This window comes from Coptis chinensis, chromosome 3, assembly GCF_015680905.1.
Source record: "Coptis chinensis isolate HL-2020 chromosome 3, ASM1568090v1, whole genome shotgun sequence".
Taxonomy (NCBI): Eukaryota; Viridiplantae; Streptophyta; class Magnoliopsida; order Ranunculales; family Ranunculaceae; genus Coptis; species Coptis chinensis.
In genome coordinates this window covers 28,078,407-28,150,495 of record NC_141458.1, presented here as the reverse complement: position 1 = coordinate 28,150,495, position 72,089 = coordinate 28,078,407, and the positions used below count along the sequence as shown (strand labels likewise).

The window sequence follows — 72,089 nt, the reverse complement described above, 5'->3', positions numbered from 1 at the left end:
AGCCCACCCGGTTATTTTAGTTATGATTTAAAGGGGTCCGATACATTAAGTTGCAGGATAAGGTCATTGACCCAACTACCTCATCTTTTTTAGTTTTTTAAATGTCTGTTTTAACCCTTCTTCTATTCTATCATGATGGTAGCTAGTAGTTCCTCTCGATAGATCCGAAAGTAGAAAAAAATAGAAGATAGAGAGAAGACGAAGGAAGAAGTAGACGGAGACCATTGTCTGATCATGGAAAAGTTCTCACTCATTCCATTTCGAGAATAAAATCCTTCTCCTCCACTCACTTCATCTCTTCCCCAAATTAATTCATTAATCGATAATGCTTTCTCCACCACTCACTCTTGTGTTTCTTGTGTGTATCAAAATTACAGAGGGTGGAAGTTAACGTTATCCAATTTACTTTGCATTTTATCAAATTGACATTGAAGTGTATTTGCATTCAATTGAGCTTTGTATTTGAATTTGTTTGAGATCGATCACTTTAAAGATGTAAATGTTAGAATACTCAAGTGTGAATCGAATTCATGCTGTTGAATGAGTGTTGCAGTTGAATCTGAGTTGGGTGTGGAAGTATTACTTTTGTGTTTTGGAAAGTTAAGCAAAGGAAGATGCTTTTTAGGTGTGCAATGTTAGACATCCACTGAGGTGGTGCATTTACAAAGCGCACCATATAATTAATTTATAATCGATCTGCATGAAGTACTTAAATATCAATGAGTTATATAGAGTATGCATGAGTAGATGAATTATACCATGTTCCTTGATATCCATAATCGTTAGCTTGACTGACTTTGTTGTTTAAACCTTTTCAGTTATGAAAGCTATGTCTAAACGTTAATTGTTAATATATATAGAGCCAAATAAACATGTGAACTATGCAATAAATGAAATCTATGGTGACAAGTCATTTGCTCTTGTCTTCCAAGTTCAAGTGTTATCGGTTATTTACTAGTAGATCAACTTAATTCAGTGAGTGTCTGCAACTGTATAAGATTTCACGGAATGACATGCATTGCAACTTACGCTTGTGAATTCATTAGATCATTATATATATATTAGTTCTTTTGAATTTTGGTAAGTGCAGTCATAGTTGTGTTTTCTCATTTGAGAATAAGCAGTTCATATTGATGTTACAAGTTAATATGGATGTAACCACAAAATAATTTAATCATTAACATCAATGTTTAGAATTCAAGCTAATATGTGTGGGTTGACAAAGGATCTATAAGCTCAAAATGGAAGAGCACTCATTAAGTAAGCAATAATACTGCACACTAACACAGAAAAAATGACACAGTGCTGTGGCATGTTGACTTGTGTCCACCTAGATGAAAATAAGAGATAAAAACTTATTTTCCCTTTCTAAAAACACTTATTCTCTTTCCATTCATAACAAATCCTCCATTCTACTAATTTTTCATGGTGTATCTTTGATGTTGCAATGATATTTCTCGGTGCAACATTGATGTTGCAGTGGTATTTTTTCAGTGCAACATTAATATTGCAGTGGTTTTTATGGTGCAACATTGATGTTGCAGTCAGTGCAACAGTTGGTTTTATGGTACAACATTGATATTGCAATGATATTTTTCGATGCAATATTGATGTTGCAGTGGTTTTCATGGTGCAATATTGATGTTGCAGTCAGTGCAACATGTATATTGAGTACGTGGTGTTTTTTCAAGGTGCAACATTGATGTTGCAGTCAATGCAGTGCAACATGTATGTTGCAGTGGTGGTTGTTCATGGTGCAACATTGATGTTGTAGTGATATTTCTATGTGCAACATTGATGTTGCAGTGGTGTTTTTTCATGGTACAACATTGATGTTGGAGTGCCATGTCATTGTATTGGTTGACCATGTTATTTTTTCTGTGTTAGTGTAGAATTATTGTTAAGTGAGAGGGTGATGGTTGAAATCCATCTAGATCCGGCGAGTTATTAGTACTAGTTTTAGTCATAAAAGAAATATAGTTAAACGGTAGTGTTCGTATGTCATATAATCGAAATTTATAGTAGTTTTATAAAGAAATTAATGTTATTACTTCTAAATAATAGGATCTAGGATAGTTATCATTTCGATTGCTTCTATGTTGTTTTTGTTGGTTAGGAAGTCAAATGAGTTTGACGTTGTGTATTTGCAATATCAAGTGTACTTGACATTGCAAATTGATTAAGAATTGTGACGTTTTATGCACACAAGTTAGGATAGGTCCAATAAATTGGAATAATAGAGATGATAAGTAGATAGCTTAATTATGATTAGTGGCAGTTTGGTTTTGAGTGTGTATATGACTTATTGTGATTGTCAATTATACTTCTTGACCATAGATGATACAAGTTTTACATTCAACACCAATTGATAATTGAAGTATGAGACTTTCTTGGATGAACACTAACTTGGTAGCAATGTCAAGTGCATTTGACATTGCAATATTCATGTTGCAGTGGGATATCCAATTTTGGGGGAAATTTCTCTTGACATTATAACATTCATGTTGCAATGGGATATATAGTTTTGGGAGAAATTTCGCTAGAGAAATCTAACGAATTGTTGAAGACAAAATTATTGGAAGAAATTTCACCAAAATTTCGAAACAAAGTTCACAAGTTTTCGAAACAATACAAGCCGGGTTTCATATATTTGATGTTTGTATTAAAGGGCAAACTGGTAATATAACTAAAAAGTCAACCGGGTGGGTTTTATTCATAAATAACAAACAGGGTGTCTTTTCTCTATAATTATTTTGGAACTGTGGGTTTTAGGCCCACTCTCTGTTTATTTATTTATTTTCTTGAAACACTTTGAAAATAAAAGCCCAAAAAAAAAAAAAAAAAAAAAACCCCAAATCACATTTCTCGGAAGACAAAAGCGAAACAGCCCTCTAAGTTTCCATTTATTAATAAAAAAAGAGGACAAATTCATTTCTAAGAAAACCAAAAAAAAAAAAAAATGATCCGTTTCTTCGTCTTGCATGCCTCGATCTGTTTTTTCAAGCTAAGAGAACATTCAATGTTATGTTGATATAATGGGAATGAGTTCTTTTGTTTAGAGGTAACACATTGGTTTACTAATATGTGGCCATCCTTGAAGAAAACCGTGTGTTGTTGACCCATGCCATGGAAGTTGATTTCGAATCAGGTCTTTAATTACACCAAATTATGATTCCGAAAGATAAAAGAGATGTCGTTATCCTTAATTTTTAGGTTTTAATTATTATGAATATGTGTTGTGATGGATTTTTAAAAATTGGCAGTTAAATCGAAAATAAGGTGAAATATGTTTACAAATTCTCGACAAGCATAGAAAAAAAAGATTGCATCTCTCTAAGTCCCTCGCTTATCTTCCAAACTTCAAGAGAAAATGTATAAGTCGATACTCATAGCATTGAGTTACGAGTACTGTGTCTATTGCTATGGAATTTACCGAAACAGGTCTTACTACACTAAAGTCATGAAAGACTTGCGTGCCAAATTACAAGGACAACAAGTTAGCATCATGCCCTTTCATTTATAGTTTTAATAAGCTATTGTTGACTCTATTGTTTTAATTAGGATTGGATTAAGTCACACAATCACAAAACACAAGTGAGACAACTTCGATCGGTACAAATATTATTTCATATTGCAGCAAGGTATGATTCTTATGTAGGAAACTTATTTCAAAAATATACTTATTGTTAAGTAAACAAGAAAATCAAATTGATATAACAAATATATCATGAACAAACCTTTAGTTCAACTAATGAACTTAATTTACCAATTATTAAATCCGAGCCTAGTGAAGATTCACTATGTCCTTAAGACAGCTTTTCCCCCTCACGGTGCTTGAAGGTTGATGGGAAACTGTCTCCAAAGATAGAACATATTTTCTTCTATAGAAAACCAGCACTTCAATTCTATAGACTCAGCGAACACAACATAGTATTTGATTAAGAACAGAGGGAGAAGAGAAAGATCAGAACTCTGTGTGATTTGGTGTATCTTTCTCTCCAAATTCATCCACTATTTATAGGTGAGTGATGCCTCTTCAAAACAACACAATGACTCTTGGGAAAAAGGAAGCAATTCTTTGAAAAGTCACATATTTCGAAGTGACATACTATTTCGGCATAAAGCACTGTTTCGAACCAGTGCCTATTTTGAAAGGTCACACCTTTTCGGCATGATACACTGTTTTGTACCAGTGCACCATTTCGAAAAGGTTTTTCTCACATTACGTATTGTTTCAAGAGAAACCCATTTCATCTCAAGTGGGGTAACTTGGGAGACAAATAACTCATTCATATCTCAATGGATTTGTACAAATCTATTTTTCTAACAATCCCCCACATGAATGAAGATTTGGCTTCTTCTAGCATAAACATCGGATTTCTGTTCTTTTACAAATGAAAAGATATCGCATCAGGTCAAGTAGCATGGGAGGCCTTGAACTTGTCTTAGTGAAAGATGATCGGATTTAATTGGACGATCAGTAGACTTCAATTAATATCCTTGAACTGTCAGCCGTTTGTATAAATCTAGACAATCATCTTCACGCAGTACCTTCTCGAATACTGTTGGTTCTCACGTTTGTGTTCATTTTGGCCTTGAACACTTCTTGGTTTCAGAGAGTTCTTTTGAGACATTTGCCTTAAATTTCTCATAGAAGCAGCCCCACTTCACACTCACATAGGTGATTTCTATAAAGAGTATCCTGCAATACTCCACTTGGATAACATAACTTTTCAAGATATAATAAATCATTAAAAGCTTGACTTATCCTGGTTCTCGCGACAGATATGCACTGTCTTTGTCTTAGTGAAAGACGATCGATCGGATTTAATTGGACGATCAGTAGACTTCAATTAATATCCTTGAACTGTCAGCCGTTTGTATAAATCTAGACAATCATCTTCACGCAGTACCTTCTCGAATACTGTTGGTTCTCACGTTTGTGTTCATTTTGGCCTTGAACACTTCTTTGTTTCAGAGAGTGCTTTTGAGACATTTGCCCCACTTCACACTCACATAGGTGATTTCTATAAAGAGTATCCTGCAATACTCCACTTGGATAACATAACTTTCCAAGATATAGTAAATCATTAAAAGCTTGACTTATCCTGGTTCTCGCGACAGATATGCACTGTCTTATATAGGAATGAGTTAGAGTATAATATTACTTTCCAGTGCTAACTAAGTCACAAACATAATTCAGTTGGCCTATTGAACCTAGATCTTGGGATCTCCAGTCAACTAGGTTGGTTTTTCCATTATGAGGACTCTTGGTTGATTATCTCAAAGGCTTTAAGCCCATTCCCCTTGATAATCTTTCAACTTGCTCTCTTGTTAAACCTTTTGTAAGCGGATCCGCAATGTTATCTTTTGACCTTACATAGTCGATTGAGATAACTCTATTTGAGAGCAATTGTCTAACGGTGTTATGTATACGACGTATGTGTCGAGACTTCCCGTTATACATGCTACTCTGTGTTCTACCAATAACAGATTGGCTGTCACAGTGTATACACACTGCTGGCACAGGTTTAGCCCAGTTTGGAATATCCTCTAAGAAATTTCGAAGCCACTCAGCTTCTTATCCAGTCTTGTCCAGCGCTATGAATTCTGATTCCATAGTGGACCTTGCTATACACGTTTGCTTTGAGGATTTCCAAGAAATTTATGCATCTCTCATAGAGTAAAACACCACATTTGATGTCTTAAGTTTGTACGAAACTTATTCCAAAAATATACTTATTGTTAAGTAAATAAGAAAATCAAATTGATATAACAAATATATCATGAACAAACCTTTAGTTCAACTAATGAACTTAATTTACCAATTATTAAATCCGAGCCTAGTGAAGATTCCCTATGTTCTTAAGACAGATTTTCCCCCTCACGGTGCTTGAAGGTTGATGAGAAACTGTCTCCCAAGATAGAATGAATTTTCTTCTATAGAAAGCTAGCACTTCAATTCTATAGACTCAGCGAACACAACATAGTATTTGACTAAGAATAGGGGGAGAAGAGAAAGATCAGAACTCTGTGTGATCTGGTGTATCTTTCTCTCCAAATTCATCCACTATTTATAGGTGAGTGGTGTCTCTTCGAAACAACACAGTGACTATTGGGAAAAAATAAGCAACTCTTTGAAAAGTCACATGTTTCGGAAGGACACACTATTTCGGCATAAAGCACTGTTTCAAACCAGTGCCTATTTCAAAAGGTCATATCTTTTCGGCATGATGCACTGTTTCGAACGAGTGCACCATTTCGAAAAGGTTTTTCTCACTTGACGTACTGTTTCAAGAGAAACCCATTTCATCTCAAGTGGGGTAACTTGGGAGACAAATAACTCATTCATATCTCAATGGATTTGTACAAATCTATTTTTCTAACATCTTACACATCAGTCGAACTATAAAACCCTACGTAATTATTTGGTTTATGCTCAGGGACTCTAGAGATGGTTTGAAGTTGAGTCCAAAATTTCAAGAACGAACGTTGTAATTTAGAAGTTTCTTTTCTGTCATGTCCACTAAAAAGTCTTAAGGAGTCAAGGTTCTTCGTCTCCTTAGGCATTAATGTTCAGTTTGCCCATATAGAAGGAATATTCCAAATTTACACATATGTATTTGAATGAGAATGTTGTCAAGGGGAACTAAGTTTGAAAAAGTAGGGACTTATAGCTATGGAATGTTGTCAAGGGGAACTGAGTTTGAAAAGTAGGGACTTATAACTTTGAATTGAGGCTTTGTAAAGACATGGCAGTTTCCTTATACACGATTGTTTGAATTTATGTTATGTTAAATAAGATTTCTTTACATTTTTCATCTAGACAACATAAATGTAATGGAAGTGATTAGATTACAATTTGTGGACCCTGTTGCGATTGAGTGACTGAGTGACTTTATGTTAGTTTGTAAGTGAACCTGAGTAAACTTAGATCAATAATTTACTCTGTTGTAAATTTGACAAAATGAATGGAAAGATGTTTGCCATATTTGAAATTTTACTTGTCATGCATGGATAGCTAATTATACAAGGTAAAATTTGAGGAAATTTAAACATTTTGAGTCCTTAGAATGATATAGCAGTTGCATGAAACTTATAAATGTGTACACATCCACGTAAATTGGCTTTCAAGTATATTAATGGAATGTGAATCTGTAAATTGCTTTGCAAATAAGCTATGAGTACGTCCTCTGACACCAGCAAGCTAGGCCTTATGCTTGGGAACTCGACTTTTATTTATTTTGCTGTTGCTTCGGCAATAACCTGCTTCAACACAACGAGAGCAAATGATAAAGAACGCACTAAGAAACATAGAAATTTGATGTTGGGAGAGATGAAACTAAACCAAGACAATGGCTGCTTACGTACCCAAGATTTATTATCTATGGATCAAGTTTCAACATAGTTCACATTATGAGAAAAAATAGTTTTTATATGAATGACGAGATTGAGTCCTACGAGGAATGTGTTTGCTTGTGTCAAAAGAATTATTATCTCTTGAACTTCTATCTTTATCTTGTACACCCCTGGACATATTCATAAATAGACCAGTAATTGGATGGGTTATGGTTAAACACGTGGGCTTAACTGCTGGACTAGGCCTAGTATTGGATAGGATTCGTGGGCATAATGAGCCACACGAGCCACAAAGTGGGAGTATATACAGCTATTTTTTATGCAGCTGCTGATGTTTTCTTGTGATAGATGAATATGACATACAGTTTTGAAATACTTTTTTTTTTTTTTTTTTAAATGTTGCAGGTCATTAACTAGGTGGGACCTTATTCGTTGTGGAAATCTCCTACTTAATTAGGTCTTTTCTAATATGGGCAGTAATAATAGGCAAATTGATATGTTACTTAGAGTTATTCATAGAAAATAATGTTCATCTTCTAGTTGTGTGATGAAAAAGTCATTTTCTTTTGGTAGTTTGTTGGTTTTAATCTATCGAATGTATATATTGTTATGAAGTAATGAATCTTATTTGGGTTAGAACCCCTTTAAAAATATTAGTGATACCCCCCCATTTGTAAGATCCAACGGTTAGATTTCTTCATCTGAAAAAAAAAATTCATCTCGTAGCCGTTGGATCTTGCAATTAAGTCTAACTAACCCATCTTATTTTTGGTTGGTTTAACTTCATTGTTTTTTGAAGTAATGAATCTTGTTTTAGGTTGATTTAATTCGAGTTCTGCATGGATTATTGTCTTCTTCTTGCTTTGTGTTTGAATGGATGTGTAAGTTTTCTTTACCATGATTTGAGGAAGGTGGACCGAGCTGAACAACCAATTTTTCATCTATTTTTTGTTAAATTAGATTACAGAAAACGACTCATCAGAAGCGTCTTTAATGAAAATGACGCTTGGTCTTTAGATGTAAAGTTTTGTAAGTATGTACACCAAGGATCCTGAGTTGGTTTAACAGTCTTTTAGAGCATTCCCAATGTATGTCAATGTTATTCACTCTACGTAGACAGTATTTCCTCTCTTTTCTACTGTTTTGGTGAAAAACAAAGTGAGGCTGCCCAATGCAAGGTGAATATTAATCTCGGACGGGATGTTGGATTCCGTCTGAATGTAAAAATTGAAAAAACGCGTCGGACGGAATGAAACATCCCGTCTTAAGTTTAAAAAAAAACCGAAAAAAAATAAAAAACATGCGAGACGGAATGAAACATTCTGTAAAAAAGAAAACCGATTTTTTTTTAAAAAAAACACACAAGACGGAATCCAACATCCCGTCCAAAGTTCACAACTCAGCCACTATCTCGGTTGAAGGTTTCACCCTCGTTTTGACTTGGGAAACTAGTCACCACCATATTCACCTTTGCATTGGGCAAAAGTTTTGAACCATAAAGAGGTGAATAAACTCACATTCCCACTATATCCACCTGCATTGGGAATGCCTCTTAGTGAGGTGTAAATATCGATCAGTATATGTGCAATTAACTTCTACACATATAAACCCTTCTAATTGTTTGTGTCTATCTATCCAAATTCAGAGGGCTGTTGAATATGATAACATGATTCACTGAGTCGAGGAAATGGAATGATAATCAAGTCTTCATGATAATGCAAGTGTTGACAAGGTCATACATCTCCACGCACACCTAAAGGGTAGCGGATAGTAAGGGTGTGTACGGGTCGGTTCGGGTTGGGTTTGGGACTAAATCGACAACCGAATCGACCCTATCAGTTTATACATTACAGTAACTGAACCAAATCAGTTATGTTATATTAATCGAACTGAACCGAACCAATGTATAGTTTAATCGATACCCAAAACGAACCAACTGGGTTATGGTTTAACCGATATTAACCAACCCGAACCAATCGGTTTTCACATATTCTTATATTAAATCAAATTAAATATGTATATTCTAATAAATAATATGTATAGCGGGTCGGTTCGGTTCGGGCTTGGAACTAAACCGACGAACAAACCGACCCAATCGGTTTTCATATATTCATAACCGAACCAAACCAGCAAATTTGGGTCGGTTATGTCTATCAGTCAGTTCGGTTCGGTTCGATCGGTTCTATCGGTTTTATGCACACGTACCCCTAGCGGATAGTGTCACAGTATATCTTAACATTCTCAAAAACTCCTATGGCCTTTAGTAATTTAGGAGTACTATTAGGGTTGTTAAAAAAAAACTGGGAAACTGAAAAATTGAACAGACCCGGGTGAAATTAACGGTTTTTGACTTTCTCAGTTCAGTTGCTGGTTCTCAAAAAGCAAAATTGACTGGTTAGGCCCGGTTTTGGTTTGGGGGCTCGGTTAACTGATATAAATCGAACCGAACCGGGTGCTAGATATATATAGAAATTTTTAAAAAAATTTATTACTATTTTTTTTTGGCTAAATGGTTCGTGTTATTGAGCACTTGAATACTTGCTTCTTGTGATTGACGTTATAACTTGTCAACATGCCTAAACTGACATCAATACTATTCAATATATTTATTAAAATTCACTTGGTTGGTGATCAGTCGGCCCATATAGGCTTCGATTTGAAGCTTCAAGCTTGATAGAAGGCCCAAATGGCAAGCCCAAATCGACAACCGAAACCGAACCAAATTAATTTGGTTTGATTTCGGTTGTCGATTTGGGTTTGCCATTTGGGCATTCCATCAATTTCGGTTTGGTTTCATCTCAGTTTTTATTCAAATTCGGTTTGGTTTCAGTTTAGACTTTTAAAAAACTGAGTATATCGATTCGATCAACGGTTTCTATAAGAATCGATAAAAACCAAACCGAGAACAGCCTTAGGTACTATACGAGTATACGGTCTTGTTAAAAATATAATAGCTCGACCTAAGGCCGTATGGAGTAGAGGCTTAAACACGTACTTGGTTTATTTGACAAGTACAATTCTCCCATACAACATATTTATTATTAGTGCGAGCGGCTTTGATGCAGCCTCAGCTCCCTCCATGAACAAAGTGATAAAGCTCGCCCCTCGTCCATATGTCGAAGTTACCTTTTCATGGGCAAACGACCGATTTAAATCGTGAAGCGTTGGATGTGTTGATGAGGGTAGGGCCTGGCCTGAACTTTGCTTCCCTAAGGCGAGTTTCTTAAAATAGGTCTATATTATTGAAAAAAAAAATAAGTATTTTACACAAGGGTCGTGGCCTAATGTTTGAGTGGACTGGACTACACATTATTTGACTGAACTGAGCAACTGTTAGTCCTTTACATGTGGTATAGTGGGTATAAAATTATACTTTGGGGCCCAAATTTTGACCAATAAGCTGGGGGGCCCTAAAGGAGAATTAGTAGTTGGCGCCCCTCGAGCCGATACGGATGATGGTTCTAGTAAATTGCAGGATGCACCCTAGTATCTATATAAAGTATTTCAAATGGTATATACTAGGATTGTTAATGGATTGGTTTGGGCCGGGTTTTGGAAAATCCAAACCCGAACTGATAAGGAAATTGGGAACCCGAAACCGAACTGAACCGATAATATTACATTTCATCCGAAATCGAATCAAACCAATAAGATATATTACAAACCAAACCCAAACCGAAAACTATAAAATCAATTAAATCATAAATTAAATTAATTAATTTCAACCACACAATTGGTAAACATATATAAAATTAATCATAAATATTACTAAAATGTTATTTTATCGGTTCGGGTTCATATCGGTTCGGTCGAGGACAAACCCGAAACCAAACCAATATCTTATCGGTTCAACTCGGCAAAGGACAAATCAAATTACCAAAACCCAAACCGTTTTTTATCTGTTTGGTTTGGGTCGGTTATCGAGTTATCTAAACCCATTGTTATCCCTAGTATATACTTAGCACACATGTATTGTACGCATGAGTCCACGAGCACAGAAACTGAGAAGGTACGTTGTTAAAAACTACGACCAGAAGGAAATCGAAGTTTCAAACCACAGCAAATGTCCAAAATGTGATTCTTTTACAAGGGAAATTATAACAACCCTATTTTTCATTCCCATTTTTATTAAATATATATAAAGTTAAATAATAATAAAAAGAAAGGATATATAAAGATAAAGATAAAGATAGAATCATAAAAACGTGGGAAGTAGGATGAGTAGTTACTGGAAATAAGGGATGGGGGTTTCGGGTGTTTTGGTTTTACGAAACACTCGTTCTTGTTTTTGGGGGAGAGTTTTTTTAAAAGAAAAAGAAAAGAAAAAGAAAACAAAAAGAGAAGAGACGTGCTCTAAAAGGGAGAGAGAGAGAGCTTACGGTTGTGAGAGAGATAAAAGCCGGAGGGAGAAGACAACCTTTATATACGCGCAACGGTGTGACTTTCGGTTTCGTTTCTTTTCGCTGGTTTTCGCTTTTCTGATCAATTCGCAAGTGAGTAGTCTAAATTTTAATTTGTTCTAAATCAATTTTAATGGATTGTTAACTGATTTCTACTAATTAAGCTATTGAATTGTTTTACTTGGAATTATGGGATTTAAATCTATTAAAGTGCTCAAAGACTTAAATCACATATTGACGCATACGTGTTCTTTTGGTTATCTATGTATTGATTGGTAATTGTATATGAAATTCATTAAATTGTTGGTCAACTGATTGAAGTGAGCAATTGTTATATGTTAGAGATTGGTTTCTCATAAAAAGGGGGTCGGTTATATCCATTGATGATTGCCATACCTTGTTTGCTTTTAGTGGCGCAGATATATTACCATGAGTATTTGGAGGGGATAACAAGTAATTATTTGATTCTAATGTGACTTTTAGATATGAGAAGGTATAATGGTATTCTTTGCATGTCTTTGTAGGCTTCTGACCTTTTGTGATATGTGAGCTATTCCTGGCTTTATATGGCGGTAGTTTCTTTGCATGACTTTATTGCATTTAAATGTCTTATACATAATAAGTAAAGGTTGGATTTTGATAAGGAATATTTGACAATGGCTACTGGTGCACCTATTTATGATACTTAATTTATGTTGTTTGTGGAATTGCTTGAGTAGTACGCATGTTATTCCATGGCTTAATTCAATGTGGTATTCCATGACTTGATCACATATAAGATGGTACTAGTAAAGTTGTATAATGTGTAATTGGAGCCAAGATTCTTGTTTTATATGCATGTATGTTTCCATGGCTATGTGTGTGGTAGCTAGTATCTGTTGGTCTTTGAATGATTTGGCGTGTTTTCGATGTCAGAAGTTTTAAGCTCAGCGCTGGTCTGATTTCGTGTTCAATTTTGGTTTAGTTAGAGTTTGAATTAGTTTTGTTTGAAAACACGAAAAAGTAAGGTCTAGAAGTCTGCTTTCCAATCCAATTGACCTCGTTGCATTCCGAGGTTTGTCGATATGGTTACGGTGTTCGGAAGTTGGCACGTCAGAATTTTCTGATTTCAGAAATCCGGTCTGTGCCTGGTTTGGAATCGAGTTTTCATATAGTTAGGGTTAGATTCAAACTCTCGCCAAAATATGAAAAAATAAGTTTTATGTGTCTGCTTTCCAACCCAATTGGCCTCGTCGCATTCTGAGGTCTGTGGTGATAGATATAAGGTCTGGAAGTTTGGTTGACATAAAACAGTGCGTCAGAAATCAGTTTCTGCGCACTGTGTTCAAGTCCAGTTTTAAAAAAGTTAGGGTGAGAGTTAGAATTTTTATAAAACATAAAAAGTAAGATTTGGAAGTCTTCTTTCTATTCCAATTGGCCTTATCGCATTCCGAGACCCGTTGAATTAATTATGGTGTTTGGAAGTTTGACTGGCAGAAAACGGTGCGTCAGAAATCAGTTTCTGCGCACTGTGTTCGAGCTTAGTTACCGAACATTTAGAATGAGATTGGGTTTTTTTTTGTAAAACATAAGAAAGTAATTTCTGTGTGTTAGATTTTCAACGCAAAAAGCCTCGATGTATTTAGACACCTATGGAAAGAGTTGTGTCATTTGGAAGATAGTCCGTCAGAAATCTAGTTTGCTGAAAAATTAGGATTTTTACTTTTTTCAACTTAAGTTTTCTTCTAGATGGGCTGAGGTTGGGACTTCGAGTTCTACATGAAAAAGTATGTCTACATACCCTAGTTTCTAAATATTTAAGTTACATGTCATTTGGATGAATATAGGAAAAACTATAGCATTGACTATGTGGCTGAAAAGAACTACGAATGTTTGATTCCAATCCTGAAAGATTTGGATACGTAGGCAGCTTTGAGCAAAAATGCAGCCACTACACTACACTATATCTATAATATATATATTATTTTGTGTGATAACTATGTGATTGTGTTAGAAATTACTATTGTTTTGAGACTACATAAATATATATGTGTGAGATAGAAGTTGTATATGAATATATACTTTAGTATATGTGGATCTGTTTTGGACATTAGTGTGTGTGGACTTGAATTTGGGCTAATAAACTATTTGTTTACGAGATTGTGTATATGAGTGTGATTATGTAAATTGTATTTGTTTGATTATAAGTCTGTTTACATTCAATGATATTTAAGTGTTTGATTTGCCCTGACACGCGAAAATGACTCTCTGCATGGGTGGTTTGTTTTGACATAAGTAATGCTAGTATAATTATAAGTGATAATAATGTTTTAATGTGTCGCCCACATCTTTAGAACTCTCCACTCCTCAAAATTTGGTAATGAGATATTATGACTTGTGATGTCATGTGATAGATGGGTATTTATTGAATGTGCCATGAATGACCTGGGTATTCATTGAATGTGCCATGAATGACTCAATAGTTTGGACTGCCCTAGAGAGGAACTAAGGTATTCGCCTTGCAGGTTAGTCGTATTCCTTGAATGTACGAGAATGTAGGTTTGGGTATTCCTTGAATGTGGCGGGAATGACTCAGGGCATTCATTGAATGTGCCATGAATGATCCGTTAGTGTTATGATGGGTATTCCTTGAATGTGGCGGGAATGACCCAATGTATTCATTGAATGTGCCATGAATGACCTAAGATTTTATGGCCAAAGAGGCTGTGATTATGTGTATGGAAAGCCTAGAGATGGCTGTGATATAGTGATACTCGGTGGGAGAGAGGCACATGTGTATGTGTGATTTAACAAATGTGTGGAGTGCAAATCGTGGAGTAGGAACTAAAAGTTGGGTTGAGTCTGCTTATAAATAATTAATAAGGAAAGTGAAATATTGATTTTACGTATGAGTGAGTTAGTGCCTATGAATATTTATGTATTATGATGTATATGCTTTCTTACAAAGAAATATATAGGTGGTTTGTGTGAGATTATGGATGTGAAGTGTGACTGGAAATAATATTATTGAATGCTTATGATCTTTTCTGTGATTGTGGGGAATAATATTATTGAATGCTTATGATCTTTTCTGTGATTGTGGGATGACTCTAAAATGATATGTTATTATGAAAGCATTAATGACTTGTAATAGTCTGAGATATATAGTTATGCACTTGGAAACTTTATGACGTAATGATGTCATGTGAATGACTATCCTTGATATATATAGTATGATAAGTAGTTTTCCCTGAATATGCGGGACGAACTATGTTGTATTAATTAGACTTCAATGTCTTAAATGAGGTTTGATTATGAATGAAAATTTGACTGACTGAGATAAATCCTTTTATAGTGCTGTCTAACTTTGTTTTTGCAGGAGGGTAGAATCTGTTAATCTTTTATGCAGGGACATAAATATCCTACCCTGAGACGTCGTGCTGGCTTAAAGATAATGTGTATCAAACCAATATTTAATTAAGTTATCATATGTGTATGTAATAAGTGATATTTCTGTTGTGAGTTATCTTGGAAATGTATATTGGGATTGAAATCTTACTTGGGAATAAACTACACGCCGTTTTGGAAAACGGAACTATATTGTCTTCCAAGTTGAAATGGTTGGTAATGTTATATTTATTAATTTGAAAGATTATTATATATATTTTGTTGTTAGTCTACTCATACCAGCAAATTCAATTTGCTGACCCATGTTTGCTTTGTTTTGCAACGTGGGTGTGTTCTTGGGAACATAGATGGTGGAATGCAGCGGATGAAGACGCTTGATTGGGATTCGCTCTTGGAGTCCTATTGGTATAAGTTTTATGAAGTATAAAGTCTTGATTTGAAATAGATGTAATAAAGTAGTTTAGTAAATTCTTGAATTTGTACATTAAGAGTTGTTCGTTTGGTTGTAATTTGATCTCATATTTTAATATCATAGTTGATAATAGGTTATTAGAGTTTTATTTCATCGTGAATTTTCAGAAGATAGAGTAGGGTGTGGATAATTTCCTATTTTTAATTTTCTGGAAATTTAGAGTGTGATAGAAATGGACGCGATAGAGTCTAAAAAGATATTAACATTTACCCTTGAGATACCAAAAACTTGACCGCACGAGGGGTTGTAGACAGGTCACCCACTGACTTAGCAACTCGCCAACTCCAACTAAAACCAGCAAATGTGTCAGAAGGACACCGTACACCAGTACAATGTGTACCGAAAAACACTGATTTTCAGTTTACTATATCTACCCACTTCCGTTCCACTTCCAGTGCTTCTGTTTCCGTTTCATTCTCTTTTTCATAAAGATGGTTACGTGACATTTTGTAGCGCTGTCTGCCTAGTACCTTAATTAGTTAATTTATAGATTGTCATAATAAACCATTGCTTTCAAAAATAGAACAATTCTATTGTCCACCTTACTGATAAATGAAAAATAGAATTATCGACATAATGAATATACTGTACAGATTTGTTTTTTTTTTTTTTTGATATCATCATATCTGCTTGAATTAAGGATTTCGTCAAACAGGCACGACGCAGAAAGAATAATGATGAAGCAGACCTACTTTGTTTTTCAATCATTTGAAGGCGATCCTACTAATGATGTTAACCTATAGTGGTGCGATCAATTTAGCAGTCGCAGAACTGACCTAGTGTAAAATTGTAAATAGGTGGTTGTACAGTGTACACTTGTACTTTTACACACCAATTACTTACCTAAAGATTAAAATTCACACCTGTGGGATTGGGCCCAGGAATGTTAGTGAGCACCCGAAGCCGAAGCCAAAGCCCACGAGTGTTATTTTCGTAATAATTAAAAAGCGGTGACCCTAAACCGGTAAACCCAAACTTTTTAGTCTGAGATTCTACTTACTGACTTCATTGAGAGGAAAATCAAATCCAAGTTAACTTCTTTTGCAGCTCAAGGGGTTGCCGAAGAGAGCGAAACAAGTGGCATCAAATGGAGGCAAGCATTGGCATTGGTGCTTTAAATGGTTTTCTGTGTGTTTTTTTTTCTTCTAATGTATGAATCTTATTAGTCATCATGCCCATTCTGCATTCCCTCCAAATATTTGGTATGTTCTCTATCGTCTGTGTGATGGTGTTGAACGGAAGCATTGACTTTCCATTTTTCACCACCAATTTTGATAGCTTTTGCTTTTGCGTTTCCAGGTTTCAAAAGATGCTTTTGGGGTATTGCCAGACGAAATTCTCTCTTTCGCCTTATTGTTGTTGTCTCTCAGAGAAACAACAAGGACTAGCATCCTTTCACTCTATCTCTATCTTTTCACTCTTTATGTCTCATCTTTTTGTTTTTTTCTTGTATTTCAAAAACCATAAAAAATACTAACAAAGAGGGAGGAATCAGTTGTAACCAAACCCCTCTAACTCTCCTACGTTTTTATCTTTATCATTTTTTTATTTTTTTTAATATTATTATTACTTTTTATACCCTAATAAATAAAGAAAAATATAAAGAAAATAAACGGGGTGTTATAAAGTCTCTCTAGCCCTCTCTCATCTTAATACAACAAAATTACTTTTTCAGTGGTCAATATCATCAAATCTTTATCTTTAGGGTTGTTAGTAGTATGATTAAGCTCTGATGCGTTAAGTAAAGAAACATGCTCAAATCCAATAAAAAAAATAAAACAGTGGTCAATTGTTCTGCTCCATCTACTGCACATTTCCACTACCATTTTCTCTCTCCAAGCCAACGAACTCACATCTTCTTTGCCAAATACATGCAATGGGTCACAATCACAACTCAAACTGCTTCCTTCTCTTTTTTGACCACTTTGAACAACCAAATCATCGTAAACATCGATATTTTGCACTTTTTTTGATACAGCCACACTGATTCATTTATCAATAAGATGAGAAAAACTTTTATCCATATCAAACCGAAGTCTAAATGAATCTACCCTGTGGTCTAGCTGCAACATCTGGTCTACCCATTCAATGAATTTACTTCTTTCAGTATGCAGAAAACTTTCATTTACCTTGAACAGGAACGAAGTGCCCACAACAATAGAAAACATTTCGGTGGAGTAGCCATTGTCATTCATAGCGGAATCATCAAGACATAGGCTACGAGAAAATTTAACAGATGTCTTCCAGAGGTATCTCCATCCGCGTGAGAGGATGCTAGTCCTTGCTGCTTCTCTCAGAGCAGGGCCACCTTGACATTTTGGTAGCCTAAAGCAAGATAATAGAATATGACCCTATATGCGTTAATGTTATATATATTTTTTAACTTGTGTTATTCAATATAATCCAAGAGAAAGCTAGTGAAGTTGTTATTTGATAGAAGAGTTTTATTTATTTTTTTAGATATTGATAAAAGTTTGGGTTTTTTAATTGTGAGTTGGTTTAATATTTTTTGTTTTTTTTAAAATTATTTGTAATGAGTGGGGAAAGTATTGTCAAAGAGTTTAATAAGGAGTTGGGTTCTTGGGGATTGTGAGTGATATTGTTATTTGGTAGAGAAGTTTTATTTGTTTTTTTTAGATATAGATAAAAGTTTGTATTTTTTAATTGTGAGTTGGTTTAGTGTTTTTTATTTTTTTTAATTGTTTGTAACGAATGAGAGTGTGGTAAGTATTGCCAAAGAGTTTTATATAAAGAGTTAGGTTCTCAGGTATTGAGAGATTAATTGAAATCGTGTGTTTATTTTTTTTTCTTAAATATGGTTGGTTTATTTTTTGTCCTAAATAAATGGCACTAACTGAACTCTTTATTAGAAAATTTATTGTTTTGTGCCGATAATAGTGTGGCCCTTATTTTTTGTTTTGGTTTGGTGGCCCAAAGCAATCGCTTGGGTTGCTTTGCCTCAGGGCCGACACTAGGTCATTTGAAGAACCATTCTTAAAAATTGGAAATGACTGAAAAGCTAAAAGAGATGAAAGGAAAAGTAGGAGATGGGTGAAAATTTGAGTGAATAGTACCCTCTTTATATAGGTGGAGAATGAAATGAAACTTGAAGGTGAAGAAATGAAACTTATAGGTGAAGATATGTTTACGATGATTTGGTTGTTCAAAGTGGTCAAAAAAGAGAAGGAAGCAGTTTGAGTTGTGATTGTGACCCATTGCATGCATTTGGCAAAGAAGATAGTGAGTTTGTTGGCTTGGGGAGAGAAAATGGTAGTGGAAATGTGTAGTGGATGGGGCAGAACAATTGACCACTGTTTTATTCTTCTTATTGGTTTTGAGCATATTTCTTTACCTAACGCATCAGAGCTTAATCATACTACTAACAACCCTGAAGATAAAGGTTTGATGATATTGACCACCCTGAAAGTAATTTTGTTGTATTAAGAAAAGAGAGGGCTAGAGAAACTTTATAACACATCGTTTATTTTCTTTATATTTTTTCCTATTTATTAGGGTTTAAAAAGTAATAACAATATTTAAAAAGAAAAGGAAAGAAAAGGAAAGAAAAGAAAAGAAAAGAAAAGGATAAAGATAAAATAAGATAAAAACGTGGGAGAGTTAGAGGGGTTTGGCTACAACCGAACCTTCCCTCTTTGTTAGTATTTTTTCTAGTTTTTGAAATACAAGAAAAAAACAAAAAGAGACGTAAAAAGTGAAATGATGGAGATAGAGTGCTACTGCCTTGAGAGCGGTAAAGAGAAGATTTCGAAAGAGAAAGACTATCTTAACGCCAGTTTTTGAGTTCGCCTGATTTTGAGTTTGTTACGTAAACAAACGTTTTCGCTTTTCTATTAATTTTGGTGAGTAGTCTAAACCTTTTCTTTAAAAATGTATTTGATTGATAATCATATGAATTTATTAATTATTTACTTATTTTATTTATTGGAACCTTGTGATGAAAATATTTATTTAATCAAAAAGATTGAAATGGCATTCTGAGTTGCGAACTCAAGTTTCACTTTGGTTAGGCATAACTATTCGTGGGTATGGTTTATGTGGTCAAGGATGGCTGATATAATATATATCTTGGAAGAACTTCATGTTTATAACCGGTATTTGATTTTCTAGACCAAACTATTGTTATAGAAACTGGCGCAAGTTACTTTTTTGATATATGTATGTGGATGGGTCGATCTAGATGGTATAGTCGGTATTAAGCCCCTCTACCAATTGACTTGCAGTACTTTAGATATTCTCTTTTAGATGTCAGAAAGTATAAGCTTAGCGCTGGTCTGATTTTGAGCTCAATTTTGATTTAGTTAGAGTTTGAACTAGATTTTTATGAAAACACAAAAAAGTAAGGTTTGGAAGTCTGCTTTCCAACCCAATTGACCTCGTTGCATTCTGAGGTTTGTGGATATGGTTATGGTGTTCGGAAGTTAGAACGTCAGAATTTTCTGACAGCAGAAATCAGCATCTGTGCCTGTTTTCGAACCACGTTTTCACATAGTTAGGGTCAGATTCAAACTCTCGCCAAAACACGAAAGAGTGAGATTTTTTAGTGTTCTTTCCAACCCAATTGGCCTCATCGCATTACAAGGTCTGTAGAGGTAGATATAATGTCTAGAAATTTGGTTGACAGAAACTAGTGCGTCAGAAATCAGTTTCTGTGCGCTGTGTTTGAGTCCAGTTTTCATATGCTTACAGTTAGAGTTAGTATTTTTATAAAACATAAAAGAGTAAGTTCTGAGAGTTTTCTTTTCAACGCAAAAAGCCTTATAGCGTTTGGATACCTGTGGAAAGAGTTATGGTCTTCGGAAGATAGCGCGTCAAAAATCTAGTTGCTGAAAATTAGAATTTTTACCGTTTTCGACCTAAATTTTTTTCTAGATGGGTTGAGGTTGGGACTTTGAGTTCTACATGAAAAAATAATTTTACATACCCTAGTTTCTAAATAATTAAGTTACATGTCATTTGGATGAATACAGGAAGAACTATTGCATTAACAAGTTGGCTAGAAAACCTACCATGTTATCCTTTATGTGCATGAACCTATTTTGGGAAATATGTCTAGTAATGAACTAAGAGTCGCTTAAACTCTTCTTAGGTGTTTTATATAGTGTTTGTAGCCTACTTTTAGACTGTGGTTTTATTTGGAACTGACATGGTTCATAATATCATTTTTTTAGAATCAAAAGTAGAGAAATATCTATTTGTGAGTTTTTGGGTTTAATGGTTCATAGTGTATCTCTGGATATGAAACTTTACGTATATGATTATGGGAGTATTTGAAACTTATTGTATGTGATTCTATATAGTATAAATTGTTGTTTTCCTTAAAGGTACATACAAGGATGTTGCTATTTATTGGTTAAGAGCTACGTAAGGTTTGATTCTAATCTTGAAAGATTGCAGATACGTAGACAACTTTATGTAAAGGTGCAACTATTATATTATATATATTAGTTATTAGTTATTAGTTATTATGATAACTATATGTGTACATTGTTAGTACTTAATTGTGTACGTGATTGTGGTTGTTTAAAATGTATTCACAAGACATTTAACTAATGCGTTATTCCTGATTGAACCCTTTTGATATCTATTATTTATATAATTGATAATGAGGTGAGTTGATTAGTTATTATGTTTGGAATATTTAGTAATGATTATATTGTTTGAGACGATGTTTGTTTTGTAATGAATTAATATTATAATAAATGAGAACTCTTGAGTGTTAAAATCTGATGTAAAAGTGTCCGGTGAAAATTTAATGTGTCACCCACCCACATCTTTAGATCTCTCCACGCCTCTTTGATGAAAATAAATGAAAGGAAATATTTATGACTAATGATGTCATGTGAAAAACCGCCTTAAAGAGGAACTAAGACATTCGCTTTGCGGTTGGGCTGTATTCCTTGAGTGTATGAGAATGGAGGTCTGAATTCCTTGAATGTGGCGGGAATGACCTAAGGTATTCATTGAATGTGTCATGAATGACCGGTTAGTGTTATGATGGGTATTCTTTGAATGTGGCGGGAATGACCCAAGGTATTCATTGAATGTGCCATGAATAACCTAATATTTTGTTATGCTTAAAAGAGGCTTTGTATATGTGTATGGAAAGCCCAGAGATGGCTGTGACTCATAAGTTATGAGTTTACAAGATGAAAATATGTTTCTTGAAGGCAATATCCCCGTTTGGGACATATGTCTTGTAGTGGTACTCAGTGTGAGTGAAGCACACGAATATGTGTGATTTTGCAAATGTGTGAAGTGCAAATCGTGAAAGGTTGGGCTGTGTCTTTTAATAAATGAGTTAACGAGATAATTAATAAGCAAAGTAAAATATTGATTTTACGTGTGATGGAGTTGATGTATATGATTTCTTATGAGAAATGTTTATGTGGTTTGTGTGAGTTGATACTCTCGAGGGAAGAATGTACTCCCTGGTTGTGACCTTTTCCTCGTTCTCATAAGTAGACGAGTGATATTAAAGTAAAATATTGATTTTACGTGTGACTGAGTTATTGCATATGAAAATTTATGTATTATGATGTACATGATTTCTTACAAAGAAATGTATACGTGGGTTGTGTGAGTTGATACTCACGAGAGATGAATATACTATCTAGTTGTGATATTTTTCCTCGTTCTCATAAGTAGACGAGTGATTTTTAAGAAAAATATTGGCTTTAAGAATGAGCGAGTTGTTGGATATGATTGGTGATATATTGTGATATGATGAATATAATTTCTTACGAAGGAATGTGAATATGGTTGTTAGCATGATATGATAGATATGGTGGTGTGATATGAATGTTAGTTAATATTGGTGATATATTATGATATAATAGATATGGTGGTGTGACATAAATGTTAATATTGGCGATATATTATGCCATTATATATATATATATATATATATATATATATATATATGATGGTTGCAGTGAGAGTGAAATAGATGTATACTAGAAAATGATTATATATGTTTGGGAAATCTAACTTTGTTTTGCAGGAGGGTAGGACTTATTAACTTTTTATGTAGAGATGTTGTCATACCCTAAGGCGACGTGCTGGCTTAAAGGTAAAGTGTATCAAACTCATATTTAAATAAGTTATCATATGTGTATGTAATAAGTGGAAATTATATTGTGAGTTATTTTGGAAAGTGAGAATGATGAATACTGTTATATGAGATTTTCTAGAAATTTGGAGTGTGACAAACTTCATGACTTTCCTTTAATAATAATTTGATTCATGATTCATGCCATTCCTAATTGGGCGTGACTACACCATATGGCCCAACACAAAAAAACCATCTGAAGTCGGCTATGATTGGCTGGTGGAGAGAGAGAAAAGATGAGAGAGGAGATAGAGTGAGAGTTTGACTTGTTATTTTATTTCCACCAACCAATCACAGTCGACTTCGGATGTTTTTTTTGTATTGGGCCATGTGCTTTAGTTCCCTAATTCCAAAGATATCATGCACGCTTTTTTCCCCATCGTCAAATCAGTTCCTCGAGCCAATAAATTCACCCTCCCCCCAGCTCTTTGATCCCGACCATCACAGATCACGAACCTGTCCCACTGGAGTTATCATAAATGGCTAGTCCCTTATTTGACCAAAATTACACAACAAGCCACTTCATGCAAAACTAGGATCGGAGTCTATTATTTTAGAGATTATAATTGCTCACTAGGATTTAATTTCACGTACGCCCGTTGGTTTATATATATATATATATATATATACACACACAGCTTGGTTCTTAAGCGGACTGATAAATACGGATTTCGAACAGACTTAAGAATCTCACGCGTCTCCTTCGGTGTTTAAGTTTGGTTCACCAAATATAACTAAAAGTTGGGTCCCACAAGTCCCACGGACAAGCAAAAACTACTTCATCCTCATACTTTCTCTCTCCGCCATTCCAGTTCTCTTTCACTCCAGTTTCTGTTTTTTAATCTGCTAATACCTTACTGCAAAAATTAAAGTCGTTTTCTTTCTTCTTAACAACAATGTCCACTACAAAAATATTCATTGAAGCTTGAAAAAATTATGAAAGACTCACTTCCACTCTGGTTCGACTTAATAACAGCCACTATACAATCAATCCAAGCACATCAGTCCATCCATGATACAATTCTCCATTCTAGAAGCGAGGAAGCACCAGTCGCAGGTCCAAATGCATAGTCATTTCTAGAGCTATCAGTAACCGGGGTCTTTCTTTGCCTGCCTTCTCTTTGACATGGAAAGCAAGAGCCTGTGGAAACCCATGCAAACCCCAAAGCATTGATGGTCAACTTTTCTGACCTCATTGACCCTTGATGACGACACCTGGTGTAGTAGGCCTCCTTGCAAGACAACTCCCTCCATGCTATCCCCCCGTCACGTACGGATAATTGCTCAATGGCTTTTTCTTTTTCTGCAGAAAAGGTTATGAGTGAGTGATGCGCTTCATTTTCAGAAAGCCTTAAGGAGGGAAAATGTGATTGCTTAGGCGGACAGAGAGATCACTTCCCTCATCAAGACGATGGATCCGCCTTTCTCCTCTGATATCGGTAGTATTTATTATAAATAATGCTTTGAGCTGTGGATCGCCTGGATTCTCTTGCCCAGACAAAACGTGAGCAAAAGAAGGGGGAGTCGACCAAATCGAGAAGTGCTCGCTTAGAGCAACATTCATCATCAAGATTTTGTAGTGGAACAAAATCACAAAGGGAAAGACTGATCGATTTACACACTAGTATAGATAGATTTGTTTAAAATGATAGATTTAAACCATGTAATTAATACGATACTCATACACTAACAGAGACCAAGTTTTACAGTTTTGGTTTTAATGTAAAAGCGGGTTGATGCTGCAGCTCATACAGAAATCTTTAAGGATGGCGATGCAATAGCTTTCTTAATCAAAAACCGACAAATTACTATTGCTTCCTCATTTATTAGCTTATGTCGATCATTGATATTCACATTCATTAATTAACTTTACAATCTTGGACTAAATTGAAAAACCAGAAATTTATTGCTCAAAATATAACACTCGAAAAAATGTTTAAATTTCAGACTTTTATTCTTCAACGTCACCTAATTCAAACCAATAGAAAGTTACTGATTCTTAAACCAATTGAAAGTCATAAATCAACCCATCCGAATATGAGAAGTTACTAAACAATCAATAATCTTCTCCAATCAACAACAGGGAAAATCTATAATAAAGGAGATGGAAAAGAAACACAAGAGAAAAATAGATGAATGAGAAGTAGGATAGTGAAAGAAGAGATGAAAACAAAAAAGTAGAGTGAAAGACGAAAGTCCAGGAGAGAGATGTAAGAGAGAGAGAAAGAACATTAGAGTCTCACGAAAAAGGGAGCAAATATAGGAGAGGTGTTTTATATTTGGTAGGTGGGTTGTTTTTTTGGGTTAAGACTCACGTGAGATTCCTTTTTAAGTTTGAGTCCGTTCTAAATCCGTATTTATCAGTCCGCTTAAGAGCTAATATATATATATATATATATATATATATATATATATATATATATATATATATATATATATATATATATATATATATATATATATATATATATATATATAGTTGTTCTTACTTTGGTAAGCATAATTGTAACGGTGCCATAGAATTAGAATACCACTGTGCATTATTACCAAAAAGAAAAGAAGATCATTTCCTCTTAGACAAAGTTGGAAGCAATAATAATATAATTTTAAAGAATGGAATTCTTAAAAGTAAATATAAGAGTATTTTGGAATTTAGAAAAGTTCATAACAAACTTTCATATATTCCCGCTTTTCTCTCGTATATACGTTGAGGTCGTGAAAATGAGGCTTTCTGTGTTCGAGTCCCATGGTCACACTTCTCCATATTGTTTATAGCAAACAAAAAAAAAAGAATGTAAATGATCGAGGCCGTGGAAATTGGTTTGGTACTTGATCGAAGAGTTGAACACCATAAATTTATTAATTTGTTTGGAGTGTGAGTGGTATGTAGTATGTACAACACCAAGACAAAATTGTATTTGATCAACTAAATAAAGCATGTTAGATTGTTCGCTGCAACCCTAAGCACCACAGCCACATCAAAATAGGGCCATATATGTACGTGTGAGTGGTACCACTTGTAATCGTGCAATCAAATAACGTAGACAAGGTATCACTGTATCATACAAATTAAAACAATCCAGTTGAAGACACACAAGGAACGTTGAGGCGTATTTTCTTATCTCCTATACCAAATGATGCTTCTTTTTACAGGGAAACTGGCTGTGCTGGAGCAGGATGTTTGGCAGTAAATGATGAAGAGAAGGTGGTAGGAGCAGCAGTTAGGAGCTTCAAAGCAAAGGACACGATGGAGGCAGAGATGGTTGCAGCAGAAGTGGCGGCCATACTGGCTTGTGCCTTGCCAGAGCAGAGTTTTGTCTTTGAAGGAGATAATGTAGAGGTTGTTAAGGCTCTGAATGGTTCAGAATGTCCTTGGCCATTGTTAGCTTTACAAAAGTCTGTAAAACAACTCCTTAACTCTTTACAATATTCTACGGTTAGGTGGATTAGTAGAGATTCAAATGGGGATGCGCATCAATTGGCTGCATGGGTAAACCAGCAGAACAATATGCTAACTCTTCTGACTTGTATGTTAGATGCTGAACTCAGTCCTAATGGTTCTATGATTAATATATAAATATGTGTCTGTTTCATCGAAAAAAAAGGAACGTTGAGGACTTGAGACGAATATGATAATGGCCTTGGGCCTTGGCCACCCTAGAAATAAAGGTTGTTTCCAACTTGCATTGTATGGACGAAAAAATAGAGTGTTTTGTACTTTGGTGGGTGGTATTCGTTTGGTTAGAGTAAGACTTGAAAGACAAAACTTACTTTGGTGTTTGGTGGTTCGTTTCGTTACAATAAGACTCCAAATTACAAACTTCTGATCCTTCTAACTGAATCATGTAAAGTACGTGCACCTGAACGCAAGACAGCGACATGAAAGAGGGACCATGTCCGTTTCAGTGAGACAGTGACCCTACCGTAACAAAAATGAAGAAGCATCTTCACTAACATAAACAGCCCTGGGGAAGACAGGTGGACATTGAACGGCAATTGATACTGGCCAGTGGCCACCCCTGTTTGGCAACACTCCAACCTTTTTTTTTGCGCTTGTTTTTCACGGTTAATAACTAAATTGCTGTGGCCTGTCCGCCTGTGGCTGGTTCTTGACTTCTTGATGATTTGATTTACCAGTTGTACGTTCTTTGATTTTATATTTTTTTTTGATATAATTGTTGTACACTTGTACGTTGTTTGCAGGCTGAAAGTCGATCAGGCTATATTTGTTTTTCATTAATTGCCACTAGAGTTTAGACTAAATCCAGAGGTAAAAGATGGTTAGGTACCCAAGAGCTTCTAGCTCAATTGGTTGTGCACTATTAAAAAAATGACTTATTATGATGGTTGTTATTTTTCTATCTTGACGGCTTTCTTAAAAACTGTCAAAATAAATAGCTTAAACTTATTTTTATGACGCCTGTGCACAATTTATGACATAATTAAAAATGGTGTCAAGAAATATTATGACAAGTTTGGCAAAACCGACAACTTGTATATTTTCTAATGACGTAATTATGAGAGGCATCAACAAATTTTATGACGGATTAGCATAACCAAAACTTAAACCATATTGTACTGATTAACTAGTGTTTTAATTCAGAGTCAAGCGTCAAGAAGTCATTAAGTTAAGCGTCAAGAAAATAGTCTGCAAAAATCTCATGTCTCCAAATCATCAAGAGAAATTGAATTGAAAAGAGGGCAGAAAAGAATTAGAAGGACATACTGCCTCTTGGGCCCCCTTCTCTCTTCTCTATCTATCAAAACCCCAACCCAACAAATGATTGCCTTCCCCTCTATGAAATTTCTGAAAGATTGCTCCAAGACCTTATGTTGTGTTTGATTTATAAGTATTTAACTACTGAATGGTAACCGATACGTACACCTTATGTTCCGTCTCTAAGAATGAACAAGCTAATTCTGTGTGACTCACTTCATTGGGCCAAACTTAACCTTTGGGCCTTCTTAAGCTCCTACAAAATTTGGGCCCACTTTTAACGGTCGGGTATTTTGGATCCAATAGTTCAAAACCCAAATCCAATTGACTACTTCTTGTCTTTTTCACTTCGTCAGTACATACGCAGCGGCCAAAGAGAGTAGTTGTAGAGAAAAAGAGATGAATCCTCGAATAACAAAAGTATCGCAGTTGTTTGAAATTAAAGATTCAAGGCTTCCTACGTTCGTAATGATCTCGATAATTCCTCTAACCTTCTCTCACGCCTCAAGGTAAACCCATTATTAACCCAACTTAACCATTACCAAAACCCTAGTTAATTTAACAAACTCACGCTTTTGACATTTTTATTTTTGCAAGTGTTGTTAACAGACACTACTAAAAAAAAGACATATTATGACGCATGTTTTTTTTTATCTACCTTGACGGTTTTGTTGAAAAACGTCAAGATAGGTGTCTTGGTGATATTTTTATGACGGATATTGCAACAATATGTCGTGTATGACACAAGCATCAATAAAATATGATAATTTCATGACGGCTATTCCAACATTATGTCGTGTAAGACACATGCATCAAGAAAATATGATAATTTCATGACGGCTATTCCAATATTATGTTGTGTAAGACACAGGCGTCAAGAAAATATAATAATTTCATGACGGCTATTCCAACATTATGTCGTGTAAGACACAAGCGTCAAGAAAATATGATAAATTTATGACGTGTTTTCTAAAATAGTCAGGTTAGCAACATAATAAACCTAGCAATATAATAAATCGTCAACACACCAATTTTTTAGGTTGCATTGTTCGACCATTTTGGCGTTCAATTGAACCGTCAATAACAAATAAATAAGCATTAGTAAATCGCTAAGAAACAGTGAACTGTCAATAAATATTTCCTTCCTTACTAAGCCTAAACAAGCACACGTTCACTCTGCGTCTTGAGTTCGAGGTCTATCCATTAGAAAATAAATCTTTGTTTTTCCGATTAAAACAAAAAAAGTATTTCCTTTCCTTTCCAGTTAAAATTTAACAAACACAGTAAAAGAAATTGAGTAACAATGGAGGAAATCGTAGTCATGCCACTATTGGTAAAACTTCTCTTCCATCTCCTCTGTGCATGGAGAAAAAGGTGCCTCCTTTACTTTCTCCCAAATTTGATTTCGCTTCGGTTTTGTCAGATTCAAGTGCAAAGTGTAGGTTCGCCAATCTGAATTCTTATTCAAACCTAACTCATATTTGATGAACCTTCTCTAACATCTCTGAATGGAGAAAAAAGCACCTCATTTTCTCCTAAATTTTGGTTTTTATCTATTCGAATCTTTGAATTTTCGTTTTGGTTTTCTCTGATTTAAATGGAAGCCTTAGAATTGGATCGATCAAGGTATGCATCTCTGTCTCAATTTCTTCATAAGCTTCTATTTCATTTGAACTACAGTCGTAATCTCTTGTACCTTTTCATTTCTTTTCTTTGGTTGATTGTATTTGGTACAGGGTGCATTGAAGAGTATAAGGACTTACATGGGACCTGTCCATATCAAAGATATTGCCCTTGCTCAAATTTTGTTATATGAGAATTCAGCGGCATCAGATCGGCACCTGTGTGTTGAAGCCATACGCCATTTTAGTGATTTCGCAGCTGGAGTTGCAAAACTTTACCCTTAATACAAGGTGCCCAGGTAGTGAACTTGACCCTGAATTCACTTGTTTTATGACTAGAAGCAAGAGCATAGTTTTTCTGGTCACCACACATATTATCAAGGGATTTCTACTTAAGCTTCTGTTTTGTGCACAAGATTTTTGATAAAACACTCAGATAGGAGCATTCTGTTTCATTCTGTTTACTCATGTTCTGATCCACAGTTCTACTTAACGTTATATTCAGTTTAGAAACATGTATTTGACGTAAAATTTGCATTATATTCTTGTTCCACATCCCACTTCCATAATATGCTAGCCTTGATTCAACAAACTTCATAGGTGTGAAATAGGAAGTTGGGGCATTAGTACGTTTGGCTTCCATCAACTTGAGCTTCTTTGCATCATTGTTAGAAGCAGGCGATGTTAAAGCTGTTTTCACTGGCCATGATCATCTAAACGACTTTTGTGGCGAGTTAAATGGTATACAAGGTGGGATAGAAGGGCTAGAGTAGTCGTCGTGACACTGGAAAAGACATATAAGAAAGGTTGGGGAGCAATGAAGTCGATCAAAACATGGAAGCGCCTTGATGATCAAAACCTCACTACAACTGATCCTCAACTCTGGCTCAAAAGCTCTATTGGTAAGCGTATCTCTGCCAATAAAATATCGAAAATGACTCAAATTTATAGATTTATTGACTACGTGAGTGTAGGGTTGACGTATAGCATAAGCATGTAGACAACTAATATGATTTATTGAACTATATGGCTAAATTTAATTCTTCTATAGTACCCATTAAAAGCTTGATCTGCCAACTTGAGAACAGAAAACTAGGCACAATTTTTCTTCCATGCATATAGCATGGTACCATGTTAAAGTTTTTCGCTTATCTTTGAATTTTATGGACTGACCATTATTGCCAAGCCTAATAATAGGATTTACATGACTATATGAGGGTGGATTGCTATGGATCCTTTCTCAACAGCTCATAGATGACACTAGCACCTCCATTTGCTCATCCTAGATATCACTAGCACCTCCTTAGTTTCTTCAAGAAACTAGTAAATAGGAATTTCAAATTATTTTTTTAGCACACCCTCTTATTTTGTAATACTCATAGAACTTCTAAAGTGATTAAACTTCATTTTTGATGGTCTATGTGAATTTGTTGTGTATAGTTGGTATTGTTTCTTCTAAGTAAAGTAAATGTTTTGTGTTCTAACTTCAAATAATTGCTAAATCAATTGTGCACACAACCCACAACTTGGTATTTTTTCATAAGAACTTATATGATAAGATAAATATATATTTATTAGTTAGTTGCCTACTTGTTGCCCCATAAGGTGATCCAAGTAGTGGTTGGAAATACTCTTTAGCACTATAGTCTTGTTGTTGCAATTGTTTAGCAATTCCATTGAGTTTGTATTATCACTTTCGTCTTGTCAGAAGTACCGTGTTTTTTTTTTTCCTTATGTTGTTTTCTTGGAATGATAGGCTCTTCTTATTTTCTTTTTGGATTTCGATCTTTTGCAGGTGAAGTTTGGACAAGGTTCGATGAATGAAACTCAAACCATGCAAACCGTTCCTTTTTAGACATATTTTGTGGATATTTTTGGTTAAATGTATGTAATTTTTTGAAATGGTGGAATATAATGGATTATATTTTGTGAATAGATCACGAACTTGCTAGTTTGTTACATTCGTGATCATGTTAAGTTGTTTGCAGTGGAGTTTGATTGTATGCTATATGATTTAATTTATTCAAATTTCTGGGTATAAAATATTTTTTAATAAATATTTTTTTTTTCTAGAAAATGTATATTTTTATGACGGCTTTGCCAAAGCTATCACAAATTGAACAGGTTTCTTGACGGTTTTTGCTGAAAATTATGACAGTTGTACTAAAATTAATGACGGTTACTGTGTAACACTCAATATTTCATTGCCTATTATGACGGTTTTAGCCCTATTTTTGACATAAAATCTTTGAAGTACATAATGGTTTTTGTAAAATTGTTATAAATTTAATGACGGTTTTGGTAAACTTTTATGACGGGATCCATAATGACGGCTGTTATTTTAATGAAAACACGTCATTAAACCCGTTTCATGATGGCTTTTAGCCGCCATTATAAGTTTTTTTTTTAGTAGTGAAGTTTTACAAGTCCTCCTCCACTATTTGAAGATACACCCAATGCATTTCCTAAATTGACAATATCAACCAAGTAAGTTTATTTGTGTACATGACAATATTATTATAATAATTTTGTCATGTGAAATTTCTGACTTTTAATTCCTAGATTTTTTAAAGAAACATGAGAGCGGCTTAATTCGTAATTATTGATGAATTACGAGACCATCTATCTATTGATATTTGTTTCTTAAGCTTCGGATTATTCAAGGTATCCAACAACTTCTCTGTCCCAGTGATTTATCTTTGTGGTTTTTTTATTCGAGGTTCGTCGTCTATTGCCAATTTGACGCAGAATCGTAAAGGTTGTTTTTCCAATGGCTATTATTGGTTTGTCGTGATAGGATTTGTCTGTTTTCATCAATCCAAATTTCAGGCACATCGATAAATTTTTGTGGGATCTGACACGTAAATCAATATTGAAACTTTATAATTTTCTTCTTGTTGTTAGCAAATTCCTGTAGTGCTTGGCAAAATTTTTATAAATTTAAACAAAGAATAATTTTCTTTAGTTAACAATCCAATAAGAGTTAGCTTCTATTTATGGTTTGGTGATCTTGGTAGCTGCTCATGTTTAAATAGCTAGTAATTAAGTAGTCGACAATGTTTAACACCTAGTCTTGTTGCTATAAGTGGTTAGATGTCATAGAGAATGTAGTAATTGGTAGTTCTCTTAAGTTGATTGTTTGAGATGGATCGGTTCATCGGTTGACTAGAATTTTTTGTTAGAGATAGGTTATGTAAATTAGATTATGAGATTGACTTGTTTTGGTTAATCAAGTGTTATTTGTTAATTAATTAATGTGTATTAGATCATTGAAAATCATGTAATTGAAAATATTTATGGAAAAGAGTTTCTTCTTAAGATGTTATGGTGTGGTTTGAGTTTTAGGGAAGGAGCATAAAGGTGGAATATTGTCGAGTAGTATGGGAATTGCAATATTTTATTATTATTTTTTTTTGAAGTGTTTGTAATATAAATATCATGAAGTGTTATGACATTAATTTGTCGTACAAATGTCATTAAGCAAATTATATCTTGACGCTTTCTGTCATTAAATCTTGACAGATTTACGAGAAACTGTCATAAACAGTGTCCCTTTATGACCTTTTTGAACTAAATTTAGACATAAAAAAGGGATTTTTCTTGACACTTCTACTGAAACTGTCATGGACTTTATGACGGTTTTGGTAGACTTTTTATGACACCCCCAGTAATGACGGTTAACTTTTCAATTAGAAAGTGTCATTATATGTATTTCATGACAGTTTTTAGCTGTCATTAAATGTCCTTTTTTTTAGTAGTGTGTGTTCATTTCGTAATGTCAGATAATAAAATGGTAGGAAATTAAGCAATTGAGAATGTTTTCTTCCAACTTTTACACAGCATGGGAAGACCTTCCCGGTTCATGAATCAAGATGACTTCTCTGGCAGTTTTTGTGTCGCACAAGTATTAAATATCTATAGTCTTTGATTGTGCGTAACAATGACAATATGATTTCCTTCTTTTGATCTAATTCTAGCTAAAAGAACACTTCAGACTTCTGAAAGTCGCATTGCTAAAACAAATGTCCTACAAATTTACAATGGCTGGAGATTTCCTTCAAACTCTGTAGAAATAGTATAAGTAGTAACACACTAAAATCAGAAGATATCCACCACTGGCCCTTCAACACAGACGCCTAGCTATTACAATTATGTACTTATATTTGGTTTAATATGGAAGAGGAAGCTGGGAGGGTCAAAGATTTGAACAGGGAAGAGGTTAGATAATGCAACATTACTTTTTCATTTTTATTCAAGTTATTTATATGATCAGATTTTGCGTTACCTTGAGTTGTACCCCATGCTTGTACTTATAAACTGTTTCATTGTCAAAGAAGTATTGGATCATATGTTGGATCATGGATTATGAGTTTGTTTGAAGTATGCAATTCATGTGTGATTGAGTAGTGAGAATATGTACAATTGATAATTATTTGTATGTGCAGGCATTTTCATCGTTATTGCTTTTATGACTTAGTTCCAGAGTCTCGGAGTAGTCTATGGAGACTTGGGCACATCTCCGTTATCGCCTTCTATAATACATTCCCTTATGGAGTTGAGGATCCGTGAGGATATAATTGGAGCTCTTTTCCGCTGCGCATTACACACACACATTAGCACGTATGTCTCACTCGCATTAAGATATCAATCATATATTTACTTTAGGTCATTCCCCTCGAATTAAGCGCGAGAATGTGTGTATCAACATAGTGCTCGAAATCAATGCCACCTTATAGAACAAGATGCCAACCAACCTATCTTCCTTTGGTTCCCGTTGTAGTACTATTTTTTGGGTTGTAAAGGACCGCATTTTTACTTCGTAAATAAATAAGTTTTTTCTAAGCCATTCATTAAAAACTCATATTATGTAATCTGCAGGTCGCGACCGGGTTAATTTGGCTAAGAAAAAAAATGAAGGCTTTATTGTTCCCGGTATACACATATGCAAAGGGCCCAACCGATTCTCTTGCCACATCTTATCTTGTCTTATGTTGAAAGGTAAGGGGGAGGTTTCTTTGCCGCGGCATATATTATATAATGTGTGGGCATCGATATAGTTTGTAATATGTCGTGGAAGTTCCCGGCATTTGTTGCCTTTTTACTAGTTTAAATGATACAACACCCCCACTCGGACTAGAGTTACACACAAACTCTTATTGTAATTGAGCTTAGTATCTTGCCACTTGTTTTCACCGCCATGGCATTGTCGAATGTTGGTATTGGTGAGTCGAATTTCCTATATATATTGACATATCGTCATGTTTTGCATAAAAGTTTGGCGTCCTTGCTCTATGATTTCAAATACATGACCATGGTACAACAAATGACCGAGAACACTCGGACTCTCTTCACAAATGAGTTTAGCATTTTTTCCACTTGTTTTGAAACAAAATGTGAAATGGGTCCACTTGTAATGCCTCAGATGACAGGAGCAAAAAGATAGCTATACATCGCTAGTTGAAACCAAAATCTTGATTAAAGTACCTTGTTTGTTGTATTCTTTTTAAGGTACCAGTTGACTTTATCGTTGTCTTTATCAATTACCAATTATTTTGTTTGCTTGAGACTTGAAATGCTTACAAGGAACTAATCCACATAGCTTAGCTAGAACGCTAGTGTAGTAAATAATTTAATCAATAGCTTCGGATGCTTGCCTCACCACAATGTCGCATCCTAGTCGATGAGAGTGTTTCTCATTGCTAAAGTTAACAAGAAAATGAATGCATGGATCTTGCATTCAGATCTCTCTGCCCTTTTCCTACAACATTCAGTTTTTGAAAATGCTTGGAAAATGTGGGGTAGTTTACCATGTTTTACAGTGAGTCAAATGCTTTCTCTTTACTCGCTCATTTAGCCTCCACGAAGTTAACTTTAGCAATATAAATGTTTTGTAGCTTGAGTGTGATCTTTGGATGCCTTACTTAATTGCAGAGGGCGGCTTGAACTTTTGCCCTCTAGGTGTATGTGCTCAAGGGTACTTGGTCTTCCCATTGATAGATTTATGACCTCCAATGCTCTAGGATTTACCGCCCCAATAAGGAACATGTATATGCTCACATAGTTTTTCTTCTTGCAATATATTGCTGCTTCTATCAGTTGAATCCACAAGAGCAAATTAGTGATAAAATATTACATTAATGAAAAGGGAAAAAACTACAGAATGTGAACGGTCATTGTCATATGGAAAGACAATAAATTAACAAATCAATGCATTTTGTTATCCGGTGTCCAAAGTTGATTACTTTTGTTTTCATGATGCTATATAGCATTGATGCAGTTTCGGATCGGGATTTTGTCTTGGAGATCTTGTCTACCAATTCCATAGCTGCTGTTCATCTTTCTCGTCTTGGTGAAGAATGGGTTTTGTGGGCATCAGAAGAATTCGGATTCCTCACTCCAAATTCTTATAAATGTAAAACATATTTTTATATTTCTGTTTTTCAAATTATCTTGTTTTTCTTACTTCTTGATGTGTTTTAAGCTCATAATATTGTAAATTTAACTTCTTATCTTGTGCTGCAGGTACAACTATTATTATTGGTATGCTGGTCACTACATTTCTCATGATTCTATTATGAGCAGTTCCATTTTTCTGTTGGGGATTTCAAGAGCTTACAAACTGCATGGCTAATTTTGGTTTTGCTTGGGACATGTATGGTGATTGGTGATGGAGTGCTCACCCCTACAATCTCTGGTATGATATTATTCTCATGGATGCAAAAGCTTTTGAATGTCTGGGTTTCCTTAAGTTTCTAACCAACTGAACTCCTCTACTCTATACAGTTTTCTCTCATGGTGTCGTCTTGAGTTATCCATGTCCAAGGAACATCATTTGTGTAAGTTTCTCCTCCGCCATAGAATTTTGATGTGGGTTATATTGCCATAAAATTTTGATCCAATGAAGATTGCTTCAAGTACTGTTGTAGGGTTAGTAACTAGGGCACACACATTATTGGAATCTTGATAAATAATGGTGGAAGTAGGTTTTTTGGTGTAGCCAAAAAATTAGAAAAGCTCTTTTGTTTAAGAACAATTATCTGAGGGTATGAAGAGCTTTAATATCCAGAGTGTATGGAGTTGGCTAACACTAAGACATATACAAGCGCGGACCTTATTGAAATTCGTTTGGAGTTTATCAAGTACATCGAGAAATTTATCTCGGCATAGGTATGTGCACCATATATCTTTTATGTTTGATAGGTTTTTGGGGGTTGTATATGAAGCTTTAGTCTGAAGATTTTCCACCATACATTTCTAATTTGGGTCTGATTTCTTATGTCCTTTCCTTTGCCTATTAGCTAAAAAGTTATTTGTGTACTTGTGGTAGATATATATACAGATCAAATATATCTTACAGTGGTGTATGTTATTTGGGGCTTAACCAATATGATTATCTGTCATAGTTGATTGTATTTCTTTCGTTTAGTAGTTATTGACTTAGTGTGCTAACACATTATTTGTGTATTTTTTTAATACTGTGTATAAGTCGTTATATGATTATATTTTTAGTTTACTTATTAAACAAACTAACACATTTTTCTTCATATTGGTTTTTAGGTTATAAGTGAGATAACACGGTAGCTCAATTAAGTTTGTTTGAGATGGATCGGTTGATTAGCAATTTGTTGGATGGGTTATGTAAATTGCACTGTTGTTGGATTATGAGACTTGATTTTGAATCAAGTGCTTGAGTTATTTAAGTTTTTTCTCCGTGAATAAATCATGTAATATGAACAAGTTCTTGGAATGATTTATGTTGGTAATAAAAATATGATTATTGTTTCCGTAAAGGATTCCAGTTGTCAAGTGTCTGAATGTATTGGTGGTGTCGGAATGCATTGGTTTAAATGAATTTCAAATTTACAGGAATTTTCAGATTTACAGGAAAAAAAAAGAGAGTTATGACGGTTTCTAAAGAAGTGTCGTGTAGCATAAAAATTCTTAACAATTTTTAGTGTTAATTTCTTGACGCTTTTGTTTCTCATGGTGACGCTTAAATAAAAATAGTCATAAATGAAGGTTTAGTTCTTGACACTTTTTCTAATAAACTATGACGGTTAAGTAAAACATGTCATGCAAAAGGATCCAGTTATGACGTTTATAAATGAATTTTTGTCATATTAAGTTCGAGCTTTGATGTCAGCTTCTCCAGAACTGTCATCAACTTTATGACGTTTTTTGTTAACTTTTATGACGGGCTCTATAATGACGGCTGTTTTTTAAACAAAAAAATGTCATTAAATTTGTTTCATGATGGCTAAAAGCCGTCATCACAAGTCATTTTTTTAGTAGTGTTACTCTGTCAAAATTTGTAACTAACACTTGCACACTAGGTTTAGTTTGTTGGTTTGATTTTTATGTAGGTGGCTGAGTACATTTCCAGTTTATTCATAGATACTAATTCAACCATTCCTTCTTGACTTTATTTTTTGTAGGCAAGTCCAAAAGATTGATGGAAGCGGGTGACGATGTCAGATTCATTTTGTCAAAGGTCGGGAGTTAACCTTGCTTTTGTGAGAGATGATTCTCATTGTACTTAGTAAGTAGTTGGCATTCTCGATCTTACTCACATTTTCTTGAGTTCAATTCTTCATCACTTGATTGGTAGAACTTTTTTACTAACACGTACCCCTAGCAAAAAATTACTTCATCGACATTTATATGACTGTTTTATTATTTTCTTCTATCTGGTGAAATTGGTGTTCCAATAATAGAGCACTAGCTAGTAGTGGTCTGCTAACCCTTATGGTTGATAGTCCCAAACAAGTTTGTATCTTTGGCAATTTGAACAATAAGTGTAAACAAAAGCAAACATGTGTCTATCATTGATTACAATATCTGTTTTCTCTAAGAATTCTTCTTAGAACAATTTGCTACATTCATCTGCATTCAATTTTTTTGTTCTATGTTTAATTAAACATCCCCCCTTGTCCAACATTTACCAACGTTGCTATCTGACTTTGTACAACCCTATTTTCTTATTCACTAAAGCTTAGAAGCAATTGTTATATGGATTTTATTTGTTTTGCAAGTCTCCCTCTTGAGAGTTAGTGAAATCATTAAAGCAAGGTAAATGATTTTTTTTGTCATTCACTTTATCTTCATCGCTAAGTATTCGATGAAGATGATCTAGTACTGTAGTGTGCACTGTTGTGTGGACGTGTGGTAGCTGCCAAAACCTTGTTTTGATCTTTTAGTTCCTTAGTTTTCATTTTTCATTTCTTTTAATTTTAACTTTTTCAAATCAAGAAACTTTCTGACCAACAAGAAGACTTCCACTTCAGTTGACAACGTTCGATCGATCGATGGATAATACTTAATTTGTTGATGATGGAGTTGATTAAAATGACGGTTCCACAATAGTCAATGGGCATTTCTTGACGGTTATGACGTGAATTGTTGGAAAATATTGTGAATTTCTTGATGGTTCTAACTATAATTTATGACGATTACATATGAGATGTCATAATAAAATTTACCTACTATGACGTTTTAAATACTAATATATGTCTTAATGGTAGGACTTTTTAAGACGCCTTTCTACGAACCGTTATAACTTTAATGACGGTTTTGGTTGACTTATTATGACACCCCCAGTAATGACGACTAGTTTTTCAATCAGAAAGTGTCATAATATGTATTTCATAATAGCTAAAAGCTGCCATAAAAAACCCTTTTTTTAGTAGTGGTGTATCCCTCTCCCTGAGGAGAGGTTGCAAGTTCAAATCTTACAAAGTGTTGACAAGGTGCTACTACGATGGGTAGCCCGAGGAGCGAAAGCAAGTCTTCATGGACAAGGTGGAGGCGGTTGGGTCTACTCAAAATGGCGCATCGGTGAGAGCCTTCGGGGTTGATGAGCCTTCGGGCAATGTAAGCCTTGGGGTTAGGGTCCTTCAATATAACCGGTGTAGGTCTGTCTTAACCCTCTCAATATTTCAAAAAAAAAAAAGATAGTTAGGTGATCGACATTTTGTTGCAGCTGCCTGGTACCTTAATATATATATTGTCATAAAACCCATTGCTTTCACAAAATAAAACTTTGAATTATCGAAATAATAAATATATAGAAATTTTTGTTTGATATCATCAATCATCAATCAATCATCAATCATCAATCAAACTGGGGTTCAACTCATATTGTACTCTAACAGGGTAACAAACACAACGCAGAAAGAATAATGCTAAAGTTTGGAAGCAGTCCAAACTTTGTTTTTCAAAAATCATTTGAAGGGCGATCATCATAGTAATGAAGGTAAACTTGTAGTGGTGCATGTTTATTTAGCAGTCGCAACTGACAAAGTGTGTAATAGGAGATTATAATTTTACTCATGAAATATTTACCTAAAATTCCAACCTGTGGGATTGGGCCAAGGGATGTTAGACTGTTAGTTAGTTATGGATGGGTTAGTTGTCGGTACCCAAAGCAAAGCCCTCGACCTAGGGGCAGCTCAAGGTAATCGGGCCTAAGCAAAGTTCTAATAAAATTGTTAGATTCTTATAGATCGATATAATTTGTTTATGTTATTTCATATGAATGCAAATGCTTAGTTTATTTAACAAAAAATTTAAAAGATAACAATTATTGTAAAAATTGATCATAATATTTTCTTTATTCTTTCTTGAATAGTCTCCCCACAAACATTTTTTTTTTATAACAAAAAATTTAGAAGATAACAATTATTGTAAAAATTGATCATAACATTTTCTTTTTTCTTTCTTAAATAGTCTATCCATAATTTTTTTTTAATTGAGTTTTATTGATAAAAAGAACATAAATACAAAGTGAAGTAGAAACATAGGAGTGTTGTGAGGGAGATCCTCACATACATAGATCGAGATCCAAGACAAAACACCATAAATACATGAGGAAGAGTGGAAGAATAAAAAAAATGTCCTACACCTATAACACCGTAGCAGATCATGGCCAAACAACAATGTCACAAACTTGAAATTTCAATAGATTTATTTAACAAAGAATTACACAAGAGAGAGAGAAGAAAAAGAATTCTACACCAAATTAAACAATATAGGAAAACCAAATAAGACAAAAGAATGATAGAGTTAAGATTGACGTATTGTTGGCTTAAATGTTTCACATTTGATAAATTGTCATAGGGTGATGAAGAAGTTTAATTAGTTATGGAGGCGTGTCTGTTTATTTGTTGGAGAAGGCGATCTAATTTCCAATTTTCCAATGTAAAAACATTTATCTAACTGATTAAAATAAATGAAAAACAAATAGTGAGTTTTTTTTTTCACAATAAAACAATAATGGACTTATATTGGGACCCTTGAGCTGCGGGGCCCTAAGCGACTTATTTTGCTATAGGGTAGAACCGACCTTAGTTTGTAGCAAAGAGAGTGCAAAATATCGATATGGATTTATCTCATTTTCGGAACAGATCGACCAGACGGGGAGTCCAAATTTGTTCACCAACAGTTATGCTGGTAGATTCTACCAGCACAGTGATTGCTCCACTAGGGCTGTCAATGGGTCGGGCTAGGCCCGAAGCCCGATTGGATCCGAACCGATAATATAGGGACTTAGACTTAAAATTAGGCCCGATAGTCTTAATGGGCCAGTTCTAGACACAACTATGTCCGGTCCGTTAGTGGCCCGGCCCGACATTTTGATACTTGTAGTTGTATTTTTTATTTGTTTTTAAGCTTTATGAGTATTAGTTTAGGTTAAACAAAGTTAGAACAAATAGAATGTGTAGTCTGTTGGATAACTTTCTAGTTGCTAGACATGAGACCGAGGTTCGATTCCATGACCAACAAAGAATTTTTTAGAAATCAATTAGTATATTTCGGACATGGGCTAGGCCCGATCAGTTTTAGGTCCGAAAAGAATTAGGCCTATGCTCCACGTATTAATGCCTGCAGCTAGTTTTTGAAGCAATTTAGTTATTTTTTTATTAAAACTATTTTACAATTAAATTTTACCAAAAAGGATTTCCCTTTATCAAGAAAAGACCGCCAACCCATTCGAGCTCAACTGCATGTCTTATCTCTCCATTCCACATCTTTCTAGCTTGCTTGTGTTGCATTAACATTTACACTCATATTATGTCCACAAACATGCAAATTTAATGAGACCCCATTCTTGTTTTCGCTACAATGTATGATAATAGGATCCTTAACCAATAAATTGATCTTTTGAATTGGAGATCAAACCACCTAATGACCCTTTGATTGGAGATCACAAACCAATGAATTATTATTGAGTTAAATAACTGTTTTCCCAAAACCCATTACAATGATACCCTTAAATAGATAAACAACCTTCTAATTTCACTAGGACTCAACTTAAGCAACTTTCCTAACTAGACACAACTCAATTAGAAATAACTAATTCTATTGGACTCCTAATAGTAATTAAGTATTAGGTTCCTAACATCCTACGCCCCGTGAAAGACGGCTTGTCCTCAAGCCGAAAAATTCAACTCTGCACTAGCAAATCACGTGACACTTTCATCTTGAGAAACAACAACATCAAGAAGTAAAACTTCAAGACCCTTGCAACGGTGACCAGGCTTGTAGAGTTTATCACAATTAAAGCACAACCCGCGACTTCTTCTGTCTTGTTGCTCTTTCCAAGAAAGAAGTTTCAAATTGGAAGAGAGAGACAAAGAAGAGGATGAAGATTCTGGCTTTGGCATTTCTAATTTTGTAGCAGAATGGTCAGACACTGCAATAATCGCTTCCTCTTGACAAAGTGCTAATTCAAAAGCCTCAGTTAAGCTTAACGGGTGAAATAAACGAACACCAGCTCTTATATCAGCACGAATACTGGATAAGAAATTACTAACTTGATGGGATTCCAGCAAATTCGAAATCATATTAACAATGCACTCAAACTCAAAGAATGAATTCCCGAACGATTACATCGGTTTGAGAGCTTAGCTAATAAACTGCAGGGGTCTATATGTTTTCGTGAACTAAAACGAGTGCATAATGCAAGAGAAAATTGCTTCCAAGTCAAATTACCTAGAGATTGTTTCATTCAACGATACCATGGGATAGCGTCCCCTTGAAGATGTAGAGCAACCAAAGAAACCATCTAGATGTTGGTAACTTTATTAAGATCTTGATATTGCTCCGCTTGAAACAACCATCTTTCAGGATCTTTACCATTGAATTTTGGAAAATCAATACGAAGAGTACGACCTTGAATAATAGCTCCTTGTTGGTTATCGTAAGTAGGATTTCCATCATGCTGAAATTGTCGAGTATGATTACGAATAAGGTCGTGTTGGATAGGTAGGGGTGCTTGAGGTGCTGGTCTGCCATTTGCTAAAAGTTTTATGGAATCTTGTATCTCTTTTAGAATAGTATTAGTACTCTGACGATCTTGTATCAACTCTTGGACATTCGTCGACAATGCATCAACTCGAGAGGTAAGAGCATCAAACTTCTCTTCTAATTCCCTTACCGTCATTTTCAAGAAAGTCAATTAACTAAGTAAAAAGGAAGGGTTTTTTTTTAGGTGGATTGGGTGAACAAGAGGTATCTTTTTGAATAGGGAAGACAACAACGTGATTGAGAGATGATAGATGAACTTGATAACTACCGAAGATCGAACGCTCTGATACCAGATAATAGGATCTTTAACCAATTAATTGAAGAACCCTAAATTAATCTTTTGAATTGGAAATCAAACCACCTAATAATGACCTTTTGATTGGAGATCACAAACCACCGAATTCTTATTGAATTAAATAACTGCTTTCCTAAAACCCATTACAATGATACCTCTAAGTAGATAAACAACCTCCTAATTTCACTAGGACTCAACTTAAGCAACTTTCCTAACTAGACACAACTCAATTAGAAATAACCAATTCTATTGGACTCATAATAGTAATTAAGTATTGGGTTCCTAACATATGATTAATTGAAGAGAACGGCGTGACATCCATGAATTGAATATAACCCATGAGTGAAAATATCAGGATGAGAAATCAAAACTCCACTGATTTGAAGTTTTCAACCAATCTTTCTTGATTGACAATCTTTGTAATAGAAAGATTCTCTCTATTAAGCAATGTAGGAACACAACTATCTTAGGATTGTTTCAAAAGATCATCTAAAGAAAGCTTAACAGAAGATTTATGATACCAAAGAAGGTCTCTCATTAACATGTTAGAAATAGCTGTAACTTGAATAGCAAAAATGGTTGATGAACTAGAAGGAGAAGTTATGGTGAGATTTGAAGAAGTGTAGCTATGAAATGGAAACCAGAGTTACGGAGTGATTGAGAAGCAGCCGTTTGTCGAGAGTTGATTGGTTATTAAAGAATATTGGTTTGAAGAGAAAGGTGTTTGAGGTTTGGTGTTCGGGTGAGTAATTGTTGTGATTGCTACAATAACAAGTACGATTAAGACTGTTATGTAGATTGGTGCGCCATTGTTGTTGGTTCTTGAGATTTGAGAAGAAGAAGAAGAAGAATAAGAGTAGTAGTAAATTGATATTTCCTTTTTGGTAAAATTTAATTATTTAATTTTAATAAAAAATAACTAAATTACTTCAAAAACTAGCTATAGGCATTAACACGTGGAGCAATTACGGTGCTGGTAGAATCTACAACATAACTGCTAGTGAACAAATTCAAACTCGTAAATGGGACCATGGCCTTTACACGTTTCCTAATTGGTTTTTTACCCAGGAAAAGGGGTCCTTGGTGAAGTCATTGTGTTTGAAGTCATGCATTTTGGTGCCTCATGATTTCCATTGTTTTAGCTCCCTTCTGGTTCTCGAGTTGAAACGTGTTCCTATAGAGGAGGATAATGTTGCCAAAATTTTGTCTTGCTGTCCTAATCTTGAAAAACTCTTATGGGTCAACAACCAGATGCTCTGTAGTTTGAAAATTTCTGGCTCATTTATGAAACTAAAGGAAGTGATTATAGTCAGATGTAAACTTGTTAGTGAGATAGAGATTGGTGCTATAAATATGAAATCTCACCAGATTTGTGTAATGTGGAAATCCAATAAAGTTAGCCTTTCTGAACGTTCCTTAACTTTCTAGTTGTGGTATCCACTGTTGGTATAGGGATCCTCCTAAAGCTCTACGTTATGCTCTTCGAGCGCTTTCGGTGGATCTTCTCAAGCTAGAGTCTTTATCCTTATCCGGTAAGCCTTTCAAGGTATGTTGGATCCTGCTTTGGTGTTTGTAGCTATTTACTTGCACTTTGCTGTTTGCTAGGAATTTTGTAGGTATAACAATTCCTTTTTGTTCGTGTTTTCAGGAAATCCACATTCCCCATCGCTTACCATTGTTTGCTAATCTGAAGGAACTAGTTTTGCAAGTTCGTGATGAGAGAAAAGTTCTTGGGGGTCTCATTTGCAATGGAGGACAACAAAGCACCAGGGCCAGATGGGTTTAATGCTCACTTCTTCAAGAAAAGCTGGTCTACTATTGGTGAAGATTTCATAAGGGCTATCAAACACATTTTTCTCCATAAAAGGATGAAAGGAGGTATTAACTCCACTTTACTTTGTCTTATTCCTAAAATGAAAAATGCCTCGAATGTTGCATCCTTTAGACCTATTGCATACTACAATATTATATACAAATGTGTGTTCAAAGTTATAACAAACAGAATGAAGACTTGTATCTCATCTTTGGTTTCTTACTCCCAATCTGCTTTCATTTCGGGAATATCTATCCAAGATAACCTTCTTTTAGCTCATGAGATGTTAAGGGGTTATGCAAGAAAGAAAGGCCAAAAGAGATCTGCTATCAAGCTGGACATAAAGAAAGCAGATTTTGTTTCTTGGCAAGCACTCGAAGCCATTCTACACAAGTTCATATTTCCCCCCTTGTTCATTGAATGGTTACATATGTGCTATGCATTTCCTTGGTACTCTGTAATGGTGAATGGGACACCTGGAGGGAACTTTGAAGGTAAAAAAGGGCTTCAATAGGGGGACCCAGTTTCACCATACCTCTTTGTGCTTGTCATGGAGGTCTTTAGTTCTTTATTAAATCAAGGGCTACAGTAGAAAAGAATAAAAGCTCATTTGAAGTGCAAGAAGCTGGCCATTTCTCATCTCTGTTTTACAGATGATGTTCTTCTCTTCTATAAAGGAAACATAGATTCTATCATGGCTATCAAAGATATTATGCATACCTTCTCTCAAGCAACAAGATTACAACTTAGTAATGAAAATACTACTCTTCTCATTGGAAGTATGTCTGAAGAAGAAGGACTAGAGCTAGTTGATGCAATGAACATCTCTATTGTAACTCCACCTGTTACCTACCTAGGTCTACCTCTCACTGCTTCAAGACTAGGCATACGAGAATGCTTGCCACTTATTGAAAAGATCACAGCTAGGATTTCTAACTGGAGGAACAAAGATCTAAATAGAGCAGGTAGAGTTCAGTTAGTAAAGTCTGTCCTTTCATCCTTCCTAACTAACTTATTGGGTTCAAACTTTTATCCTTCCAAAGACAGTGCTTGATACAGTGGCCAAGTTGTGTAATAAATTTATTTGGGCTAGTCCTAATATGGCTAGAATGATGTATCACTCTAGTAATGAAAAGCTCAGATTAGGTAAAGATCAAGGTGGTCTTGGCCTATTGGATCCAAGGGTTTGGAATAAAACTGCATATTGTGGATTAGTCTTCAAACTTGCTCAGAAAGTTGAGTGCTTGTGAGTTAAATGGTCATGGGACAACCATATAAAACACGAGCACTTTTGGACTATGAAGACTCCTTGAGATTTCTCTTGGGCTTGGAGAGGGGTTTTGAAGCATCGAGAAATTTCTTGGAAGCTTGTTAGGTACTGTATAGCAAATGGAAAGGAGACTAGTTTCTGGCATGACCCATGGTGCTCGGGCCCTCTTATCAAGAATGCACATGCCAGAAACCTCCTTGAACATGTTGTACCAGAAGATGCAAAGGTGGCTGAAATGATAACTGATGGTTGTTAGGCGAGAACTATAGCTGATCTTCCAGAGTGTGAAGTTAAGAAATGGATAATGGAAACTGATATTAATTCCCACATCAATGAAGATCATATCACATGGACTCCAACCAGTATAGGAGCTTTATCTATTTCTTCAGCATATGCAGCTCTAAAGAATGTGTGATGCAAGGTAAAATGGTATAAGATTGTGTGGGGGAAGCTTTTAGTACCTAAACATTCTTTTACTATTTGGCAACTTTTCTTGGGTGCTCTACCTATACAGAATCGGTTGAAGACAAAAAAGGTGATTGGACATTCGAAATGTTGCCTGTGTGACAGTCATGAAGAAAGCTCTGCCCATCTTTTCTTTGACTGTGCATATTCACAACTTGTATGGAAAAATTTCAAGCAAGCTATAGGGCTTCCTGAAATTGTTAAACCCTCCCACAATGAATGGTATTATCTCATGCGCATCTGCTGAACCACTACAATGGCAAATGAGATTATACGGGCTATGATTTGTGCAGCAGTTCAAGCAATTTAGACAGAGAGAAACTGGAGACTAAAGAAATAGAGATTTAGACAAGCTGATGTTGTTAGTTTGAAGGTTCTAAATAGTATGAAAATATAATTTACTTAGGAAAATCGATGGAATCAGTGAAAGAAGATGAGGCAACAAAAAGGATACTGATTAAGATGGGTATTGGGTCACTTATACGAGAGAAGAGGAAAAATGGGTTAAATGGAACAAGTTAGAGGATGATATACCAACTCTGAACATAGATGGGTAGGTGCAGGCAGGAAGAGCTAGTTATGGAGGTGTTCTGAGAGACTGCAATGGTGATGTACTACTGGCTTTAAGTGGTAGTTCGGCTAGATTATCTGTACTATTTCAAGAGCTACTTGGAGTGCTAAAAGGATTAGAAGGTATGACAGACATGAATATCAAGCGGCTGCAAGTGCAATCAGATTCTATAAGGGGTCATCCAGATAATGAGTGTTAAGGAAGACCCACCTTGGTATTGCAAGAACTTGGTTGCTCATATTCGGAAAGTTGTTACAAAATTTGAAGAAGTAAAATTCAAGCACGTAATTAAGGAAGGAAACCAAGTAGTAGACTACCCTATCAAAAGTAAGTAGAGATTGTTGTAATGAAACTATGTACTATACCCCACCTATGGATAAAAAACTTAATAAACTGATCAAGGGAGATAAAGAAGGAAAAATGTATCTGAGATTTTGCCATTAATAAAAGGTTGGGGCACCCTTAACCCCTAAAAAAAAAAAAAAAAAAAAACTTTTTCAAGTGATATGTAATTGCAAGACGTTTAGTTTACATCGTACAACTTATTACTTTAATTTTCTTTCGCTACATAAGAGCTATTCCTTTGTCGTGTAATGTCAATGAGAAGTCAGTACTCAGTGACACATTACGTTTGATGTGTTATTTGGCATCCAGGTGAAGATGAAATAGTTTCTCCCCTTACAATTCCATTTCAAAAAGCCTAAAACTATTGAATTTAGTTTCGGTTACTAAGATCGCAACGTGATTACCATGAAGTGTTTTTATTTTATTTTTTTGCTAAAGGACAATGTTTTATAATAGTAAAATAATAGGTTACAGTGTTGGGGAAAACGATACCAATTGATCCCAACTAAGATAACTTGCAATTAGACAAACTACTACTTCAGACTAAAAATCTAACCTTTTACTACAACCAACAACAAATCCAACCTTCCAAGCAATCAACAACTATCACAAAGAGGTAATAATAATGCAAAGAAAGTAAAACATACCACAACACAAGATGTAACGTGGTTCGGCCAATGATGCCTATTTCCACAAGAGTTAATCCTTTTATAAGTATGGGAAGGAAGATTACAATCACTCCTCTCAAGTCTCTCCACCTTACTAGATCACTCCTCTCTCCTTACAAGCTTTTCTCCTTCCAAGGGTTTTCTCTTAATTTTGATTTCTCTCAAAATTGGGTTTCTATTTAAGACTTGGTTTTCCAAAACCTAACTTCTATTTTTATACTAAACTTGCAATTTCGTGGTTACTGTAGAAGTATAAACTGACAAGTTTAGGCATAAGCGCGGGCGCGCTCTCGATAAGGCAAAATCGAGTGCGTGCGCGCTCTCTTATTTTCCTCAAACTCTAAATTCCAGTAACTTTGTTTCATGAAAGGCTAAAAAAAAACTATTTTCTTTTTCACGGCAAGGTCGCGGGCGCGCCCTGGTCACGACCAATCTGAGCGCGTGAGCGCTCAGACTTCTTCACACAAACAATACTGTTTCTCTCCTTCATCCTCATCTTCATGTGAGGGATAACTCTAACAAGCTCCTCCTCTCGAACATTGAGGGGGGATACCTCCATGCATTCCCAAATCAACAGGAGGAGTGTTCTACCATTTCGGTGGTAGCACAACAAACATCAAACTTACCTTTCGGTAAGACTTTGGTCATCATATCCGACCCGTTCTTGTCGATATGGATTTTCTCAATGCACAAATGTTTGTCTTCGAGAACTTCTCTAATGAATTGATAACGCACATGTATGTGCATTGATCTAGATTGAAAACTCGGATTTTTGCTCAAATAGATGGTGCTCTGACTATCACATAGAACTACAAATTGTTTCTGCTTTAGCCCTAGTTCATCGAAGAACCTCTTCATCCACAGAATCTCTTTGCAACACTCAGTGGTTGCAATATACTCGGCTTTTGTAATGGAGAGGGCAACACACTTTTGCAACTTAGATTGCCAAGTAACTGCTCCCCTTGCAAAAATAAACAGATAACCGGAGGTGGACTTCATAGAGTCAACATCACCTGCCATGTCTATATCAGTGTGGCCTTCAAGCAAAGTTTTACTTCTACCAAAACATAAACACACTTTGGAAGTGCCCTTGAGATATCTCAATATCCACTTAACACCTTCCCAATGCTCCTTACCCAGATCTGACAGAAAATAGCTTACAACACCAACGACGAAAGTAATATCTGGTCTTGTACACACCATTGCATACATCAAGCTGCCCACTGTGGATGCATAAGGAATTTTTTCCATTTGACTCTGCTCATGCTCACCCATTGGACACATATCTTTAGTCATGCGGAACTGGCCACCAAGCGGACAACTGACTGGCTTCGCTTGATCCATATTGAATCTCTTCAACACTTTCTCAATGTAGCTTTCTTGAGAAAGCCACAACTTCCCACTCTTTCTATCACGAGTGATCCGCAACCCAAGTATCTACTTTGCTTGACTGAAATCTGACACGCGCTCCTTTTGTGTGTAAGATGGTATATGGATGATGTAAATAGATGATGGTCATTGAACAAATAGAAGCATATCAAAACCTAATTATCCCTCAATAAGTAAATGATGAGTAGGGTATCGTTTCACTTTTAAGTGTATGTTATGTGAAAGACATGACTGGAAAGGGGGTTTGAGGGATTAAAAACTATGATTGTAGAGATTTTAGATTCTAATGCTAAACTAAACTATTGAGAATTTATAAGAGAGGGAATTCAAGATATTAGAATCCACCGATACCTTTGATCTGTCACCTTTTGCTTCATGGTTATTCTCACAAGTAGACTACAATTAGGCAATCGAGCGAGTGCCGATGCCCTCTTGGACAAAACATCGTTAACGAATAACTCTACTTGAGGGTGTTCCTATGTTTATGCTATTAATATCTTTTTTCTTTTTATGTAAGCTTGGGCAACTATTCAATGAATCACCATCTAAGGCAAACACAATGAATACTTCCCTTACTCTAAAACACTACACAACTAGAAGAAAAGTAGAGAATAATAGTATAATATTCAATTATAATAAATAAAACTCTATTCTAGCATTATATTCAATTGCAATAAATAAAAGCATGTCACTAGCAAATATTTAATTGCAATATATAAAAACCTAAACTAGCATGATATTCGATTGCAATAAATAAAAACCTTAATCTATACTTCTATCCCCTAGTCTGGGCAATGGAACTAATAACTAAACAAACATAATAAACTAACCTGATTGGAGAATACCATAAACCAAAAGAATCAACGAATCATAAGCACCAGCTTCATCTTCTCCCTTAAAGGAGAAGATTAGCCTTCCATAAAGAAGAAAGAACACGAAAAACGAGAAGAAGAAGAGTCGAAGAACTTAAGACTAGAAAGACTAACTTATTAAGACTCGGCTAGTTAAAACCGAATGTTTTATTATTAATCTATTTCTGCCTCAAGTTCTGGAGACAAGAGTATAAGTGAATTGGCAAATTACATGAGGCACTTAGGTCCTCTATTTATAGGGGTCACAATGAGTTCTAGAAGCATTCCAAACCGCCATTTGTTTCCTAATACAAATCAACTTCTTTCAGAGTCCAACTTCATCTCCAAAACTGAGAAGGAAGTGGCTACAGTGTCATTTCATGCATCTGGATGCACGATCCTTGTGTCTCAGATGCGAGCAATGCGTCTAGACGCATGGTCCATACGTCCCAGACGCGAAAATCTATTTTCCCTTTTTTGCTCTATCCTTCTATCCTTTTTTACGAGCTTTGGTCTAAGCAACGAATCCTTTGGCCTTGGGCTTTCAAATAGGCTTTAAAATAGGTCCAAGTCGCATATTTAATAGCTTCAATTCCTTGGCCTTCTCCATGATTGTCCATGGGCTTCCCATGTGATCCTTAATGCTTTGTACTGCTCCGTTTTACCCTTTTTTCTCTAATATTCTACAAAACTCTCCTTTTCACCTGTAGAATCATAAAACATAACTTACAAACACTATTAGTTCACTAAGATGGCTAAACAAGAGGCATAATCGAGAGTTAAATTGCACTTTTTGAGCACTTATCACAACTCCCAACTAGCCTTTTGCTAGTCTCTTAGCAAATAAGATAAAAAAAAATAGATAAGTGATCAAAATCACATTCTAATAACAAAAATAAAATCCTAACTCACTTTCCCAAGCATCGTGATTGCATTTACCATATGCAACAAGGCTTTAAACCTTTAAGTTCCCTATAAAGGACGAGTTATAGTCTCGTGAGGGTTTTCAGGTGATGTACCCACAAAATCAATCAATAGCATATTCAAGAATGATAGTATTTTTCAGAGAGAGAAATTTCCTTACCAACTTAGTGCTTACTCTAATAGATGGGTTTCTATTACCAACTACATTGCTGCAAAGACTCATAGATTATAATGGGAGATAGTAAAAATTGACAAAATTCTCAATCAAGGCTTATGTGTGTACTCAGTCAATCTCCTATACTCTCCTATCCAAGAAACGGAATCCCTAGTTTACCTTTAGACAAATAATCTCGACTTTCAATCCTCACCTGTCATACTCTCAGAAAAGAATCTCTCAGAAGATGGTCTACTATTTTACCTCATGTATATGGGGAAAAGAATAATGAATATGAACATCCCACATACTATCTTGGAAAATGGACTTCTGGATGAAAGTAGTCTCATGGAAAGAATGTTAATCACATATGAAGTGTCGGGTCCTTCACTTTAGCATCCTATCACCTATTCTAGACTTCGTACCATACTGTAGTGATAAGTCATGGGTTAGAACTTGGCTTAGGTATTGGTTTATAAAGGAAAGATAAAAGGATTCAAAGGTTGTTTCTAAAAACACTGAGGGTTTTGCTTATTTCTTTGGAAGATTTTTTCAAATTCTGTATTGTAGAGAAAATTCTTCCTTTGTCTTAGCTTTTCCATCCATTCTGTTCATTTTTTTTTAGCTCAGTGGTATATCCTTAATTAGTACTGGATATGCTTGTTTTCCACTAGCTTCTTTCACTTAGAATAGAATGATGATCTTCATTGTATCTCTATGGTATTTCCTTGTAATCTTCCTTTTGTGCTATTTCTTTCTCTATGTGCCCCTCGTATTCTCAGAAACATATGGGTATGACTGATAAAGATTTTGGCTATACTCCTTGTATGGAGTTAGGTAAAGGGTAAAAGGTTTTATGAAAGAAAAAGGCTTATTGTAAGGCTCAAAAGGGTTTAACATGATGGTCTTACTAGGTGGGATAAATGCTGAATGGGTTCACTACTTGACTTATCAGTATGATACTCTGTTTTGAATAGACTACAAGACCTAATGGCTATCTCCCCAGTTGATGTCACTTCGTGATTAACCAAATCAACGAATAATGAGACTATATTACAACGATATAAAGAACTGAAAGATGTTGAGTCACTAACACTCGGATTTTTCGTAAGACTCTATAAAGAATGGGTATAAAGCTCAAGTCTCACGGGCTAAGTCTAAAAATTCTACTTCCAGTTTACTAGGGGTTTAAATCTCTCTTCTAGCAAAAGTACATAAAACTGACCAAGTACTATGGTGGTGCCTTGATAAAGAATTCTATCAACAAGAACTATGTCCGAGCATAATAAATAGTCTAAGTGGTAATGAAATCAATAATATCAACTATCTATCAAACTCAACACTAAGCAGTATAAAATCTATATTCTAGACTAATAATTAAAATTCATTTTTCTCATGCTACTAATATAGAAACAAAAATATTTTAGTTTTTGAAAACTAATTTTTGAAATTCATTTCTCAAGTACACCCTCCCCCAACTTAACATATGCATTGTCCTCAATGTATAGAAATTAAGTAAATGAAATGAATGAGAAAAAGGGAAGATGTTACCATTGATGCTGAATATCAAAATTAATTCCAAAAATAAGAACATTTCCTTTTACCAAGTTTTTTTTTTGTTAGGTCTTTTTAAGTAAGATCCCTAGGACTATATATCATGCATTATCAATTTGGAGTGAGGAGATCAGATTTTCTTACCCAAATCTGACGAATGTTTGGAGGACAAGGAGGTCTCACCTTGTGGGTTGTCAAAAATACTCCTTGATATGTTGGAAAGATTGCTGGTGAAGTTACTTCTCTACCTTGAACTATTTCATGTCTGATGATTGTGTGATAGTCCTTGTGGTTCCTTTGTGTAGAAGATTAATGAAAATCTTTCTTTCTAACAGGATAATAGTATCTGATGTGCCCTTTAGGCCTCCTTGGTGTCTATCACAATGAAATCCACTAGATATTAGAAATCGGCTACTTGAACAAGAACATCCTCAACTATGCCTCTGGGAATCTTGGTAGAACGAGCAGCTAACTTCAATTTGACTTTTGTAGGCTTTAGGTTCTCTAGGCCCAACGCTTGGTACACATGATATGGTAAGAGATTAACACTAGCACCAAGGTCTAAAAGAGCATTACCTGTGAATTTTTCTCCTATCTTGCATGATATTGTAGGACTTCCTGGATCTTTGAGCTTGACTGGAGCTTGCTAATGGATAATAGATATTGTTTGTCCAGTTAGAAATGCTCACTTTGGAACATGAGTACTTCTCTTTATGTTGCATGCATCATTCAAGAATTTGGCATATGATGGAAACTGCTTGATGGCTGTGAGAAAGGGGATATTTATTTTATCTTTCTCAAATGCCTCCTTCATCTCTAAAAATTGCTTGTCCTTTTTGATTTGAGAAAAAAACATAGGAAAAGGTGCCTTTGGTACAAACACATCAGCATGTGTCTGCTCTTCTTTCTCTTTGGCATTCTTGCATATCTTGTCTTGGTTATCTTGACAAATGGGAGTTGAAAGGATTTCTCCCACTTCCTTTCGAACTTCATTTGAGTGCTCTGTAGCAATGTCATCATGAGAAGGTGAGTCAACCTTGTTATCTATCTTCAATCCTGATCTGAGAGTAGTAACTGAGCTGACATGATCATGGAGTTGATCAGTACTAGAAGTTATTCCAATGTGGCATACATCTTCACTCCTCAATATTGGTTCCAATAAACTAGGTTGAGTGGCTTGTGTCTTTACAGACAAAGCAGTGGTGAGTTGATCGACCTTAGCTTTTAGAGACTCCATTCTAGAACATTGACTTGCCTGAGATTGCTGGAGATTGAGCTGAGACTGTGCAAGAAGCTCTATAACACATTCAAACTTCTGATTTTTCTGTGATAGCAAAGTAATAGCATTATCCAGGTTGGTAGATGCGGCATAATTTCTCATAGGATCAGGCATTAACTCTCCACTTGTATTAGAATTCTGTTGAGAGTATAATTGTTGTTGAAGAACCAACTGTGAAGCTTGACTTGTCTGTAGAATATAACTTTGATCTTGAGAACCTGGGGGTCCAGCGTTCGGTCTCCAATAATTGCCTTGAAAGTTATTACCACCTTGGTTGGGCTTCTGAAATGAGTTTATATTGTACTCTCTAACTGATGCATGTTGATAGTAACCAAGACATTCTAGAGTTGCATGGAAAGTGTCCGAACAGACTTCGCAGTATCGGCTAGCTTGCATGATTGGGAGAGATTTAGCTTGAGACTTGTTGATCTTGGAAGGATTCATGGAGAACTGGTTGAATTTCTTACTCAGAGTTTCAATGCTAGTGGCCAGGCTGACCAATGTAGACTTCAGTTCTTGATCTGATTGTTCATGTGCTTGGTAACTAAATTGCTTTGGCTTCCCCTCCATGCTAGCGACATCCTCATTGCTAGTAGTCCATTGTTGTGTTTCTTCAGCTAAAATTCTCGAGAAAGTTGTAAGCTTCCTCTCCATCCATTTATGTAAACTTGCCTTTGTGCATTGACTGTATCATCTGCTTGTTCATCATCGAGAGTCCTCGATAGAAAAAATGAGCCAGTGTGCTCTTGTCGTATCCATGATGTGGACACGAGACTAACAGATTGTTTAATCACTCCCAACTATAATGATATTCTTCAGTTGGTTTTCCTTTAAAATTGCTGATAGCTTGCTGTATGGCATCAGTCTTCTGGGGTGGGTAGAACTTGTTCATAAACTTCGTTTTTAACTTCTCCCAGGAATCAATGGAATTGATCGGTTGAGCAGTTAACCATTCGGAGGCTTTACCTTCGAGTGAGAGTGGAAAAAGAATCAAATTGATACTCTCATCCCTGATATTCTGGTTCTTGAAAGTTCTGAGGACTGATAGAAATTTGTTCATGTGAACATATGGCTAAACATTGTCTGAACCATTAAACTTTGGAAGCATAGAGATTACTGATGCTCTAAGTTCAAACTGGTTAGATCTGTCTTTGGAAAAACAATACTGCTGGGTGGGTCTCCAATGATTGGCGAATAGAAATCGCTCAGCTTCTTCCTCTGCTGTGGTTGCATGGGTGGGATAGCTTCAGGATTATTCAAGTCTATAACACCTCCATCATTGCGTGCGGCCATTGTATCAATCTTGTCTAGTATTCTTGTGAATCGGTTGTTGAACCTTGTCCACTGTTGTGTTCTTACCGGACGATGATATGGACGACGGGGCATACACTAGAAAATGCTTATGCAAAAATAACGAAAAACTATCCTATTATGCTTGAATGCAATTAAACTAATATGCAACTATTCTAAATTATACTAAAATGCAATTATACTAATTTTTTGGATTTTTAAAAATAAAAATAAAACTAATTTTCTTCAATTGGGTTAGGCTTTGCAGCTAGTATCTTGTTCGTTGTCTAAAACTGTCTTTTCTAAGGTTATGGTGAATCACTTGGATTGCTTAAGTACCACGGCCCACAGACGATAGTCTGTTTGTCAAGATTCAGACAAGAAACACTAGAGTTTGATATTTCACTGTGTTGGCTTACAACTTCAATTGTTGAAAAAGTCCTAAATGCAATTATACTAGAAAGCAATAAAACTAAACTACGATGCAGCTATATTAAGAAAGCAATAAAACTAAACTACGATGCAACTATACTAAGAATGAAATAAAAAGAATGAAGATTCGACTAACCTGGATGGTAGATCTTATCTTTGAGATGTCCTTCAAGTTTTTCTCTTTCTCAAAAGGATGGATGATGTGGCTAAAATTACCTCAAGATCCAAAGTTCTAATCTTGAAAGAAAAATGTTAAACATAAACAACTTAAAACGGCAGCGGCGCTATTTGACACGCGCTCCTTTTGTGTGTAGGATGGTATATGGATGATGTAGATAGATGATGGTCATTGAACAAATAGAAATGTATCAAAACCTAATTATCCCTCAATAAGTAAAGGATGAGTATGGTATCGTTCCACTTTTAAGTGTATGTTATGTGAAGGACAGGACTGGAAAGGGGGTTTGAGGGATTAAAAACTATAATTGTAGAGATTTTAGATTCTAATGCTAAACTAAACTAAACTAATTAAACTATTGAGAATTTATAAGAGAGGGAATTCAAGAGATTAGAATCCACCGATACCTTTGATCTGTGACATTTTGCTCCATGGTTGTTCTCACAAGTAGACTACAATTAGGCAATCGAGCGAGTGTCGATGCCTTATTGGACGAAACATCGTTAACGAATAACTCTACTTAAGGGTGTTCCTATGTTTATGCTATTAATATCTTCTTTCATTTTATGTAAGCTTGGGCAGCTATTCAATGAATCATCATCTAAGGCAAACACAATGAATACTTCCCTTACTCTAAAACACTACACAACTAGAAGAAAAGTAGAGAATAATAATATAATATTCAATTACAATAAATAAAACTCTATTCTAGCATTATATTCAATTGCAATAAATAAAAGCATGTCACTAGCAAATATTCAATTGCAATATATAAAACCCTAAACTAGCATGATATTCGATTACAATAAATAAAAACATTAATCTATATTTCCATCCCCTGGTCTGGGCAATGGAACTAATAACTAAAGAAACATAAAGAACTAACCTGATTGGAAAATACCATGAACCAAAGAATCAACGAACCCTAAGCACCGACTTCATCTTCTTCCTTGAAGGAGAAGATTAGCCTTCCATAAAGAAGGAAGAACACAAAGAACGAGAAGAAGAAGAGTCGAAGAACATAAGACTAGAAAGACTAACTTATTAAGACTCGGCTAATTAAAACCGAATGTTTTATTATTAATCTCTCTCTGCCTCAAGTTCTGGAGACAAGAGTATAAGTGAATTGGCAAATTACATGAGGCACTTAGGTCCTCTATTTATAGGGGTTACAATGAGTTCTAGAAGCATTCCAAACCGCCATTTGTTTCCTAATACAAATCAACTTCTTTCAGAGTCCAACTTCGTCTCCAAAACTGAGAAGGAAGTGGCTACAGTGTCGTTTCATGCGTCTTGATGCACGATCCTTGCGTCTCAGACGCAAGCAATGCGTTTGGATGCATGATCCATGCGTCCCAGACGCGAAAATCTATTTTCCCTCTTTTGCTATATCCTTCTATCCTCTTTTGCGGGTTTTGGTCCAAGCAACGAATTCTTTGGCCTTGGGCTTTCAAATAGGCTTTAAAATAGGTCAAAGTCGCATATTTAATAGCTTCAATTCCTTGGCCTTCTCCATGATTGTCCACGAGCTTCCCATGTGATCCTTAATGCTCTAAATTACTCCGTTTTACCCCTTTTTCTCTAATATTCTATAAAACTATCTTTTTCACCAGTAGAATCATAAAACATAACTTACAAACAGTATTAGTTCACTAAGATGGCTAAACAAGAGGCATAATCAAGGGTTAAATTGCACTTTTTAAGCACTTATCAAAATCCTTCATCTCAAAGGACTTACTAAAGATTTTCTTCAGCTTGGATATCTTGTTGATGTTCTGGTCAACTATCAACATATCATCCATATACATCAAGAGCACTATGAAATCCCCATCTGGAAATTTTTGAACAAACACACAATGATCGGAAGCGGACTTCATGTATCCATGCTTCACCATAAAGGAATCAAACTTTATGTACCACTGTCTTGGTGCCTGTTTCAACCCATACACACTCTTTATTAGCTTGCATACTAGGTGCTCCTTGCCTTTGACCTAAAACCCCTCTGTCTGGTCTATGTAGACATCTTCTTCAAGGTCTCCATGAAGAAAAGCTGTCTTGACATCTAGTTGCTTAACCTCTAGGTTCATACTTGCGGTCAGACCCAATACCACCCTGATAGAAGTCATCTTAACTACAGGAGAGAAAATTTTATCAAAGTCAATACCTTTCCTTTGACCGAATCCCTTCACAACAAGGCAAGCTTTGTGCCTTGGGTGTGGATTATTCTCCTCATGCTTAACTTTGAAAATCCACTTATTCTTGAGAACTTTTCTTCTTTTCGGTTTCTCAACTAAATCATAAGTGTGATTCTTATGCAAAGAGTCCATTTCATCATGCATGACCTTCAACCACTTCTCTTTGTCTGTACCTTCAAGTACCTCTTGATAGTACATAGGTTATCCACCATTAAATAGTAAAACATATGTATGTGGTAAATACCTGGTTGAAGCTTGCCTCTCTCTGTCGGACCTCCTTGTCCCATCTTCTTGTAGCTCAGGAGGATGCACTTCTGCTTGCTCAGGTGGTGGTTCATACACTTCATTTGCATCTTATATATTAATAGGTTCTATCTCATCATGAGCAATATGATCATCATTATGAGCTTCAAACCCATTGTTATTTGCAATCTCAATGTCTTCTGCACGTTCCACAGTAGGAACTTCTGGGTCTGAATCAACAAGATCATTAGTGATAGCTTCTAGCTTCTCACCATCTTCAAAGTCTGCTTTGGTTTGGTCTTCCAAGAACATAACATCTCGACTTCGGATTACCTTCTTGTTAATTGGATCATAAAGTTTGTAGCCAAACTTCTCATCCCCATAACCCAGAAAAATGCATTGCTTAGCTTTGTCATCAAGCTTGGATTTCTCATCCTTTGGAATATGAACAAATGCCCTGCACCCAAATACCCTAAAATATCCATAATCAACATCTCTACCGGACCATACTCTCTCTGGATAATCACTTTTTAGAGGCTTCGAAGGCGATAGGTTGATCACATGTACGGCTGTGCGCATTTCTTCTACCCAGTAACTTCTAGGTAACTCAGAGTGAGACAACATGCATCTCATCCTCTCTACAATGGCCTGGTTCATCCTCTTGGCTATACCATTGTGTTGCGGAGTCTTGGGAACGGTCTGCTCATGACGAATCCTATGACTCTTGCAATACTCTTCAAACGGCCCAATGTACTCACCCCCATTATCTGAGCGAATACACTTCAAATACTTCCATGTCTCTCTTTTCACCATGCTATGGAAAGTCTTGAACACGCCAAGTACTTCATCCTTGGTTTTCAGACTATATGCTCATATCTTTCTTGAGGTATCATTAATGAAAGTCAAGAAGTGCAAAGCTCCCCTATGGGACTTTACTTTCATAGGACCACATAAGTCTGTGTGTACTAGCTCAAGGACATTATCCTTTCTGTGAAAGGGGAATCTTTAGAAAGACACCCTGTGTTGCTTTCCTACCAAACAGTGAGTACATCTATTTAAATGTGTATCTTTTATATTTGGCAAGGCTTTTTGCTTGGCAAAAACTTCCATGTCTTTTTCTCCCATATGACACAGTCTCTTATGCCATAATTCGGAGGAAGCTTATTCTTGTGCCGCATTTAACTCTGCTTTACACAAACTAACCTGTGTCTTGTAAAGCGAGCAAGTTTTCTTCCCTTTGGCTACTACAATGGAACCTCTGCTCAGTTTCCATACCCCGTTACATACCAAACAAGTTTTGAAAGCCATCATCATCTAACTTCCTAACGGAAAATAGGCTTAGCCGAATGTCAGGGACATGTCTTCTATCATTGAGTGCCAAGGTGTAGTCGACATTGGTTTCCACATGAACATCTCCAATGCCTATAATCTTTGAGATTCCACTGTTATCCATCTTTAACTCACCAAATTCACCACAACTGTAAGTAGTGAAGAATCCCATGTGCGGTGTGATGTGATATGATGCTCCTGTATCTATCACCCACTCTGTATCCTGGCATGAGGTACTAACACAACACTCACCACAATCTGACACAATTCCCACTAGATCATCGTCTGCTAGTGCGGTAGTATCTCGGCCTGTGTTTCCGTTCCTCTTTACCATGTCTTCATGTACACAATTATTATTCTCATCCCTCTTTAGTGTTCAACACTCATACCTAAAGTGACCCTTGGTGGCACAATAGTAATATTGCCTCTCTCCCTTAGGAGTTCTAGTTTCACCCCTAGATTTGCTTCTGTCATCACCTCTAGAATGAGATGGTTTTCCGCTCTTACCTCTCCTCCGTTTCTCTGTGACAAGGATTTCTAAGTGAGAGAAGCTGCTTCGTGAACCCCTTCTTGTATCCTCATTCAACAATGCCCCGGTAGCCATCTCCATGGAAATGATTCCATCCTTGTGGCTCTGTTAAGAGAAACTGCTAATGTCTCCCAATTATCGGGTAGAGAGTTTAATAGGAACAAAGCCTTAACTTCGTCACTCATATTAATCTTCATCAACTGCAACTGATTAATGATATTCTGTACTTCATTAAGATGCTCAGACATTGAAGAACCTTCTTTGTACTTCGTGTTAGCAAACTTCTTAATGTGTAGTACTTTGTTTCCGGCCGACTTCCTCTCATAGTGGTTTCTGAGTTTCTTCCACAAGCCCAAAGCGGTAGTCTCTTAGGATACATGGTGGAAGACACTGTCATCTATCCACTATCGAATGTACCCAATTGCTTTTCTGTCAAGCTTGCTCCACTCAGCCGCCACAATTGCGTCTGGTTTTACTCTTCTATTCTCAATAGGTTGCGCCAAGTCCTTGCAACAGAGCAAGTTTTCCATCTTGGCTTTCCAAATAGTATAGTTAGCTCTATTCAGACTAGTCATGCGAGTGTTTACAGAATGGTCCATCTCTACAAGCTATTTCAACTCAAACCTCCTCTCAGGAATTTTATCAAACACCTTTTAGGCAAGATTTGGATAACAACCTTGTTGGACTTAATCCAACCTGACTCTGATACCACTTGTTGGGGAAAACGATACCAATCGATCCTCACTAAAATAACTTGCAATTGGACAAACTACTACTTCAGACTAAAAATCTAACCTTTTACTACAACCAACAACAAACCTAACCTTCCAAGCAATCAACAACTATCACAAACAAGTAATAATAATACAAAGAAAGTAAAACATACCACAACACAAGATGTAACGTGGTTCGGCCGATGGTGCCTACTTCCACAAGAGCTAATTCTTTTATAAATATGAGAAGGAAGATTATAATCACTCATCTCAAGTCTCTCCATCTTACTAGATCACTCCTCTCTCTTTACAAGTTTTTCTCTTTGCAAGGGTTTTCTCTCAATTTTGATTGCTCTCAAAATTGGGTTTCTATTCAAGACTTGGCTTTCCAAAACCTAATTTCTATTTTAATACTAAACTTGCAATTTCGCGGTTACTGTAGAAATAGAAACTGACAAGTTTAGGCATGAACGAGGGCGCGCTCTCGGTAAGGAAAAATTGAGCGCGTGCGCGCTCTCGGTAAGGCAAAATCAAGCGCGTCCACGCTCTCTTATTTTCCTCAAACTCCAAATTTCAGTAATTTAGTTTCGTGAGAGGCTAAAAAAAACTATCTTCTTTTTTTTCGCGGCAAGGGCGTATGCCATTTTCAGTCGACGACCAATCGGCGTCGCGCTCTTCTTCTTCACACGACCAATACTGTTTCTCTCCTTCATCCTCATCCTCATGTTAGGGATAACTCCAACATACATTATGTTGTTACATATGAAATGGATGATTGAGAATTAGCATTATCTTCAAATGAATCAATAACTACACAAACACACTCCTAACTCCACCAATTCATAGCATGTTTCAATTTAAAAGCACTATGCAAATTCTTTGAAGGACTAACTTCAGTGCTTGGGACAACACCAAATTTTTCATGCACCAAATTGGATGACACAATGAGTACAGAATCCCCTTCCTTCTTCGATGCATCTTCAACTAACCATTGACGTACACGATCCATTGACAAAAGCGGTAAACTTCCAATGAATCTCAAATCTGGAGCACACCCAATCTTTCTCCATATATGTATTTGGATGGATGTTAGAAACTTAGAACAGTGGAACAATGTGATTATGGAGAGGAGAAGATGGGAAGATTTTTTGAGAGGAGAAAGTTGGAGGAAAATAGAGACAGTAGGACAGAAAGATTACGACAAACTACATTTTGGCCCCTTATTAAAGTCCACACAAGAGTTTGCTCCCGCTCATAGAATATCCTGGCTAAGTAAGACATTCAGTGATCATTCAATTGACAGCTTTTCAGTATCATGTAGCTATTTTAGTGATATACTGCTAATTAATCAATCAGAAAACAGATTGAAGAAATTGGATTATTGTTTTCATGAAACATGAAGGAACGAAAACCAGATCAACTGTCCCACGGGAAGCATACACATTATAAACATAAAGTATGACCGACTGATAACTTCTCACCTTTATCCCTTGAGTCTGGTTCCTCTATAACCGGGGACAGAGATCAATCTCTGTAACTGTTGAGATTTTGGTGACACTTGTCCACTTATATTGCAGTAAACTGAGACGTTTGTTTCACTATTACTTATTTTTTGTTCATGTTTTTTTCCACTATTTTACTAGTTTTATTTCTTATACAACACGCAAACTCCACGTCCCTACTGCCTAAGCTAGTTTCCTTCAAGCTTTCGTCTTCCTCTTCTTGCCACTTAACCTTTCATTTTCTTTCTCTAAACCGTTAATTTTCAGCAACCAAATAAACAAATCGTGATTCCACATCTACCCTTTACTCTTACCTCTCAAATGATAACTCCAACCACCAAAGAAGTCATCTCCGAGCTCTACACACAAGGTCCAATGGCATGGTACTTCACTTATATTGGATAACAAGTTCCATTTACATTCCAATTCCAATCAATTTCCCTCGCTGCCTAAACGTGATTTTTTTTTTTTTCATTTTACGGCACATATATTAGACATTGATGTGTCATAAAGTAACAAGGAGAGTGTGATGAGAGACTTATTCGGTCTTCCTGTTAGTGTAACCATTTGGTTTTATCGGCAGACTTAGTTGTTGAAGTACTCTAACCAGATTTCTTATTATATTCCTCCAATTTTCTCCAAGATTTTACAGTTTGAAGTCGGTTGAATGTTATGGCGTTACCCCACTTAATTTCAAAGAGGTCTCAACTCTCAAGTCAATATTATTAGAAGTTGTTCTTCACCTCATAGTGCAGAGCGCGACCTGCGCTCGACCAAAGCATGGTAGAGCGAGCCCTGCACCCGTGCCTTGACCAGAGTCTAGTAGATATAGTGCATGCAGAGCGCGACCTGTGCTCATCCAAGGCTCAACCAAAGCGCACCCCGCGCCTCGCGTATTATTTAGAAATCCACAGACTATTTTAGTTTAGTCCCTATTTTAGAATCTTGTAATCTCTATATAAACAATTATAATCTCCTTAAAAATCAATAAAGTAAATATTCTCAAATCTCTCTCTCTCTCTAATTTATCATGGTATCAGCCTAATTTTGATCCGAACCCTAACCCTAACCTCTATCAGCTTCCGCCTCCTCTCAATTCTCAATGGTCGACGCCTCCAATCCCAATAATGACTCTCTTCCAGATTCTGATGATCTTTTCTTTGTCCACCACTCAGATTGCCCCACGGCTATCCTCATATCTCCTTTGTTATCAAGGGACAATTATCCGACTTGGTTACGGTCTATCTCTAGAGCCCTTTGAGCAAAGAATAAGTTTGGTTTTGTCGATGACTCTGTCACACCTCCCAACACTCCCAAAGAAAAATCCAAGTGGTCGCGATGTGATGACCTTGTTGCTTCATGGATTCTCAATTCTGTTACTCCAGATATCCGTGGCAGCATCCTCTATGCCGACTCTGCATCCAAAATCTGGAAAAATCAAGGTGATCGTTTTTCACAAACTAATGCACCCAAGGTTTTTCAACTGAAGGATTCCGCCACTCTTCTCAAGCAAGACAATCATCCGATATCTGTTTATTTCACTTTGCTTAAATCTTTCTGGGATGAATTAAGTTCTTTATCTACTATGCTTGCTTGTACTTGTGGTCATGCATCTATTTTTGCCAAAGAGGTTGATGACGGTCGTTCTATGAAATTCATGCAAGGCCTAGATGCTCGTTTTCAATCCATCCGTAGTCAAATTCTCTTAATGGATCCTTTTCCTCGTATGTCCAAGATTTATTCTTTAATCCGACAGGAGGAGAAGCAACAAGATATTCATGTACTCTCTCTTCCTTCTACCTGCTGCCCTGAGTACTCACTTTCAGAAGACCAATTGGGCTTCTTCTTCGAAATTAGGCCTGTCTAAACCTTCGCAACACAACAATGGTTCGCCTCAACCAAGAGCGTGCGCACCCTCCGATCCAGGGCAACCAGAGCGCGCACGAGCTCGTCCATTCTACAACCACTGAAACCGAGTTGGACATCATATTGGTACATGTTACAAACTGCACGGTTATCCACCCAAGCTTGCTCATGCCAATTCGGTTGCTACAGGCTCCAATTCTCCTATTTTCTCCACAGAACAATACAACCAACTTCTCAGTTTGCTTGATTCAGGTAGTACCACTTCACAAGCAAACCTGACAGGTATATCTCTCTCATGTTTTTCTAAATCCATATGGATCATTGACTCTGGTGTTATCAATCATGTCTGTTCATCATTACATCTATTTTCTCATTATCATGCTTGTTTAACACATTCTACTCTTAAACTTTCGGATGTCATAAATCATTTAATTACTCGTGTTGGTAGTGTTATTCTCTCTCCTCTATTGCGTCTTGACAATGTTCTATTTGTTCCCACCTTTCATTTTAACTTGCTTTCCATTAGTGAACTAGTCAAATCTCACCCTATCTCTGTCTCGTTCACTAATGATTCTTGCCTTTTTTAGGACCAGTTATTGAAGAAGAAGATTGGATTGGGACGGCTTAATGGGGGACTCTACCATCTCCAACTAGCTTCCATTTGCTCATCTATCCCACAACTCCACCACCAATAATTTATGGCATTATCGCTTAGGACATCTCTCTTCCACGCCTTTGCAGATTTTAGCTAAGCAGTTTCCTTTTATTTCTAGTTATAATAATGCTACTTGCAATATATGTCCGCAAGCTAAGCAAACACGTTTATCTTTTTCACATAATTCAATAAAAATTATTAGACCTTTCCAAATGATTCATTGTGACATTTGGGGTCCTTTTCATTTACCATCTTATTCCAATGCTCGTTTTTTCTTAACTATTGTTGATGATTTTAGTCGTGTTACATGGATTTATCTTATGACTGTCAAATCCAAAACTGCCATGCATTTACAATCTTTTTTTGCCATGGTTCATACTCAATTTCACTCTACAATACATTCACTCATATCTGGCTATAGCAACATTGATGACCATTTCCATGAAATCCAAGTCCTTCGATCCGACAATGGATCCGAATTTATATCCCATAACATGCAACAATTTTTTTCAAAACATGGGGTTATCCACCAACGTAGTTGTGTTGCTACTCCCCAACAAAACACTGTTGTTGAAAGAAAACATCGTCACTTACTCAATGTTGCACGAGCATTACGTTTTCAAGCTCATCTCCCATTATCCTTCTGGGGTGAATGCATACTCACCGCAGGCTATCTCATTAACAAAATTCCTAGCACCTTGTTAAATGACAAATCACCTCATGAGCTTTTATTGACAACACCTCCCACTCTTGTCCACCTTCGTGTTTTTGGTTGTTTATGTTTTGCTCACAACACTTCCATTAAAAATAAGTTTGATCACCGCGGAAAACCTGGTATCTTCATTGGTTATCCTTATGCTCAGAAGGGCTATCACATTTATGATTTATCTTCCAAGAAAATTTATACTTCCCGTGACGTGATTTTCCATGAGAATGTCTTTCCCTATCAAAATTTATCTCCCCCACCATCACATCTGCCAGTTTATCCCTTATCCATCCCCGACAATGAGACATTCGACCTTCAATAATCTCCTGTCCCTCCAGTAGACACTCTTCCAACTTGGACAGCTCCAACCTCTCCAATTTTGGAACTCCCTCAGCCACCACAACCCAACCATCCTACCTCACCTCGTTCCTAGAGCATGAAACCCCCCACCACTTCTCATCAAAGATTATCATTGTCCTACTCTCACCAAGGCACCTACAGTCCCTCGTTCGGCCAATCTCATCCAATCAGACTCTAAGGTAATATGGTCTTCCACTCCATACCCTATGGCTTTCTATGTTTATGACACTAATTTTTCGACTTGTCATAAATCTTTTTTGTGTAAAGTATCTTCTTTAGTTGTTCTTACATCTTTTTCTCAAGCTGTCAAAATTCCAGAATGGAGAGCTGCTATGGCTGCTGAAATTGCAGCTTTGGAACAGAATAACACATGGACTCTTGTTCCGTCATCCTTTCATCATAAGCCTATTGGTTGTAAATGGGTTTTCAAGATTAAATATCATTCAGATGGTTCTATTGAACGTTACAAAGCTCGTCTTGTTGCCAAGGGTTACAATCAGATTGAAGGCCAAGACTATCATGACACTTTTGCACCTGTTGCTAAATTAGTCATTGTTCGATTACTTCTCTCTATTGTTGCTATTAGACATTTGACTCTTCATCAGTTAGATGTCCACAATGCCTTTCTCCAAGGCAATTTGGATGAAACTGTTTATATGACCTTACCTCTTAGATTCGCCAAACAGGGGGAGCACAGGATATGTCGCCTCAATAAGCCCTTATATGGACTCAAGCAAGCTTCTCAGCAATGGTTTGTCAAACTATCTACCACTCTTATCACTGCCGACTTCACTCAGTCTAAGTCTGATTATTCTCTATTCACTAATATGTGTGGTTCTGATTCTACATTTGTCCTTGTATATGTGGATGACATTATGATCACAGGCAACAATCCATCTCTCATTCAGAACTTGAAGAAATTTTTAGAAGCAAAGTTCTATATCAAGGACTTGGGACACCTAAAATATTTCTTGGGTATCGAGGTTGTTCGTTCCAAAGAAGGATTATTTCTTACACAGCGCAAATGTTTTTTGGACATTCTGTCTGATTGTGGTACCACTGGTGGTAGTATTTCTGAGTTCCCTATAGAACAAAACATTAACCTCCATACCGATGATGACACATTACTTCAGGATCCGACTGTCTATTGTCGCTTGATTGGGCGTTTCTTATATCTCACAGTTACACGTCCAGATATTACCTATTCTGTAAATTATCTCAGTCGTATTATGCAGTCCCCACAGACTCCACATCTAGATATATGCTGCTCATCGTATACTCCGCTATCTTAAAGGTTTGATCAACAAAGGGATTCTCTCATCATCTAATAGTTATTTACACATCTCTGGTTTCTGTGACTCTCATTGGGCTGGTTGCCCTATCACTTGTTGTTCTACTAGTGGTTATTGTATTTTTTTTTGTTCTAGTCTTATATCCTGGAAAACAAAGAAACAGAGCACTGTATCCCGTTCTTCTGCTGAAGCTGAATATCATTCCATGGCTACCCTGGCGTGTGAACTTCAATGGTTGAAGTATCTTCTCTATGACTTAGGCATTTCTCATCCTTCTCCGATGAACATGTTCTGTGACAATCAAACCGCCCTGTATCTCTCTCAAAATCCAGTTTTTCATGAACGAACGAAGCACATAGAATTGGACTGTCATTTATTACGCGATAAGATACAGGCTAAGTTACTATCTCCTACGTTCGTTCCATCCTCAGATCAGGGGGCTGACACCTTCACTAAACCTCTCGGTAATGACACCTTTCTGAGATTAATTCGCAAGTTGGGAGTTCTTGACATTCACTCTCCAACTTGAGGGGGAGTATTAGAAGTTGTTCTTCACCTCATAGTGCAAAGCGCGACCTGCGCTCGACCAAAGCATGATAGAGCGCGCCCTGCGCCCGTGTCTTGACCATAGTCCAGTAGATATAGCACATGCAGAGTGCGACCTGTGCTCGTCCAAGGCTCAGCCAGAGCGCACCCCGTGCCTCACGTATTATTCAGAAATCCATCGATTGTTTTAGTTTAGTTCCTATTTTAGAATCTTGTAATCTCTATATAAACAATTGTAATCTCCTTAGAAATCAATCAAGTAAATATTCTCAAATCTCTCTCTCCCTAATTTATTTTTTTTTTGGTAAAGCTCTCTCCCTAATTTATCAAATATAGAATTCTGACTTACTAGCAAGTAATTAGAAATACCGGAAAGCGACTATTGGCTACTAGTGTTGCAACTTGCAAACTAAACGAGTTGTATGTGTTATTTCTGAAATGCCAAAGAAGCTCGCATGATTGTCATAGAAAAACGGTGTCTAATAGATTTGGAAGCTTTAGAATAAGTGATCACAGACTCACCGTTGGGCTTCAGAGTTGTCATAGGGATAAAAGAGTAAAATTGAGAAGGAAAAAGAAAAAAATAACTTGACGGCTCAGTTTGCTGCAATATAAGTGGACAGGTGTCACCAAAATTTCAACAGTGACAGAGATCTATAGAGGAACCGGACTCATGTTTGCCTGTCTCTCTCCTGTTAAATCATACACATACTATGTTAAACAGTTAAATGATACAAGAAGATTGATTTTTAACTATTAACAAATAAGTTTTACAAGAAAGCACCTTCGGAGTCGAGAACTTGAGCTCTTTTGCAACACTCTGCTTCAGCTTGCATCTCCATAACATCTCTTACACCGCGTGGAGGACTAATATCCTCTGCAGAGAAAGAAAACAGAAGCAGATTATAAAAATTTCTGCAAGGAAATGGTAAGAAAATGAACACTTAATTAAAATAACTATCACGACCTCTTACTTGTTTCATATCTAAGACATTTTAGACTCCAATCTTGACCAGTTCTACTTATTGCTTCCTGAAACACATTATTGACACCACATATTTCTGGTGGAAGTTGGATGATAGAATGACTGCAAGATATGCAGCATGAAGACATATGAAGCCCTATAACATGCTTGCGGCAAGTAAATTTACATAACCTTCCCAAGTATGTTTCTGGATACGTAGGTAACTCTGTCGGTCAAACCTACCTGACTGACAAGTAGAAAAAGAGGTTAAATATTAATACTAGAATCCCATCCCAAATCAGTGGCTCAAGCCCGAGACCAGCCCACATAATGTTACTCACACCCTGAAATTGCAAAATCACAAGGCTGGTGGAGTGGGGGGAAGACCAAGCCAAAAATTTAGAGATGAGTGTGGGTATTCAATCTAGGTTTTTCACATCAGCTAAAGCCGGTCAGAAGAAGGGAAATATGACTCCTATGCAGGATATACAAACCTTGTCCTAAGCCACTAAGCCCAGTTACAACAAATAACGTAGTCCAGGGATCAATTGGAGAACAATAATAATAAATGAAAAAATATATATACATAGTATTTCAATCTCGATCTCCACCTTATAGAATAATTCACCAGTAAAAATTATAGGAAACTGAAAGAATAACTGGTGTCATATTCTCATACCCGGGAAAGGTTTTAACAAACAAAAAAGTTCTAGTTCTAATGGTTCATTTTCCCAACTTTGTATTATCATAAGATGTACCATTCGAATGGTATTGCATTTCATCTATATAGCACATCTCTACTTTGGTGAAATCAAATAGGGTGTACTATCGTGATTGGACATTCACAGATACTAAAGTTGAAAGTAACAGATACTAAGAACCTATCAGGCCACAAATATAAAGGGTAAAGCCTTCAGTAGATCAGGGGTTACATTAACATATCATAGCAAATGAAAGGGAGTCTGCCAAGAAACAAAGGATAAGTAACCAAATGGGCAATCTTCCAGAGACATTGTCAGTTTCCCAATGGCATTTTTCCATCAACATGTTGTCATCTAGACAAATCACTTCAATTACTTTGTATGCCTTCTTCAGAGCTTGTTCATAATGTGCCACCCTACACATCATCCCGTATGAGGTTCAATTTAAATAATATTCAGCACTGATCGAGCTCTTTATTCAAATTCACTCCCAACGTCGCAGAACTAGCCTACGGCAGAGAGGCATTATCATAAACAAAATACTTGACTTGTTTGATATAGAGTGAAGAAAAAAGAGAGTAATCCACAAGGGAGGATCCTGATATACTATGCTCTTATAATTAAATCCTATCTCTTTAGCCACATAAAACTAATAACTTTTTATATCAGTAAGTTAAAAAAAAAATTGTATCCAGTACTCCACAGAAAGGGAAAAAACCGATCCATTTGCACTATGAACCTTCTCAAAGTTCTCACCCAAATCAATATCATAACACTTTTCTTATCCACAACCTAATAAGCCCATCTTCAACCAATAAGGTTGGTTTCCTAGTTAAGTCAAGTTATTCTTTATAATCACCCCACTTTGGAATCCAGTACTGCTCTTGGATAAAAGCATTAGAGAACAAAATGAGGACTTCTAGATTGATTTGGAGGGAAGGAGACGTCTACATTTGAGACATTAGACACGTTTCTATCTGATGTCAAAAGAAAATTAACAGCGCCAAGAAAATATCAAAAACATTGTTTGCGAAAGTGTTAAGAAACAGAGTAGACACACTACAATGTACAAAATACAAAGGACTTGGACGGTTTCAAAAGCTAGGATGAAAAATTGAAAATAGCCCCATCCCAGGTAATACAATGCGAGATAGGGTATAGACAATGTGCAAGCACAATATGTAACAATTTTTTTTTACTGAATTTTAGATATGCACATACAATGTGCATACCAAAACTACAGGATGGTAAATCAGAAATATATATTTAAAATCCAGACTATTTGTCCTTACCGGTTATTTTCACCCGAAATATGGTTTTTTATTTGCATTTTAAATGTGTCCTTTTGAGTGATTTCGAAACCGTGCTGTTCTAGGGAGTGATTTTGACCCCAAATCTTTTTGACCAATTTCTTAATTTCTTGTTAAAACAATGAAAACAAAATGTGGTAACAGTGGAAACAAAATGGGGAAAAAAATATAAAAAGGACACAGAAACCGAATACAAATTCATATTAGTGCAGTGGTAACAGTGAGTTTATTATAGAAAATTTAGATGTATACCTGTACTAGACGTGAACTGTCTGTTTAATTTCCCATCCAAATAGAACTAAACCAAATGAAACTAAAGAGTGAGTCCAGGGCCGTCCTGAGTTTTCAATGGCCCTGTGCAAACAAGAAAATGTGGCCCTCTTCTAGTCTTCCATCAATACAAAATGGATCATTGAAATATTGCTCTTCTCGCATTTTTAGCTGCAAAATTATCAATGAAGCTTTCAAAATTAATTTTCTCTAAAAATTCATTTTCAATAGATATTAACGCTAGCTCATTTAGTCTTTTTTGTGACATAATCGATCTAAGATATGATTTCAATCATTTTAATTTTGAAAAATTTCTTTCTGCAGACGCGACAGTAACGAGAACAGTCAACAAAATTCTATAAACTATGCTTACTTGAAGAAGAATCAAAAGTTAGGTGAATAAGTAATTGAGATTGATCAAAGTGAAAACTAATACAAATCTACAATTGTAAAGAAAGAAATTTTGAGAACAAGAGGATACTAGATGATCAGAAAGTAAATGAAGAGGGGGTTTTTTTTTTTACTCTTTCTTTTGTATTTAAGTAATTGAGGGGCGACTCAAGCAACAATTAGTTAGAGTGATTTTTCAAAAGAAAACGTCATTAATTGGGGAGAGAGAGATATCTAGTTGTTAAGAAGATCTCCTCATTTATTACTAGGTATCACCCGTGCCTACGACATGATTTGTTATGAGGTGCTTATTATATTGTTTGTGGCATTAATCTTAGTATACCCAAATATTTTCAAATGTATGGTGTATGTGGGAATTTGTAGACATTTTATTTTGAAGTGGTTGTTTATTTTGTAGATGTCAGTATGTGGTGGTGTCTCATACTAAAAAAAATTGTGTCTTTTGATAGTGGGAGCCTTTGCCATGTATCTTACAATTAAACGTTGATTTGGTACGGTTATGCAATTTCATTTTTTTCTAAATGCATCTACTCTTTCATTTTTGGTTACAAAGCTAAATTGTAATGAACTGAACATTTGATATGTGCAAAATAATTTGATTAGTAGGACATGAATGATAGTTGGGGTA

The 72,089-nt window shown here is 35.9% G+C and overlaps 2 protein-coding genes across 2 annotated transcripts; one reads left to right on the top strand and one right to left on the bottom strand.

Moving 5' to 3' along the window:
* The first annotated feature begins 44,689 nt into the window (after positions 1 to 44,689).
* On the top strand, positions 44,690 to 45,749 carry LOC147508974 (uncharacterized). Its single transcript, XM_086597684.1, has 3 exons — positions 44,690 to 44,993; positions 45,153 to 45,464; positions 45,547 to 45,749. Exons 1-3 carry the CDS (start codon positions 44,690 to 44,692, stop codon positions 45,747 to 45,749), a joined length of 819 nt encoding a protein of 272 aa, XP_086453810.1.
* A 22,493-nt stretch (positions 45,750 to 68,242) lies between these two features.
* LOC147508973 (uncharacterized) lies at positions 68,243 to 69,132 on the bottom strand. Its single transcript, XM_086599181.1, has 3 exons — positions 68,780 to 69,132; positions 68,590 to 68,682; positions 68,243 to 68,497 (listed from the first exon to the last, which is right to left on the bottom strand). Exons 1-3 carry the CDS (start codon positions 68,916 to 68,918, stop codon positions 68,460 to 68,462), a joined length of 270 nt encoding a protein of 89 aa, XP_086455307.1. The 5' UTR covers positions 68,919 to 69,132; the 3' UTR covers positions 68,243 to 68,459.
* Between the last annotated feature and the right edge of the window lie 2,957 nt (positions 69,133 to 72,089).

What these genes read in the sequence shown, in the direction of transcription:
- LOC147508974 (XM_086597684.1), top strand. Translation starts at nt 44,690, where the DNA reads ATGAAGACTTGTATCTCATCTTTGGTTTCTTACTCCCAATCTGCTTTC. An exon ending in ACCTGGAGGGAACTTTGAAG is followed by an intron (nt 44,994 to 45,152) that starts GTAAAAAAGGGC and finishes TCTGTTTTACAG; the next exon opens with ATGATGTTCTTCTCTTCTAT. An exon ending in CAAAGATCTAAATAGAGCAG is followed by an intron (nt 45,465 to 45,546) that starts GTAGAGTTCAGT and finishes TTCCAAAGACAG; the next exon opens with TGCTTGATACAGTGGCCAAG.
- LOC147508973 (XM_086599181.1), bottom strand. Translation starts at nt 68,918, where the DNA reads ATGTCTTCATGCTGCATATCTTGCAGTCATTCTATCATCCAACTTCCA. An exon ending in ATGTCTTAGATATGAAACAA is followed by an intron (nt 68,683 to 68,779) that starts GTAAGAGGTCGT and finishes CTTTCTCTGCAG; the next exon opens with AGGATATTAGTCCTCCACGC. An exon ending in TCAAGTTCTCGACTCCGAAG is followed by an intron (nt 68,498 to 68,589) that starts GTGCTTTCTTGT and finishes ATGATTTAACAG; the next exon opens with GAGAGAGACAGGCAAACATG.